This window comes from Pseudophryne corroboree, chromosome 3 (assembly GCF_028390025.1).
Source record: "Pseudophryne corroboree isolate aPseCor3 chromosome 3, aPseCor3.hap2, whole genome shotgun sequence".
Lineage (NCBI taxonomy): Eukaryota > Metazoa > Chordata > Amphibia > Anura > Myobatrachidae > Pseudophryne > Pseudophryne corroboree.
In genome coordinates this window covers 256926259-256998347 of record NC_086446.1, presented here as the reverse complement: position 1 = coordinate 256998347, position 72089 = coordinate 256926259, and the positions used below count along the sequence as shown (strand labels likewise).

The window sequence follows — 72089 nt, the reverse complement described above, 5'->3', positions numbered from 1 at the left end:
TACTCACCTAAATATTATAGCTAGTTTTTACATTCCATTATATAAGCAAAAAATAAAATAAAATTCTAGTATCGTTGACACTATAATACAAAGTGTCAACATATACAAGAAACGGTGTATCATGTCTGTAGAACTAGCATGCTTTATCTGCCTCACTAGTGAAGCAGTGACTAGCAACATTGTATCTGTTTTCTACATAAGTTTGAATTACATTGTATCCAACTGCAATATTCAGTAACATGCACTAATAACTGTTACAACAGAAATAGCCCTGGTTTTTCCTTGTAAATGATTGCCCGTTTAAAAGAACATCCAAGTTTGTGCGGCATCCCACACCTCCGGCACACTTGGACGCTATTACTTTCTGCCTTTAATGCATTTATGTGTCATATAGACCTTTTATATATGTATATAACTTGAAGGTAACTTTATATAAAATTTTCGATAATGTTTATCAAAAAAGTTTGTGTACATACACAAAATTCAGTTCTGTTACAGATGTACCTTGTACACATAGCCTAAAGATAATTGTATACAACATTTTTTATAATTTTGTGCATTAAAAAAAGTTTGTGTACACTGAACCATCAGAAAGTAAAGGTGTCACTTTCTCTGTCTCGCTGAAAAAATTCTGTATTTTGGAATACTTTGTATTTCTGATTTTTGGATATGGGAGACTCAACCTGTAATCAATTATCCAAAATTGAGCATTACTTTAGGAGAAAGATTAACATTTAATAAAAAAAAATGTTAATAAAGAGGTGGTTATGTGGACTTTGGTGTGTCGTATGCTAAATACTATATACTTTGTAATGATATTTCCACATGAAGAGAGGTGGTGTGTGCATCTTCATACACATTGGGTGAATAGAGAACAGGTATTGTTCGTTGGACCTCGACTGTACTATGCAAATTACCTCAACTGTCAATGTTATTATCAGTGGTTCCCAAACTTTTTTGAATCATGGCGCCCTAGAGTGTCAGAAATGTTTTCATGGTGCCCTAGAGTGTCAGAAATGTTTTCACGGCAGCCCTAGGGCAAAGGTTTCTTATTGAGAAATTTAGAAGAAAATATTAAATTAAGTAAAATATGTTAATATATGTCATCCTTAGGTTCAGTTATGTGGTGAGGGACATGATTTGTTTCTGTTTGTCCATATATTTTATGATTGGCAGCCACCAGCACTGGTTTTGTCTATTATATTCATAATAAATAGTTTGAATTGGTCCTGGACCACCAACCTGAGGCACCCCTGCAAGTGACCCGGGTGCCACGTCACACAGTTTGAGAACCACTGGTTATTTCATTTTTTTAGAATTAATACAAAAAAAAGAAGAAAAAAACCCACACAAAGGAAATTTTTTTTTCTATGCAAATAAAAGTCATTGGTAGATCACAGTAATTAATCTCACAGCAGCACCACAACACAATTACTGTAGCTTTCTCAAAAAGGAAACTGCTGAACAATGCTTCAGTGTTTCCCTATATATTCAATAAACCTTCTTTGAAAATCAGATATAAAGAAAAAGTGTATTTTATTAATAACGATGTGCGCCGGCTGCACCAGACGTCATATCGTGCTTTCCTTTATATTCTAGAACTAGTGGCTATGGATGCAACGTGAGGCAGTTCCTAGGAAGATCGCTATCCTGCGGATGCTGTAATTCTTAGATAACAGTTCAAAGGGGCTAAATTCCCAGTAGAGTAAAAAGCACCCGAAGACAAATAGGTTCTGATATATTCTCTTTACTTCTTGATCTCCCCTGTTTTATTGCCTCTTTGTGGCCTGTATCTTTTTGCAATCTAGCTCAACCAGCCATACTGCCTTGGAGTTGCAGAGATTTTTTCCATGAAGAAAATATATATATACGGATCACCAAGTGCTGCTGGACAGATATAACTCAGAGACGATAAAGAAGATTTTCATCACAATATTAACTCATGTTTGACCGTTTGCCATGATATTTATTAATGAAAAGATGTGATTGCTTAACTTGATTTTCTGTTCTGTTTCTTTTTTTCATACCAAGGCTGTGATTAAATGACACATTTAAGCAGGCACCTGGGTTAGAGGGCATTATTTTTTTTTCCTTTTAATGTGTATGTATCACCTACAGAGTAGAGGTAGCTATGTTGCTGCTAAAACATGATCTATTAATTTGCAAGGAACCAGTGATACTATTGAGGCATGCGGGGGCAAATATAACATTTTAAAGGGGGGGTTTCCATATGTTTAATTTTGGGTAAGAAAGTACAGTGTGTACTTTTTGCAGCTCCTGATTGGATGGCTGCCCCATCACTTATTACTCAAAACCTAGCCTCTGCTGCCCCTTCCCCCCAAAAAAAGACAACGTAGCAATTAACACAGCTGACCCATCATATAGTGCTTAAAGACTGCCAAATACTACCCCCCAAAAAAATAAAAAATGCAATTTGCACCACAGCAATGAATACAGCTGCCCCAAAAATGTATTGCTTAAAGACCGCCCCAGCACACCCCCTGAAATATGCACCATTGCAATGACCACAGGTTCTCCAATTATTTTTGGCTTAAAGTCTCCTCCTGCAGCCCCCACCCTTTCTCTCCATTCCTCCCTAAACATGCACCACACACAGTGCTTATGATGCAGCCTTACCTGCAGCTGTCCCGAACGGTGGAGGAGTGCAGTGACTGAGTCACCAAGCACTCAAAGGCAGGGGCGGATTTTGGTATGAGGGTGCCCCTAGGCAGATCAGTAACTGCCTCCCCCCTATCCACCCTGCCTAAGTTTATTATTTTTATTGATTGGATATAATCCCTCATATGATGATAGCGGCATTTTCTATTTTTCTATTAAATTATCCAACTGTGACATTTTTGTTTTCCATTTAGAATTAAAGTATGCATACATATTTACTAAGTAGGACAGACTACAGGAGCAGTATCTGCATGTCCTACCCATTTACACTCCATTCAAGATGGCATATGGTACAGTACAGTGGAAATATTTGGTAGCTACTGGTACTTTTTGGGCTGACAGTACCAACACAAGCATCCAAGTGCTGCCCCCAAATAAATGCCACTCCTAGGCACGTTCTTGAAGGCCCATGGAATTGCCTGGAGACAAATCCCTCCATATCACAAAATAAAAAATAAATCAGTCAGCTGCGGCAATGGATTTGCAGGCAGGTGGGCTTTCTAGGTACTCATAACCCTCCCTGCATGTGCCACTGGCATGAGGCAAATATACTATCATCTGTGTATGAGACCACCAGCCTACTAGTTCTTTTCTCTACTATCCATCTCTTCTTTGTGACTCATCTAACCCTCTGTCTTCCTTGTTATACATCTCCCCCTTCCTGATTTCTATGCTTTGTCCTCTCTTTTGGTCTCCATGCTAATCCTTTCACTCCCCCATCCCACCTGATATCCTTCTTCTCTTTGCTATACTTCTCCCTCCATCGCCGCTGCTATCCATCTCCCCCTTCTGTCCTCCCTGCTATCCTCCCTTTCCTTAGTTACATAGTGGTTAGTTGAGGCTTCACTCATTGGGGGTAATTCCAAGTTGATCGCAGCAGGATTTTTGTTAGTAATTGGGCAAAACCATATGCACTGCAGGAGAGGCAGATATAACATGTGCAGAAAGAGATAGATTTGGGTGGGGTGTGTTCAATCTGCAATCTAATTTGCAGTGTAAAAATTAAGCAGCTCTTATTTACCCTGCACAGAAATAAAATAACCCACCCAAATCTAACTCTTTCTGCACATGTTATATCTGCCTACCCTGCAGTGCACATGGTTTTGCCTAATTGCTATCAAAAATCCTGCTGCGATCAACTTGGAATTACCCCCATTGGTGGGTATGTTGTTAAGTTCTTGACCAGACCCAGCTGCACAAAAGTGCTGGAGTCCCATGATCAGCTGCTGTCAGTTATAGGTCACCATGCAGTGTTCTCCCAATCAGTGACAGAGAGCAGCAGCATCACGGGATTCCATCTTTTCTACTATGGCCAGCTGTAAGAGCCCAATGGGACAAATAAAATAACCTCAACTGAGAAAGTAAGTAGTAGCCCTTTGCCCCAATACCAAGGTCATTGTGTTTGGAATCCTGTGATACCTAGGATTTATTTTGGGACCAAGAATTGCCTGGAATACTGATTTCCTAGGTGCAGGGGCGTATCTACCCATTGGCCAGGATGGCATACGCCAGGGGTGCCAGCTGAGGAAGGGCACAGCCCGATTGTGCCACCTGCACCCAGGGGGTAGTTTAACTGTGTCCCCTACCCACAGGGATGCCGGGCAATCACCACAGAAGGCAGCAGCGGCAGCCACTGTTCTTGGCGCCGAGGGCAAATACAGCTCTGCAGTCTGCCCTACAATCAAGCAACTCTGCAAAACTACAGCTCCCAGCAGCCATTGCTTCTGTGAGCTCCCAGCAGCAATGGCTGCTGGGAGCTGTAGTTTTGCATTTACTTGATGTAGTGCAGACTGCAGAGCGCTGCGGTGCCGGACCCCCGGCACCAGGAACAGTGGCTGCCGCTGCTGCCTTCTGTAGTGATTGCTGGGCATCCCTGCGGGTGTGGAGGGGGGAAGATGCCGCCTCTTCAAAGTTAAATGTGTGTGTATGTATATATATATATATATATATATATATATATATAAAGATAGAAGGTCCACACTCACGTTTGAATATAAACAGTGCTGGGATGACATCCAATGAGGGGGAAAATTTCCACTCCAATACAATTCCAAATTAGGGGAGCACTCACCAGTCTTCAAGTAGAAAAAAGTTTATTCAAACCATCAGCAGCAAATAGTTTATGTCGACGTTTCGGTCATGGTTCTGACCTTTGTCAAGATACCAATGCAATGAACTAGTGCTACCTATATACCCATGTAAATCCCTCCCTCCAATTAATCTCAGCAACTCCCCCACACCCCATATCTAGTGTGTGGAGTAATGTATATAAGGGGTACTACTTTGTAGTATAATGTGAATAAGTCATTACTGTGCGGTGTAATGGGAGTAAGGGACACTACTGTGTGGTGTAATGTGGGTAAGGGACACTACTGTGTGGTGTAATGTGAGTAAGGGACACTATTGTGTGGTGTAATGTGAGTAAGGGACACTACTGTGTGGTGTATTGTGAGTAAGGGACACTACTGTGTGGTGTAATGTGAGTAAGGGACACTATTGTGTGGTGTAATGTGAGTAAGGGACACTACTGTGTGGTGTAATGTGAGTAAGGGACACTACTGTGTGGTGTAATGTGAGTAAGGGACACTATTGTGTGGTGTAATGTGAGTAAGGGACACCACTGTGTGGTATAATGTGAGTAAGGGACACTACTGTGTGCTGTAATGTGAGTTAAGGGTACTATTGTGTGGCCACGCCCCTTTTTTGGCACACACAACTTCCATATTTCAAATATGGGTGGGAGGGAGGGCGCCAGTCCCAGCTTTGCCAGGGGTGATCAGACCCCTTGATACACCCCTGCTTAGGTGTACTGCTTCATGATAAATATGAGAGAAGTTGAAACTAAAGTTTGTGCAAATCTGTTATTATGGTGGAACAGACCATTTTGTGATTAAAAAATGCCTTAGTGATGGAATACACTACAGAATTTTTTTTGACAAAGTTCTAAAGTACAAAGTTCTAAAGTACCAAAAACAAGTTACAGTAATATTTCCTTCATATTACAAAGTACTGTATATTGGTTAGAGATTGATGTAATTACATGAAAAAGAAAGTAAACAATCTAAAGCCCCGTACACACTGGGCGAAACACTGGATGATATGAACGATAACAATCTTTTCTGCAAGATCTATCGTTCATATCGTCCAGTGTGTATGTATGAACGATGACAGATGCGTGCACCCGCGTATCATTCTCGTTCCTCCATGATCTACCAGCTCAATGTTAATTATATCTTTGAGCTGCATATTTGGGGAGTGAGGGGAATGATGTCACTGAATGATATCGTACATTGATGTCGTTCAGTGTGTATGCACTGGCGATCTCCCCTAATTAGCAATCAGTGATATAACGCTGCTTGCTAACTAGCAGAGGTAGCCCAGTGTGTACCCGGCTTAAGAGGTTGGGGAACAACAATTATAGTTACATACATTCAGTGTCTGGTCCCCTTACCTGTATAGCTAAGGTCCTTTCTTGCCTGAACAGCTCATTTTCTGAGCTGCGTGAAATTACATGTTGTACCAGTCATGGGCACACCTAACAAAATGATCCTTAAAATAGGTGTATTTTATTTCCCTTTGTGCATACCAATTGTCATAATTGATCCATCCGACTCAGTCAAAGAATCCCTCTTAGTCAAATAAGGGGTCAGGACATTGTTTTTTTATAAGGACATTTCTGATTGTTATTTGGTGTGGAGACCATCAGAAATGAACACAGTCCTACAACAGTAACTCTGTACACTAAAGGGAGGCAGTCAATTTGCCATTTGTCAGGAACCCGGATCTCAGGAGACTGACACCAGAATCCTGACACCTGGTGAAATACCGGCGGTCAGAATGCCGTCCTCCAGCTGGAATCCCCACTTGGGTAGTGGTCTATGCTACCACTCGAGGGGGAATATAGCCCTGTGGCAACTGAAGGTTGCCACCAGCAGGGCAGTCAAGAGCCTGGCTGGGCCCATGTACTTTTCAGGGGGCGGGACTTAATCACACGAGGCGTGGCCATGCATCCTTAGAAAAAATACAGAAAGAATGGTATTTTAACTGCCACCATGACCACACAATGCGCTGAGGAGAAAAGCTGCAGCTGCTGCTGCATGTTAAGGGGCCCTCACTGGGCCCCTCTATTAGACCTGGGCCCGGGTAACTTGTACCCTCTCCCCCCCTCTCTGTCCACTAGGCCCGAAGCGTGGCGAATGCAGCAGGCCCGCGATGGGACACTCTGCGCTCACCTACGGTATTCCGGCTGTCAGGCTCCTAGCATCAGTCTCCTGACCGCCGGCATCCCGTCAGCCGGGATATCATACTGATCCTGTTTACACTCATTTGGCACTTTGCAGTAATATCTAGTATGTGGTCAATCATCACAAGATAAGAAAAAAAATCCCACAATGCACTGCACCACTAGCAGTGATAGAAATATGTGACATATTCACTAATTATCTTCTAGGTTTCACATCATATTAACGGTGATGTATTGTAGTGTCTGATAATAAATAGCGAGAAATTGTTTTCTATTTTGGATCATAGGATGTCCCGGGAACAGAGCTGATGTCTGTATTACATTAACATTATTCAGAATGATTAATTTGGCAGGCACTGCAGCTCCGTCACTATCCCAGAGGCAGTAAAATATATGTCAGGCATAGAATGTAGATACCTAGGACATTTCTGTGCTGCTGTTATATGTTATATAATATACATTATTTATTGCAGCTATTATATTGAAGAGAAGGTACCCAACTAATTCCTTGTTGATCTGATTCCAGATAAGCACCATAACATGGAAACAAATCTTATTCAGATAATAATGAGTGTACTACTCATTGCGTGCTGCACATGTCAAGCACCATTAATTATTGTATGTTGGTTTTAGTTATATATTTCATATATAGATCTATGGGAAGAGAATTAAATAGAGTGATCAAACATTTGCTTTATCAGGCAAAGTTGAACTGGACTCAGTGCTAATTAGTTGCTATGGATTTCTGCATGTCTGCATGATTACATCATCAATACCATTGTCTGTTTTTTCTAAAAATAATAATAATACTGTACTGCAGTCCAGGCATGGTAGTGGATAGCACTATGAAGGTATCTTTCTGTTAAAATGGCAATGTGTTTATTTTTATTACCCATGGATATGACACAGAACTGCTTTACTCTGTGCATTGGATACATGCATATCCACAGAGCAGATTTTTGTAGTAGCCATGAGCCATGAAAGAATTAGTGGAGGTTGCTTGGACATATACAACGCAATAAAGTAAAGTAATGTGATGACTGAAAACTCTGCTAAGACATCATCATATTAAAAATACTGTATACTGTATATCGTACCTTTAGCTTCTGCTGTGACTTGGGTTCTCTGTTTGGAGGTCACCCAAACTATAGTTTTTCTACTTTGAATTGACATATTGCATTAGAGTAATTTATAGATTAGTTTCCGATTTTACTACTGTACGGTGCTAATGACATTGGCTTACTGTATTCTACTATGATATCACAAATGACACTAGTGTATGTAACATGTATATGCAGTTTATGGATTTACTGCTGTGAAATGAAAGCTGATAAGGGCCGGAGATGCAATTAGCATTAGGCACAGTAAATGGGCAACTGAGACTGAGATACACATTTTTCCCTGCACAATCTCTATGCTAAACTATTTTCTCCTTTAGCAAAGAAAAATTAATTCATGAAATAAAAATATATTTCTGATTATAAATGTAATATAAAGCAAAGCAGAGAAATGTTAAATGAACTTGGTGATGTGATAAACATTTTTGGTCTATTTATCAAATCAGATTTGTTGGCTATCCCATAAAAACATCTGCAAAAATTAGTTCATTATCCCCTGACTACTGTATATCTATGGGCATCCTCCATTTTCATTTGCCAAAGCAGCCCCCCTCGGTTTCTAATGGTCCTGCTTCAATGCGGAATTTACTAATCTCTGGAATGAGAACCATTTCATAGCTTGGCCCCAGTAGATAACGCCATTGTCAGATGTTGTCAGCCACTGTAGCTTATGGGCTACTTACCGCAAATTTATTTGAGAGATGTCTGTATATATATGTCCATCCATCAGTGCATGCACTATAGCCATAGCAGTGTCGCCGAGAGGGGGGTGGGGGAGCGGGCAAATACTCTTTCCCCTGGCCCAGGTGTGTTGGTGGGGCCCAGTGGGTGCCAGGAGACCCCCTTGCCCCTCCCCCCCCCATTCCCCGTTGCAGACAGCGGGCAGGCAGGGAGAAAGGCTTCTCCAGTGCTTGGCTAGAGAGAGAGGAATCTGCAGCAGTCAGCCACTCTCCTATGTGTAGTGGAGATGAACCGCACCTGCCCCCATCCTCCTCCACCCCTGCCGCTCACTAAATCTAAACATAGGTGACCCCACCCCCCGAATGCACAAAGCCGCACTTAAGAAATATTGTTTTTTATTTTGCAAGGAGGGGGTTTGCCCCCATCTCCCCCATTACCGGGGTCCGGCAGAGCTTTCAGCACCCCTGGCGGTAGAGTCACTACTGGGGGACAGAAGGAGGAAGTAAATTGCATGTGATCACTTTAATACTTAATGATCGCTGGGACTGAGCCCAGAGGACCAGTAATGATATATTCTGATGATCAAAGATTCCTTATTGCAGCAAATTGTGGTGAAAAGGTATCTTTAATACCAGGGGCATACCCATAAAATAATAATTATGCTGCTATGTAACTGAGGCAGGGATGAGTCATTATTTTCTGTTCTGAATCATTGAGGGTCTATAATGACCTGTGCAAAACAGGTATGGCTGTTAGGTAGGCTCAGGGCTTAGGTGCCAAACACTGTAAGCCTCATTTACAAAGTTCACTCCACACCTACAACAAAACACATAGTATTGAACTAGTGATTCTCAATGGTCCACAGAGCACACATGAGGATCCATGCCTTCTACCAACGCTTGGGAGCAGCCTTTATACTGTATGTGGCATTGTATTTGTGAGGCTTTTTACACATTGCTTAGAATACATCTAAAAAAGTGTTTGTGGTGAACAAGTGTATTTCTAAATGCATGCCGTGTAATGTCACAAAAAGATTCACATGCTTTATTTTCCATTTTTATGAAAGTGGATGAATAGAGAGAGATAATAAAAGTACTGTAATTAATAGAGGGAGGGGTACACTACAGTTTTGGGGAGACATTTACTGGATTAAACTTAATTTGAAAATTGTGTAGTTCCAGTCTAATTTAGGGGTAATAGGAAGGAACATTACAAACATCACAGTCCAAAGCTGTTGGGAAGAGCCCTGATGCGCTTTTGGGTGGAATTTCTAGTTTTTATTTGTTTCATTTTGTTTTGCAGTTGGGGGATGGGGGGGGAGTGATGGATATGTAGCATGAAAACATAGAAACATAGAGTTGACAGCAGATAAGAACCACTTGGCCCATCTAGTCTGCCCCTATTTTTATCCTTCAGCTAACCTCAGCCCTATTTGATTGTTAGTTCCTTGTAAGGATATTCATGTGCATATCCCAAGCATGTTTAAATTGCTCTATTGTCTTAGCCTCTACCACCTCTGATGGGAGGCTTCTACACTTCCTTTCTGTGAAGTAATTTTTCCTTAAGTTTCCCCTGAACCTCCCTCCCTCCCTCCAGTTTCAGTGCATGTCCTCATGTCCTATTGCTTCTCTTCATTTGAAGAATGTCTCCCTCCTGTACCTTGTTAAAACCTTTGATATATTTGAAAGTTTCTATCATGTCCCCCCTTTCTGGAAACACAATCAAAGCCATAGTCAAATATTCAAATAAACATAGAGAGAGAACTTCCTTCATTAAGCCCCCTTGGGGTCACTGTATCCAGGTAGTGAATCCATTAAGCCTCACGCTTTAAGAGTGCCAGTGCACGATCGCCTCCTCTTTTCATTGGTGGTAACCAATCAATTATCACGTATCTTAATGTAGCCAATTGATGCCTTTCATCTACAAAACACTGAGCCACTGGCTTATCAGTGCTGCCCATGGGGTAGGCAAACCTAATGGATGACCTATGTTGGTTCATCCACTTGCGGAATGTTTGAATTGTCTTTCCGACATACTTATGTCAGCACGGGAAAGTTAAGATGTAAATAATATGATCCATCTGACAGGATAAGTGGTGTCTAAGGTAGATCTTCCGGCCATTGTGGGGATGGCAAAAATATTTTCCAGTCAGCTTTGCCTGCACATCGTGCAGCCCAAGCACCAGTAACAACTCTTCTGTTGCGACAACCGGTTACCCACAGAATCTCTCTTAGGTCGCATATTTGGACGTAATAGTAAATCCTTGAGGTTCCATCCTCGGCTCAAACTGAGTAGTGGTTTGGATCTCTTGAGCTGTTTAAATGCGGGATTTATAGTTACCAAAGGCCAGTCTTTGCGAATGGAGCCATGTACCTCTTTATAAATGGTGTCACATTTTGTCCCCAAGATAATGTGTTCACCTAGGGTTGTATTCTAGTTCGTTCTGGGTTGTCCATTTACAAATCATATTCTAGCCCTGGTGAGGCATCTCTCAATGGTGGAGGATTTATACCTACGCTCACAGAATCACATACAGCAGTCTTTTAATTGGCACTCAGCCAGATCAGGAGTGGAATTATTTCTTAATATCTGCATAAACTGGGACATGGGTAGTTCCTGGAAAAGGACCGCACACTCACTCAAAATCCTCACAACTGATGGCGTGTCTCCTCAAGGTCACAATAGTCCATTCATGCCTCCATATAGAGCAGGGGAAGTGAGGGCACTCACCAGGCTTTCATAATTCATATAAAATTCAAGGTTTATCCCATTCTTTAAAACTTTCAGTCGACGTTTCGGCTCACTGCGGAGCCTTTTTGAGACCATACATGTGCACAAGGCACCCAAACAGTACAGCACACACCAAACCTGAGACTGTCAGCCATAGGTCCTATTTATACCCCACACTGAGAACACTCCCCTAGGCATGTCAGACACCACTGGAAGTGACGTCATTCCAACAATCTAGGGGTAAATTTACTAAGATGGGAGTTCTATTTAAGATAGGATGTTGCCCATAGCAACCAATCAGATTCTATGTATTATCTTCTAGAAGGTGCTATATAAATGAGAAGTAGAATCTGATTGATTGCTACGGGCAACATCCCATCTTAAATAGAACTCCCATCTTAGTAAATTTAACCTCTAGTCTTATCTACTCACTTCACGACTATATAGGCATTAATATCATGTGCTCTAAATGTATTCCTAACCACATTACCTACTTGGGAGACTGATTTTACCCCTACCGGTATCTAACCATAGCACAGTGTCAAACCGCACACTTGGTGCTGGCTACAAGTCCGCCCCACTTCCAGTATCCAGCTTCCTGTGCATGGAACACACAGTTCAACATATAAGGATATATAATACACAGTATAGTTAAAGAAGCAACATATACAAGTCTCATTAAATTTAAAAATACCTCTGCGCTAGTGTATGGAAAGCAGCTCATTAAAAACTATTAAGGTGTGCAATATGTATAAGCGCTAATAATTTTTAAGTGGCACCTGTGAAAAAAAGATATTCATTAGTGAGACAAATGTTTAACAGCCCCTTTTTGGATATTTTTTGTTGGTGAGATGGTGGGTGATTTTAGAGGTTTTTAGTCCATTTGTCTAGCCCTACTCTTACCCTGATTCAGGAGCGCTCCAGCACTAGGAGGTCCAGTGGAAGTGACATCACCACTATGCTCCTGGAGGTGTCTTTCGTGATTGCCGGACTCCTCATACACCAACGCGTTTCGTACCATGCTGGCAGGCCAACATCAAAACTCCTGTTGGGGAATGCTTGTTACCTGACTCCAGTCTGTTTCTTGTGAAAGTCAGGAGTATAATGGACGTGCAGTGCATGGCTGCATAGGATCACTAATTAAAGGCGACCTGGCATTCACTGTTAACTGAGTAAAAGTAAATTCCCTTGTGATAATGTTGATGTCCCCCAGGTGGCAGTCTCTGCTAGGCTATTAGAAAGTTTGTAGTAATCTTCCCTTTGTCCTAAAGTCCTAGTGAGTTAGTTTGTGACTGTGTAAACCTTTTAATTTTTTTTTCTTTTAGATCTATTCCTCTGAGTCCACTAGGAGAAGAGTGAACAACGTTGGGCTCCATAGTTTACTGTAGTGTCTATTACTCCTTGGGGGGCCACTAAAGCCAATAAAGGTTACATCTTGGTGGGGTGTATATCATGCACAGATTGTCTCTATAAGCAGGTTTGTACTAGAAGAAAGCAGACAGGTAGTAGTTCAATCTAAGAAGCAGAGGGACAGCCTTTGATTACAAGCAAGAGCAGTGTAAGGTTCCGCTGTCCTGTCTGTAGCAGGTGAAAGCTGGTTGAGGATAGTCAGTAGCAGACATTAACACAGTTCCATAATGTGAAGAAGCAAGCATGTAGTCAGACAGTATTATTCTCTCATGGTTATGCAAGCAGAGAGAATTTGGCTGAAGAAAGCAAATGAAAGGGGTTGAAGCAGATTAGTCACTAGTAAACGAGCAAACAGGCGAAGCCAGGTTGAGAACAGTGCAGGGTAAGATGCATTATAGTTCATTATATAAGCCGGCAAAAGATTTAAAACTTCTGAGCTGAGGTGAGTGAATGAGCAGAATGTCTCTCAATACAGTTCTACTTTTCTTCTTTCCATAACAGAGGTAAAGTACGGGACACTACTGGCTGTTACTCTAATAGTTGGCTAAGTGTATGGCCAGTAACTAAACTACTCCTTGGCGTGTGGTATTTTTAAGCAATGCCTCAGTTTGCAATGAGAGAATCGCCCTTATGCTCTTGTTTAGCTTGGGTATAGTGTAACTGTTGTCTGGGCTTAACCACCCTCTAGGCAGCTTACACCACAAGATATAGGGCTCACCAGGGTACCTCCAGCTGACCTCTGCACCCGACTTCCTTAGGCTTTGTCACTGAACTGCGTATCAACTGCAGTCCCTCCCTAGCTCTTTTCCTCTCAGGGCACTCTGGACAGCACCATACAGCGCAGCTCTCCTCAGATCATCTCAGCATAGCCCATCCGCCTCACCATTACCTCAGGACACCACTAGTGGTAACTCCGCCTCTCTCTTTCCCACTCTGCAGGCTTCACCTGTGTGTAGAGGAATCAGCCAATAGTGGGGTGCCAGTCCTCCCACTTTCTGGGCACTGCAGCTGCTCTTCTCTGTGTCCTAGTGTCTGCGGTGTTTGTGCTGCTGCTGATCTAACATTGAGAGGGGTTTGTTAACCCCGGTAAAGCAGGTGTCCCTATACAGCCAGCAGCAGTAACAATAGGGGGTTGTAGGAGCCACAAAAGAGTTTATTAAACAAGGGGCACCTGTGGGGTACCACATCTGCATGGCAGTGATGTGCTGCTGTCAGTAGGGTGGTGATGTGCTGTCAGTGAGGTGGGTGCGGGAAACTACCTTTACAATGGTGAAAATGCATTGCAATCGGTTAAGTGATCTTGGACTTTATCTTAATCAGACAAACAAACAAACAAACAAACAAACAAACAGACTTTCATTTATAAGATGTATAGACAGATTAGACTAAATGTATGATCCTCCGATATGGGGGAGAAGTGGTATCAGATTCAGCACTAGTTATGTGCACTGATACCGCTTATCCCCCATGTATGACTCTGGCAGTGTAAGCAAGGTGACACGGGTGCTATGCACCCCTGTCATTATTGGTGCTGCTGCCTTTTAGATAGCACACCAATATGCTTGGGCAATGTATGAACAGTTTCGATTTCGACAGCTGAAGATATCGATGCCCTATATCCACAGCAGGGACAGTACGGGTAAGACGACACTGAGTCTGCCTATTACAAAATTAAGGATGTCTCTGAAAGAAGGGTGGTCTTCAGGTTGCCGGTGACCGGGCACTCGCCCAGCTGTCGGTATGCCGGCGGTCGGGATTCCAGCGCTGGTATGCTGGTCGCCGGGACCCTGACCGCCGGCTAACCATAATAGACCCCTGAAAGAAACATTCTTGTTGTACTTAGTGCAAGTGGTGGCTGTGGAACTTTTTCATCTGAAGGACTAGGAAGTGGTTATTGATGGTGTTGGGGGCAGTATGAAGAAGTTTTTTCTAGGGTACCAAGAAACCTTGCACCGGCCCTGCTGCTTGCTGAACAGCAGAAAACATTTAGCACTGTGGAGAGCAATGTTTTGCTCTCTACTATGTGATTATGTAGGAGTTGTGCATTAATTGAGAAATTAATTGTGATGTCTTCTCTGTCAACCCTTTCCTACATAGCTTTGATACTTAAATTATGCAGAAACATTCATTTAAGTCAGTTGTTCTCAACCTCGGTCCTCAAGTACCCCCCAACAGTTTATGTTTTCCAGGTCACCTAGCAGTTGAACAGGTGTATTCATTACTCACTGACACATTATAAAAGACCCACAGGTGGAGCAAATTATTTTACTTGCAATCCTCTGAGGAGACCTGGAAAACATGAACTGTTGGGGGTACTTGAGGACCGCGGTTGAGAACCACTGGTTTAAGTGAAACTTTGGCTTGCTAAATAGTCCCCAAAATGACTTACTACAAGTATTAATAAATTGAATAGGTATCTGTGGATTTCTTACAGGAAAATAATTTTTATTCCATCCACCATCACTTTTTTTCATATCATGCAAATAACATACCTCTCAACTGTCCCGATTCCAGCAAGACAGTCCCGCTGTTCGTACACTGTCCCGCTGTCCCACACAGGCGGGGGTGGGTGGCAGGTTGGGAGAACCTGTAACCATCGCTGATCTGCTCTGCAAAGCAGCCGGTGATCACTGTATCGATGCCATGCGCATGTGCACGACATCTAACAGTACTTGGGGGTGGGGTGTGTGAGCAAAGAGCTGCTTGGGGAGCGCTGGGCACGCCACCAAAATTATTTTGGGGGCCCCACCCCTTTACCCATTTGTACACCTCCAAAAGTTGGAAGGTGTGCAAAACAGCTCTTTTTACATCAGGGTACATTGAAACATTGAGGCATAAATAGGAGAGAGAGAGAGAGAGAGAGAGAGAGAGAGAGAGAGAGAGAGAGAAAGAGAGAGAGAGAGAGAGAGAGAGAGATGTGTAAGGAGATAATTTAGATTTAAATAAAAATGGCAGTAATTCATTCATCAGAGATGTTGCAAGTGAAATAAAAAGCTGTTTTGCCAAAAAATATTACATAAACTTACAAATGGCTGTCTCTATTGTGTTTGCAGAGAGTTGCACACTTGTCCAAATGATCTAAACCTATAATGATGCTAGAAATGATATATAATAATAATTGATAGCGGGTTCTTATATATCATCACTCATAATGCTTCTACTTAATCACACAATATTTGTTTCCAAATTCAAGCAAATTCTGTTGATTTGTCATGCTAAAGAGGTGTGCTGAAACTGTGGGTGAGGGTCAATGACAGCAACAGACAGCTATAAACACCTCAGTTATTGTGGAACTACTAGTTTTGCTTCCCATTAAGTTTCATGGGTGGCTAATCCTTTCCTGTAGGAGATAGTTGGCCATGTTACAACATTATCAAGGTATACTGTCTCATTATTGTACAGTAAAAATGAATAACACTTATGTTGATCACTAAGAAAAACACAGCGCAGATGCAGTGTTTTATCCCCTGTGAAGATTTATGCAATCACGAGTAACGTTTTTTTCCTATGAACACCCAATTGCACCTATTCCTTCCAAATCCCATGTGCATACTGTATTTCCGAGTGCTGCAATCTCTTATGCAGATAAAGCGCACGTAGTTCCCTCAGCTAACCACTAGGTAGCGCTGGAAACAAATTAGAACATCATTAATCCTTATAGATAGTTTGTCAATGGTGTTCTGGTGAGAGGGTTGATAATTGTTTTACATATATCTAATCTGTGCAGGTTCATTTCAGATTTCATTAAGATAATCGGTCTTATTGATATAGTGCAGATTCCATATCAATTTATATCCACGGTGTACCTATAAATTACAATAAGACCATTTCATATATTCCATATATGAAGACAAAGAATCGCTCACAATGTAATTCGAGAACTGGTTGTCATTAATAAAGAATCAGGAACTTTTGTTTTGCGTATACATATGTGTTTGCATTTAAATATCCAGCAGTATATATGTCTGTGTATCTGTGTGTGTGTGTGTGATATATATATATATATATATATATATATATATAAACACAGAGTATGTGTAATATATATATATGTATATAATATATATTATTCGTTGCAAGTTATTACAGTTTTGTTACTGTATGTTCCTACTCTGTCTGTCGGTCTGCCAGCACAGCATTGAGTTACTGTATCTATCAACCTTCCAATACAGTCACGTACAGTTTTGACGGGTGTCAGGTTGAGTTATTTAATGATGCATTATGATATAGGGTGATCTCTTTCAAAATTGATGTACGACTGAACTTTTGTACAGAGAACTGTTCATGAGGCTGATTCAGAGCCGAGCTTAATTGATAAATAAGAAGGCAGTAGCCCCCACCTCCCATCTAATTACACGCAGCTAGGGCTACACCGGCTGCGATAGTTCAGCAGGCTGAGGGCTGAGCTACTTTATAATGACATAACGCTTTGGGGAATTGTGGTAGGGAAGGAGTAGGATCTGCGCGCACCCTGGCCATGAAATCAGACACAGGATCTAGGCTGCTGGCAGTAGAGAGGATCTACCTCTGTAATCAATACGGCAGCACAGCCAGACTCCAGCGCACGCACAGGATGATCTGATAGAGGGGGGAAATCATGGCCACGTCAAATCTTCTGCCTCTTCTTCACGAGCCTCCTCATTAATAATTCACTTTATTACCTTCGGATGCAGAGTTTGGGGAAAATACAGTATCAGGGAGTGTTAAATATTTTGAAAGTGGACAGGACAAAAAAGCAAAGAAGACTTTTTTTCTTGGAGAGAGGGGTCACAATTTGGGAAGGGTCACAATTTGGGAACTGTGAGGCTGCTGTTTCTTTCTACCCCCCTCTCTATTTTCCTGCACAGCTGAGAGTGGGAGAGAGGAAGAGAGAAGAGAATAACATCGGGATGATGGTGCTGAATGTACTGCGCTCCTTTAAGGAGCTGTCCGTGGTGCTGACAGCAGTAACCTGCGCTCTCTTACTCCAAGCATTACCTGCCCGGGCACAGAACGACACCGAACCTATAGTTCTGGAGGGTAAATGTCTAGTGGTGTGTGATTCTAACCCGGCTACTGACTCCAAGGGCTCCTCATCTTCACCTCTGGGGATCTCAGTAAGGGCTGCAAACTCCAAGGTTGCATTCTCAGCTGTCAGGAGTACCAACCATGAACCATCAGAGATGAGCAATAAGACAAGGATTATCTACTTTGACCAGGTAAGAGATAGCTTACTAATTATAGGTTCTAGCCATGTTGCGGTTTTTAACTTTGGTAATCCAGTTTTGGCAAATCATACATTATTATTATTATTATTATTATTATTATTATTAGCAGCATTGAGTGAAAAAATAATAGATTGCAATTGACTGTTGACATTCAACAGGTGAGCTGCCTTGGCTTTTTTATGTGAATAAATTGTAATGCCAAATGCTAACTCTCTAGTGCACTGCAGCAAGTACAGCCAGCAAGACCTTAACTCAGAGCCATATCTCCCCACCCCTCTGCACCTCAACACACCCACTGGTTCCAAATACAGCGTAACATCTGATAAATATTTTATCCACTTATTTCCTGCTTGCTGTAATTAAGCATAAGCAAACATGTAAATACATTAATGGTGTGTATATATTATGTCTATTGATACACAGTGGCTATGATACTTACTGTACCTCTGCTAACTCTGTATGCTACATAAGTCAGCAATAACACTGGAACTTCTGTGAAAGGTTATTCAATTCTAATTGTTTTGAGATTCCCATTTATCACATAGTTCCTCTTTTAGAGGTTGTTTGTACCATAACTATATTTTTATCAGAAGAATTAATGGGTTACGCTACATTAAATGGTTCAGTTTTGGAGATCATATTTTGTGCTGGTTCAACTATTCAACCAGGTAGAAAAAAATGGACTATGATGTAATACCTATTGGTGTCTACATTGATAGATTATAATAGGACTTGTTAGTATGGGTAGATATTTCTGACTTTAGTTTCAGTTACAGCTGTAAATGAGCAAGACATTTAAAAAAAAGGAAAAGGTTTTTAACATAAATTATTAATGAATCCCACACTGTCAGTGTTATTTATTTTTTAAAGTTAGTTAGTGCTGGCAAACGTTTATTAGTGAGGCACAGCAGGGTATATTTCATCCCTAGATTGCCTCTGCATGAAAAAAACCCAACACATTAGCTAATACTTTGGTATCTCAATATGTGTTTTCACTAAACAAAAAAACAACAACAACCTCTTTTATTCACTACAGGCTCCCCATTTGATGAAGTCTTTGCAATGAACACATATAACATATCTGCAGTTATTGTGCCAAAACTCTGTATGTAGTCTGGAACTGTCTGGGGACTTAAATATATCTTTCTGCTAGTCTGCTCTCTGTGTGTCTGTTTAGTCCTTCAGAAAGTACTTTCTTCAGATGTCCTGCATCTAAATTCTTCATGTCCACATTAAAATAAGTCCTTCTTTTATGTTAACCCCCAAGTCTAGACATGTTTAATTAACCCCTCTGTAAGTTGTAATAGGAATGTCTCTAGGCTTGATTTGGCATGTATTTATCATACTACTAATAAAAATGTTTGAAAGCGAAGTACTGTGTGTATTTAGATGCTCTGTTGTTGTTATTCAAGTTTAGCATGATTTATAAAATTACTTCAAATGACGTTCTATTTCCATCTGATTATAACCTGTACAAAACATAACAGGCATTCATCCATACAGTATGAAGCACCATTATATGTACACCAGAAATGTCTTGTGCTTGAAGTTTATTACTTACTGCTCTTTGGCCCAGATATAAATATATTTTATCCTAAAGTGTTTAGGAAAACATGTATTAAAGCATATGTACTCTACAGAACTGTAATTATAGTGCAGATATGTAGACATTTAAAATTGTATTTTTCTTATTTTCTTATCAAACACATCACACCTAAGACACACATTACACCTAAGACACACACATATATACATACTGCAAATACATACAGTAGATCTAGATCCAGATATTGATTTAATAAGGCTATGGTTTGATATTTACACTCGGCAATGTAATATATGAAAGATGTGTGTAGCATTTAATCAGTACATTCATTTATAGATCTACAGATGCAGTCATTGTTATACCTAAATGATTATGAGCTATATTGAGTCATTTACTCTAATTACAACAAGGCATGCTGCCTAGAAATTACTTTCAGAGATAACGATCTAGGAGACACTGAAATACAAGTTAAGAATAAGTTTGACTATGGATGTACATTTATTACATGCTTTAGGCGTACACGTAGAAGTTACTAATCTTCATTCGTACTCTCTTATTCTAATGCTTCCACTCCATGCTTGACAACATGCAGTACTTAGTGTACTTAAGGCAATTTCTGGTTTATATATATATATATATATATATATATATATATAGAGAGAGAGAGAGAGAAAGTACAGCAATGGGCATGTAATATAATATATACATGTAACGCACACACACATGTATACTATATATATAAACCTGTCCTCTGGTCTAATTCAGTAAGATTAAAGCTAAATGCTGTGCCTTATTAAAATTCACTATTTGGGGTAGTAATGAATGTAGACGTGCATGGCAGCCAAATCAGAGCGGATTTTTCACGTCTGTCTGTTTGAGATGCTTCCATGTACAGTACATTATTAAAAGAAATCAGGAATGGGGCAAGAACTTTTGCACGCTACTGTACAGGTAACGTAAAAATCTACATGTGAAATAAAAAATACCCAAATACTGTACTTGAGGCTTAATATCTGGTGATGGTGCATAATCTTAGTATTAGTTGCCCATTACAGGATAACCACAGGAAAACTGATAATAATGTCCCAAGGGGTTTATGTACTAAGATTTGTTGGAGAGAGATAAAGTAGACAGAGATAAAGAGATGCTACGCGGTATGCAGCAACGATATATGAGGACACATCTCTATATATTCCATTACTTATGGGTCCCTTTCTTAATATAAGTGAATGCATTTGAAATTCAGTAGTACAAATAAGACACTATTTGACATAAAGGTACCCCTATAAGAAAGTATTTTCAGGAACAGAGTTTAATAAAAATATTTATATGCAGTAATTAGGAAATACAAATATATTTAAGTAATAAATTAATTCAGAACACACTTGAAACATCCTTGCAACATGGATTGCCACTAATTTGATCAAAATAAAAATCTTATGACTAAATGACAGTTGTCAGTTATATTACATTTCTTTTTCATAATAAACCCTGAACTAGTAAAAAGATATTTAATAACTAGTCTTGTGGACTCACATTCTTCTGCTTAACTCTTCACAAGTGTGACTGACTGCTGTTTATCCTGTTGTGGGTGGGAATATGTTATAGTGTAGACTTCCCAAAAAGTTGGATTAGTCCCTAACTACCCTTTATCAGTCTGTCTGTCTGTCTGTCTGTCTGTCTATCTATCTATCTATCTATCTATCTATCTATCTATCTATCTATCTATCTATCTATCTATCTATCTATCTATCACGTATGTGGCATTAGATTTGTTTTTTTGATATCTGGAAAACTCTTAAAATACATTGACCCGTCAAGTTGAAATAAGATATTGTTTCTTTAGAAGTTGGGAAATGAATAATGTGCAATTTATTAGTATAATATGTAAAAGGTGATGTACTACATATTTTTAATGAAAGGCTTACACAGTAAATTACTTTCAATCCCTATGCTAAAATACCACCTGAAGCACTGTTGAAAATAAATTGCAAAGTCCTTTACCTGGTTAAAAGTCGGGATTGTGTTCTTAATATCTTTGGCATAAACACGTGTGACATAAAATAATGTACCTACAGTAATCTGTGAGCAGATATGGAAGGTATGAGGCATAACTTGATAGCATCTGCAAGTTAACCTTTTCTTTGACAGGTATAAGCAACATGTTGAAGGCTAATTTGCTACTAGCTCTGCAGAGTGAAATTAAATTATACAAACAGATTGAGTTGGTGGCAGAGAAAATCTTAATAATCTTTTATGCCTTTGTGTTCTAGATCTTAGTAAATGTGGGAAACTTTTTTACGCTGGAATCGGTCTTTGTGGCCCCAAGAAAAGGAATTTACAGCTTCAACTTTCATGTTATAAAAGTTTATCAAAGCCAAACAATACAGGTATGTATTCATGCTAACTTAATATAGGCTTAACAGTATTTTTATAAGTAATCTCTTCAAAATCAACATCTTTTGTTTATGTGATGTAAATCGGTTGACAGATGGGTATTACAGTTATGCCAGGGCCCATTTACAATGAGCATTAGATATTTATTGTTTAAACGTGATGTCCATACTGCAATGCACAACTCATACAGTGTCCTTTTATTCATATTAATGAGAACATTGCAGCTCCCATAGACCATATAACATGCTGATTGCTCATTTGGTTTGCTATTTGTTTTTATCATGAATTGAAAAGAGTGTTGTGACACTTTACATTCTCATCTGTGGTTTATGACACTAAACCAAAGATATGTGGTCAGCACATATATTATTATTATTATTATTATTATTATTATATCAAATACAATGGGGTGTAGAGCACTTCTAGTGTCTACAACTCCCTTGAGCATTTACATTTACTCCTAGGTTTACTTTATATAGTGAAAATATATGTTGCGCCAGTTGTAAGGAAATGAAAAGAGGATAAGCAACAGCAGTGGTGTGTATTTAACAGATTTGGGCATCTCAGGACTAGATGTGATTGTTTATTGTGAGCATTACACAAAATCTGGAGGGCCGCATGTTGAGCACCCCTGCATTACATGATCAGCTTGCATAAATTACTGGGTTCCCCTTTTTACCTTGATATGACTCATTGAAGCCAAGCCTCTGGAGTATAATATATATTGCAATTTGGCCAGGAATATCAGGGCCTAATTCAGATCTGATTGCTGGGCTGCGTTTGTGTTGTCCTGCGATCAGATAGTCGCTGCCTACAGGGGGAGTGTAAATTCACCGTGCAAGTGTGCGATCGCATGTGTAGCTGAGCTGCAAAAAAACACTTTGTGCAGTCTGTGAGCAACCCAGGACTTACTCCTCCAGTCAATGAGAATGGGCTGACCGGGACCAGAGCTGATCTCAGACACCCTCCCTGAAAACGCTTGGGAACACCTGCGTTTTTCTGGAGACTTCCAGTAAGCACTCAGTTGCCAACCACAAATGACCTCTTCTTGTCAATCTCCTTGCGAACGGCCGTGCGATCAGATTTTTCTCACCATCCCATCGCTGACCGGCAATGCTCATTGTTGTTGTACGAGGCATGTGTGCATTGCATGCATGCTTAGTTAGGATCTGATCGCCCGCTGTGCGAAAACGCACAGCAGCGATCAGATCTGAATTGGGACCCCAGTCGTCTTTTAATTGAATCTGCATCCACCCTTTTCCCAGAAATTTGCCCATAACACTGTGGGGGATATCTATCAAATTTGTTGAGAGATAAAGTGAAGAAGAATAGAAAATCCAACCAATAAACTTCTAACCATCATTTCACAGGCTGTGTTTGAAAAATTACAGCTAGGAGCTTTAGTGGGTACCAGGGGCGTAACTATGCCAGTCGGGACCCCATAGCATTATTCCATGCACCCGCCCGCTACCGCTGCACGTGCCCCCCCTTGGTGGATTTCTCAAAGATCCCCTTTCTTGCAGCACTCACCACTGGGGCCCCATTTGTTTTTAAACTTGTCAGCAGTGTGCTGCAGCACTGCCCCCTTATCCGCTCTCCCGGCTGGCCCAGCACCGTCTCGTGCCTCCTCACAGATGCTGTGAGGAGACATGGCCATGGTCCAGGAATGTCCCTGCAAACTCAGCCATGTCTCCTCCCAGTATTAGTTAGTACTCAGGAGAGGAGAAGACGGTGGCCGGGTGAGCACGTGTGGCTGCAGAACAGCAGCACATTTGAAGGTAAAAGCTGCCAGAGCCGGGGCTCACTCAGCAACTAGGTGCAGGGGAAGGCTCGGCCCCCAGAGACAACTCGGGCCCCATAGCAGCCGCATCCCCTGCACCTTTGGTAGCTACGCCCTTGGTGGGTACATTGGGCCTGATTCAGTGGTGAATAAGCATTGTTGCTCCATCTTTGAAAACAGCAGTGATGCTAAAATATACAAGTGCAGCATCGGATCACCATTGCAACCATCGTTCATGATGGTCACAGCCCTCAGCCATCTGAGTAAGCCTCATCTTACTCATACTGGCTGCTGGAACTGCTCTGACGGTGGCCAGGAAATCTGCATGCAAAGATGTAAAGCCTGGTCTCGGCAGATCTACAAAAAAGGGGCGGCATGCCTCCATTTGGACAAGGTTCCCGGTTGCCGCCACCACTCTACCCCACAAACACTATAGCATGTCAATCGGCTAAGGGGCGACCACAAGCAATCACATAGAACTCATTCTGCACATGCGTCAGGTTTACAGTATGTACATACTAAATAAGTCCCTTAATCTCTCTCCACTTTATATCTCTCCAAGGTTTGATGGATTTCCCTGGGTGTCCTATAAGCAAATTGTCTGCTCAGATATTTTGAATTGAGCTGGTTATCCCCAGCCCTCTTTATCTTCCTTTCAGTCACATATTGTCTTATTTGACTAGACAATTTAAATTAAAAAACTATTGGAGCATTAAATGTCCATTATTTATGTGATCAGAATTTATAAGACACAGAGCCTCATAGTTTGCGTAAAACTATATCATGGCATATGTCATTTTGAAACTGAGATCTAGGACAAACTCATTTAAGAAAGTTAGGTATATAATGTATTCTTATCACTTTCAAAAGCAGATGTTTCAGGTGCAATGCACTTGTCATGTTAACATAGCATAGACTTTGGCTGGGGAATGAAGCATCAACCACCAGATCTGTTGAAACAGGAAACTCCGTAAAACCAATATTGAGAGTTTTTCTGCAGACAAACGATAAACTGAGTTTGATAAAACTGAGACTTACCCCTAGTGTTAGTGCATGTATTACAAGTGTTACAATTTCTGGGGTGAATCACTGTTGTGAGAATCTGGTCACTCAGTTCACTTGGAACCAGTGATATCACAGAGGTATAAGGAACTGGCTGGTTAGGTTGCATTCTCAGAGGGGTGTGCAATAAGTTTCTGGATGTGTAGTGCAAAGATAGAGTAGACACAATCTGTCTGGTTGTGAACTGTAATCTCTGACTTAAGTTCTTATGAAATGTCAAGGCACAGAACTGTATGTAAGCAGCACTGCACACTATAAAAGTCAGTATGTTCACTTACTTCACAAACTCGTTATGGAGCTCAACAGAGACCACTGGAGAGTTGTGATCTTCTATAACTACAAGAATGGTCTGCGACAGCAGGAGAGTTTTGACTAGCTGCAATCAGTTTTTGGGGAGGAAGCACCATCCCAAACAACTGTGTTCAAGTGATTTGCAGAATTTTGGCAAGGGAAACTGTCACTGGAAGACAAGGAGCAATGTGGCTGACCTCTGTCCGCCATCTCTGAAAACAATTGCTGCCATGCAAGTCATATTTGAGATGGATGAAAGGATGACTCTGGCACAGTTAGAGAAGTAGTATGGCTTCTCATCAGGATCTATCCGCTTGATACAGCACAAAAAGCTTGACCTTAACAAGGTTTCTGAACGCTGGGTGACCCATCAGTTGACTCGAGAGCAGAAGGAGGCTTGGGTGACTTGGTACCGCAGCATGCTGGCCAAGTTTCATGGCGGTCTCTCAAACTATCTCTGGGAGATCATCATTGGCATTGAAACCTTGATCTACAGTTTTGACTCCAAGACCAAACAACAATCAGCCCAATGGACCCACCCCCATTGGAGATGCACCACAAAGATCTGACATGAGAACAGGTTGATCAAGCAGAAGGTGGCTGTTTTTAGGCCAAGACTGGTCATGTAGCTATGCCCCATCACAAGGGACTGGTACATCAACTAGTTCCTGCCATAAGTGTTAGAAACCACTTCCAGGCACCATCCAATAATTCACGCTCATGGTGCCCTCCTCCATCATGACAATGCACCTGCCCAAAGATCTAGGAAGGTAATGGATTTTCTGACCCACAAACGCATCCTGTATGGTCATCCACCGTACAGTCCAGACCTGGCCTCCTGCAACTTCTCTGTGTTCCCACAAATCAAGTGCAAGATGCGTGGGATTCATTTTGAGTCACTGGAATCTGCAGTTGAGACCTTCATCCAGCTTGTAGAAGACATATCTGCTTTGGACTGGTCCAGATGTTTCACCAAATGGATTGAGCACATGCAACTTTGCATAGACTCCTCTGGCAATTTTGTTGAAAAAATGTAATGTTCACTTTGTTTCTAAACATAATACGTTGTGCATCAGGAAGCATATTGCACAAACCTTGTTTTCCCTTTGTTTAAAACATGTGCATTTAAAAGCATTGTGTGCCTACTGTTTAGGATTCAGTAAAATATTTAAGTAGACTTCAGGAAAGTGTTCTGGGGGGCCTCTGCTCCATAAAATTGATGGAGCTAATTAGTTAATTTCAACAAGAATAGGGAAATGATGTGCATAGAATTTATTTAATTTTAAGAAAAAATAATGCACTGCTCTATGTGTGCATGCAGCATTCATTTTTTTGTGATGAATAATCCATGTTTACATGTTCAGGTTAATCCTTTCACTGCCATCCTGAAGGGAATCATATCTGTCCGGTCCACTTATCAGAGGACTTTATTTTAAATCAGAGGTTCCCAAAGGCGGTACTCAAGGCACCCCAACAGTCCAGGATTTAGGTATATCCATGGCTCAGCACAGATGTTTAAATCAAATTGACTGAGGTGCTAATTAAGTCACCTGTGGCCAAGCATGGATACATTTAAAACCTGGACTGTTGGTGTGCCTTGAGGGTTGCGTTTGGGAACCTCTGTTTTAAATAATATAATGGGTGCCAGCAGTGGGTATTTTGTTCTCAGCCACAATCAATGACTGCAGTTAAGCAAATCAATCAGTTAGAAAAAAAAACAACTGACATTCAGGTAGGTGATTGGACATTATGCAACATACACCAGGGAAGACATGTAATAGCATTAACTGTCAGATGTTTGAAAGAGGTAATCATTTAAAGAGCAAAATCAACCTGGTTTCACCTTTTAAATGATTGCCCCTTTTAATACAGTCTCTCTTTTACAGTTATGCTTTAGTATAGGCCATGTATGTACAACAAATATCTAATAAATAAACTTATAAAAAATGTATGTGGTATCCTTTTAAAATTGACACATTTTAAAAAAAATATTTGGGATTAAATTAATTGTGTGAATGAAGCTGAAAGAAGTATGTACATTATATTATTATTCGTTTTTTTGCCATTTATCTCTGAATAATACTCAGACATTCTAGTTAAATTAAATTTACTTTACTATAATAAAATATAATAAAATACAAACTTTGTCCTGTTTTAAAATATATAAATATTGGTTGCATAAAATAAGAATTAGTTTCGTTATGGATGAAATTCACGCAAAGCAGAAGTGTCAAAAATGATTAGCACAAAGTAAGTAAGGACCTTAAATGTAAAAAAATACATATATAAATGCATACATAATATTGAATTCTCACACTGAATGAAAGCCTCAGTACCTTTTCATGCAGAACCCACTCAAATTCAGTGGCCTTGACATCAACACAGTGTTTTGTGCAAAAGAAGGAATTGCTATTGAAATACAGTAATATTCTATGAAAACGTCTATGGCGCTCTATATAGACTCATCCCAGGTGTTGAGCAGTCATTGACAATTGTCATTCAGTTAAACTCTAGGGGTCATTTATGTAAAATGCAGAAACATAACATACAAATGTGCCTATTGTGTATGCTCCTATTCTGTATTTTTGATGTACATCCCTGCATTCTATATAACTATTTGATGGAATGGGGGCTCCCTCAGGAATATGCCACTGGTAAAATGTCACCTCAATATCCTGCCTACTTCAAACTAAGTAAATAACATATTTACCTTTGATCCAAAAAAGCATTTTGTCATTGCATTAATATGTTATCAGACTATTATTATTATTATTATTATTATTATAATTATTACATTTAATTTATAAGGCACCACAAGTGTTTACACTACAGTTCTCAGTACACAATACAGCTGAGAAGTAAGGAAGCAAAGGAGTATTTGGCAGCAGTTGGAAGAAATAAACAGTAATGAGCAAGAGGAGTTGCAGGTATAGATACTGTAGTTGCTAAGTAGGAGTGAGCTGTAATTGAAGTGCAAGAGAAGATGGTTATGAGAACAGGGGGGAAGCGGTACCCTGCTCCAAGGAGCTTACAGTCTAGTGGAAGGGGGAGACAGACAGGTGGCATGAGGGGTGAGCAAGTGAAAGGTGGCCTGATGGCACGAAGTAAGCACAGCATAGATGGCCAAGGCATGAGGTTGGGAGAGTGGCCTCGAAACTAGGTTATGCGGAAGGGTATGCTTTGATGAACAGGTTGGTTTACAGTGCCAGTTTGAAGCAGAGCGGGCAACAGCTTGGATTCATGTATGGTATGCAGTACCCAGGGAGGAGAGGAGAGGCGATGGTTATTGGCTGACCGGAGAGGACAGGAGGGAGATGAGGTTGGAGCTGTAGGGAGCAGTGTAGTTAGAGAGGGCCTTGTATATGAGGGTGAGGAGTTTGAAGAGGATTTTGTGGAGTAAGGGGATTTCTACCTATCTACAAATGGAGCATGGAGCTCTTGAGCTGCATAAGCATGAGCCTGGATAACTCCTACTCATCAAAATCCTCAGTGTGCAATTGTAACTGACTTTTATCCTAGTGCACAAGAAATGCCTCCTAACAAATGTGTATACACTCATGTTCAAAGTTGGTGAAGAACAGACTGGTCTCTTCTCTGAATATGAGCTGTACATATATTGTGGTACTTTACATGCAATTGGCACTTTATGCACAGCTATATGGCATTTTCATTTTATGTTTATTTATTGTGATAGAATAAACCTTTAATTTATGTCTTCAATTAGAAGTTAGACCATCTTCACTAATATTTTATAATTGAGGTTAATTCTTTACTGTATATGTGTCTAAAGTTTAAACCTAGAACTTTTGAGGTATAGCTATACTGTACCTGCTGTATATTGGTTACCTTTTTTTTGTCCACATGTCCTACGGTTCTCACTGGGCAATGCCAATTTTTACACCATTCTTAGTATATGCTCATAGTCAAGTCTGCACTGTTGCACTTACATGAACCTGTCCCATTCCTCCCCCATTTCGCCTCTCATGCTGTAAGTGTAGATATATTTGGAATGTGCTTGACTCATTTATGTAAACTGGCATGCGTTCAACTCTGCATCAATCCCATAGTGCCAATCTATATTTCTATAAGTAGGCAACATATAGGCTAATTCCGTTGGACCAAACGTCAGCCTTCCAGCTATTTAGAACATAAAATAAGTAGAGATGAGCAGGTTCGGATCCCTGAGATCTGAACCCTACCGAACCTCCCTACCCGAGTCCGGATCTGAGTTAGGCTCGAGTTTTCCCGCCTGACTCAGAAACCAGAACAAGGCAAAACATCATCATCCCGCTGTCGGATTCTCGTGGGGTTTGGATTCCATATAAGGACCAGCGCGTCGCCATAATTTTCACTCCAGTCTCGGAGAGACATTTAGAATGAAATTGGCTCATCGGGGAAATGCATTTCTGAATTCTTAGACAACCCCCCTGGGTGCACCATTGCTAACCCTATTCTAACTCTATTGCTAAGCCTAATTATAGCCTATCCTTAGACCTAATATCTTATGTCAACATTTTGGTTGTCAACATTCTGCCATTGTCAACATTATGTCAGTGTTGACATTATGAATGTTGACATGTTTTATGTCAGCATTTTGAACATGTCAACATTCAATTCATGTCACCATTAGGCTGTCAACATTCTGAATGTCAACTTTATGGCTGCATACCTACCTACATGTATGTGCAGCAAAATTAATCTCATGTAGTTAGTGGTTATTTCCCAACTCACATTACCATGTAGAATTTTATTCTTACTGCCTCTGGCGTATGATTGAGGGGCATAATTCATATCTGATCGCAGCAGCAAATTTGTTAGCTAATGGGCAAAACCATGTGCACTGCAGGGGGGGGGGCAGATATAACATGTGCAGAGAGTTAGATTTGGGTGTGGTGTGTTCAAACTGAAATCTAAATTAGAGATAAGTGGGCTCAGTTCTCAGAGAACCAAACCCTACCAGACTTCACGCTCCGAGCCCAGATCCGAGTCAGGCTCGGGTTTTCCCGCCTGACGTGGAATCCAGAACGAGGCAAAACGTCATCATCCCGCCGTCGGATTCTCGCTGGGTTTGGATTCCACATAAGGAGCCAGCCGCGCGTCGCCGCCATTTTCACTCCGGCATTGGAGAGTGTACAGAGAGGATGTGTCTCCGTTCTCTCAGTGTCCTCAGTGTCCGTGTTGGGATCCGGTCTAAAGATCGACACTGTCTAGGTCGACAATGTTTAGGTCGACAACTATAGGTCAAAAGTCACTAGGTCGACAGTGTCTGAAGGGCGACAGGGTTTCTAGGTCGACAGGTCAAAAGGTCGACATGAGTTGTTCATGTTTTTTTCTTTTTTGAACTTTTTCATACTTAACGATCCACGTGGACTATGATTTGAACGGTAATCTGTGCTGAGCAAATCGGTAGCGGAGCAAGGCACCTTTCCCGAAGCTCGCTCGCCATGCGAGGGGACACGGTGCACTAATTGGGCTTCCCGGTCACTGTACGGAGAAAACAACACCAAAAAAAACATGAAAAACTCATGTCGACCTTTTGTCCTGTCGACCTAGCACATGTCGACCTAGAAACCCCGTTGACCTTCAGACCCTATTGACCTAGTGACTGTCAAACTATAGTGGTCGACCTAAACATTGTCGACCTAGACACTGTCGATTTGATGATCCACACCCTCCGTGTCTTGTGCTGCATCTGTCCAGTCACAGTGGTTGTGTCCTCTGGTGCCATACGTCCAGTGCTGCTGTATAGGGTGCCGTGTTGTGGTGAATCAGTTCAGTGGTGGTGTATTGTGCTGCATCAGTCCAGTCATAGTGGTATTCTCTGCTGCCATATGCTTTATTTTACCTAAGTTGCACTCCCTCCAGTATGTACTCCGAAAAAGTGTTTAGTGCAGCCGGTAACCTTGTCAGCGATCGGCGTAGGAGGTTACTTCCACAAAATGTGGAGAAGATGATGTTCATCAAAATGAATTATAAATTCCTCCGGGAAGACCTTTACCAGCAATTGTCTCCGAAAAGTTCACAGGGACATGTGATGGTGGATTCCAGTGGGGACGAATTAATACTCTGTGAGGAGGGGGATGTACACAGTGAAAGGGGTGAGGAATCGGACGATGAGGAGGAGGTGGACATCTTGCCTCTGTAGAGCCAGTTTGTGCAAGGAGAGATTGATTGCTTCTTTTTTGGTGGGGACCCAAACAAACCAGTCATTTCAGCCACAGTCGTGTGGCAGACCCTGTCGCTGAAATGATTGGTTTGTTAAAGTGTGCATGTCCTGTTTATACAAAATAAGGGTGGGTGGGAGGGCCCAAGGACAATTCCATCTTGCACCTCTTTTTCTTCTTATCATCATGTGCTGTTTGGGGACTATTTTTTTAAAGTGCCATCCTGCCTGACACTTCCGTATATGTCCAGTGGTACTGACGTATAATTCCAGTGATACTGCCGTATATGTCCAGTGGTACTGCCATATAATTCCAGTGATATTGCCGTATAATTCCAGTGATATTGCTGTATAATTCCAATGAGAATTGTTTGTGTCGCTTGGCTTAGTCATACAGCTACCTTACTGCACCTCTTCTACATCTTTGCATGAGGTGCTGTTTGGGTCCTTTTTTTATATCTGCCTTCCTGTCTGCCACTGCAGTGCCACTCCTAGATGGGCCAATTGTTTGTGTCGCTTGGCTTAGTCATACAGCTACCTCATTGCACCTCTTCTACTTCTTTGCATGAGGTGCTGTCTTTTTTTTTTTATATCTGCCCTCCTGTCTGACACTGCAGTGCCACTACTAGATGGGCCAGGTGTTTGTGTTGTCCACTTGTGTCGCTTAGCTTAGTCATCCAGCCACCTTGGCACAACCTTTTGGCCTAAAAACAATATTGTGAGGTGTTCAGTGTTCCGAATAGACTGGAAATGAGTGGAAATTAATGTTATTGAGGTTAATAATACCGTAGGATCAAAATTACCCCCAAATTCTGTGATTTTAGTTGTTTTTATGTTTTTTTCAAAAATCATCCAGATCCAAAACCAAAACACGAAAGGGTGGTTTTGGCAAAACCAAGCGAAGACCAAAACACGAAAGTGGAATTAGAATCAAAACCAGAACACAAAACACGAAAAATGCCAGCCGCACATCTCTAGTAAAAATAAAGCAGTCAGTATTAGCCCTGCACAGAAACAAAATAACAACCCAAATCTAACTCTCTATGCATATGTTATATCTAGAGATGAGCGGGTTCGGTTCTCAGAGAACCGAACCCCCTCGAACTTTGGCTTCCGAGTCCGGATCCGAGCCAGGATCGGATCTTCCCTCTTGACTCGGAAAACCGAACTTGGCAAAACGTCATCATCCCGCTGTCGGATTCTCGCGGGATTTGGATTCCATATAAGGAGCCGCGCGTCGCGGACATTTTCACTCCAGTCTCGGAGAGTGAGAGGACGTGTACTATTCAGTGTGCTCAGTCTCTGTTTAATCGGGCGGGAAAGTAGGTTGACAAGTGTTGTGCTGCTCAGTCCAGTCTATATAGCCTGTGTAGCTGTAAAGTGGTGCTGTGTTGTGCAGACCAGTCCAGTGTAGTCAGTGTATTGTGCTGTATCAGTCCAGGCAGATATATCCAGTGTAGCTGTAAAGTGGTGCTGTGTTGTGCAGACCTGTCCAGTGTAGTCAGTGTATTGTGCTGTATCAGTCCAGACAGATATATCCAGTGTAGCTGTAAAGTGGTGCTGTGTTGTGCAGACCAGTCCAGTGTAGTCAGTGTATTGTGCTGTATCAGTCCAGCCATTCACAGTGTTGGTGTTCTCTGCTGCCATATATCAGTAATTCCAGTATATATATTAGTAATTACAGTGACGATATATGCTGCTGCTATACATATCCACTGCTGCAGTATAACAACCTGTTGGGCTGCATCAGAGCAGTGGTAGTGTCCTGTGTCATCAGTAATTCCTGTGACGATATACACTGCTGCTATATATATCCACTGCTGCAGTATAACAAATTACTTACAATTATATTATTATTAAAAAGCTGTTGGGCTGCATCAGACCAGTGGTAGTGTGTGTCCTGTGTCATCAGTAATTCCAGTGACGATATATACGCTGCTGCTATATATTTCCACTGCTGCAGTATAACTAATTACTTACAATTATATTATTAATAAAAAGCTGTTGGACTGCATCTGACCAGTGGTGGTAGTGTCCTGTGTCATCAGTAATCCCAGTGACGATATACACTGCTGCTATATATATCCACTGCTGCAGTAAAACAAATTACTTACAATTATATTATTATTATTAAAAAGCTGTTGGGCTACATCAGACCAGTGGTAGTGTGTGTCCTGTGTCATCAGTAATTCCAGTCATTCCTGTGACGCATATTGTCTCATAACTCCCAAAAAAACAATGGAGAACAAAAATTTTGAGGAGAAAATAGGGAAGCACTTCCTCCTAGTGCTGAAGCTGCTGTCACTAGCCATGACATAGACGATGAAATACCATCAACGTCGTCTGCCAACGCCGATGCCCAATGTGATAGTAGAGGGCATGTAAAATCCAAAAAGCCAAAGTTCAGTAAAAAGAACCAAATAAAGAAATTTAAATTGTCTGAGGAGAAACGTAAACTTGCCAATATGCCATTTACGACACGGAGTGGCAAGGAACGGCTGAGGCCCTGGCCTATGTTCATGGCTAGTGGTTCAGCTTCACATGACGATGGAAGCCCTCATCCTCCCGCTAGAAAAATTAAAAGAGTTAAGCTGGAAAAAGCACAGAAGAGAACTGTGTGCTCTGAGATGGTATCACAAATCCCCAAGGAGAGTCCAATTGTGTCGGCGGTTGCGATGCCTGACCTTCCCAACACTGGACAGAAAGAGGTGGCTCCTTCCACCATTTGCATGCCCCCTGCAAGTGCTGGAAGGAGCACCCACAGTTCAGTTCCTGATATTCAAATATAAGATGTAACTGTTGAAGTACACCAGGATGAGGATATGGGTGTTGCTGGCACTGAGGAAGCTGACGATGAGAATTCTGATGGTGATGTGGTTTGTTTAAGTCAGGCACTGGGGGAGACACCTGTTGTCCTTGGGACGAAGAAGCCCATTGTGATGCCTGGGCAAACTACCAAAAAAGCCACCTCTTCGGTGTGGAATTATTTCTCCTCAAATCCGGACAACAGGTGTCAAGCCATCTGTTGCCTCTGTCAATCTGTAATAAGTAGGGGTAAGGATGTTAACCACCTAGGAACATCCTCCCTTATACGTCACCTGCTGCGCATTCATCTGAAGTCCCTGTCAAGTTCAGAAACTTTGGGTAAGAGCGTAAGCAGTCCACTGACACCTAAATCCCTTCTTCCTCCTGTACCCAAGCTCCTGCAAGCCACACCACCAACTCCCTCAACGACAACTTCCTCAGGAACGTCCGTAGTCCTGCAGGCCGTGTCACTGTCAAGACTGAGGAGTCCTCTCCTAACCGGGGTTCCTCCGTAGGATTCTCGAGTGATACGCCTGCTGTTGGTGTCGCTGCTGTTGTTGCTGCTGGGAATTGATCGTCATCCCAGAGGGGAAGTCGGAAGACCACTTGTACTACTTCCAGTAAGCAATTGACGGTCCAACAGTCCTTTGTGAGGAAGATGAAATATGACAGCAGTCATCCTTTTGCAAAGAAGATAACTGAGGCCTTGACAGCTATGTTGGTGTTAGAGGTGCGTCCGGTATCCACCATTAGTTCAGAGAAGGTAATTCCAAGTTGATCGCAGCAGGAATTTTTTTAGCAGTTGGGCAAAACCATGTGCACTGCAGGGGAGGCAGATATAACATGTACAGAGAGAGTTAGATTTGGGTGGGGTGTGTTCAATCTGCAATCTAATTTGCAGTGTAAAAATAAAGCAGCCAGTATTTACCCTGCACAGAAACACTATAACCCACCCAAATCTAACTCTTTCTGCACATATTATATCTGCTTCCCCTGCAGTGCACATGGTTTTGCCCAATTGCTAAAAAAATTCCTGCTGCGATCAACTTGGAATTACCCCCAGAGTCACTTAAAGATTTGTTTGAGGTACTGTGTCCCCGGTATCAATTCCCATCTAGATTCCACTTCTCTAGGCAGGCGATACCGAGAATATACACAGACGTCAGAAAAAGAGTCACCAGTGTCCTAAAAAATGCAGTTGTATCCACTGTCCACTTAACCACAGACATATGGACAACTGGAACAGGGCAGACTAAGGACTATATGACTGTAACAGCCCACTGGGTAGATGTATGGCCTCCCACAGTGGCACCAATAGCAGCATCTTGCAAACGCCAACTTATTCCTAGGCAGGCTACGCTATCACCGCTTTCCATAAGAGGCACACAGTTGACAACCTTTTATGGAAACTGAGGAACATCATCACAGAATGGCTTACTTTAATTGGACTCACCTGGGGATTTGTGATATCGGACAACGCCACCAATATTGTGCGTGTATTACAACTGGGCAAATTCCAGCACATCCCATGTTTTGCACATACAATTAATTTGGTGGTTCAGAATTTTTTTAAAAATGAGAGGGGTGTGCAGGAGATGCTGTCAGTGGCCAGAAAAATTGCGGCCCACCTTCAGCATTCTTCTGCTGCGTGCCGAAGACTGGAGAACCAGCAAACACTCCTGAACCTGACCCACCATCAACTAAAGCAAGAGGTGGTAACGAGGTGGAATTCAACACTCTATATGCTTCAGAGGATGGAGGAGCAGCAAAAGGCAATTCAAGCCTATACATCCACCTACGATATAGGCAAAGGAGGGGTAATGCACCTGACTCAAGCACAGTGGAGAATTATTTCCATCTTGTGTAAGGTTCTCCATCCCTTCAAACTTGCCACACGTGAAGTCAGTTCAGACACTGCCAGCTTGAGTCAGATCATTCCCCTCATCAGGCTTTTGCAGAAGCATCTGGAGAAATTGAAGGAGGAGCTAAGACAGAGCGATTCCGCAAAGTATGTGGGACTTCTGTATGGAGCCCTTCATTCGCTTTGCCAGGATTCAAGGGTGGTCAACCTGTTGAAATCAGAGCACTACATTTTGCCCACTGTGCTCGATCCTAGGTTTAAAGCCTACGTTGTATCTATCTTTCCAGCAGACACAAGTGTGCAGAGGTGCAAAAACCTGCTGGTTAGTAAATTGTCAACTCATTCGGAATGTGACCCGTCAACAGCTCCTCCTTCAATTTCTCCCGCCACTGGGGCTGCAAGGAAAGGGTTAACATTTCCTAGCCCACCTGCTGGCGGTGATGCAGGGCAGTCAGGAGCTAAAGCTGACATCTGGTCCGGACTGAAGGACCTGCCAATGATTACTGACATGTCTACAGTCACTGCATATGATTCTGTCACCATTGAAAGAATGGTGGAGGATTATATGAGTGACAGCATCCAAGTAGGCATGTCAGACTTGCAAGAAAAAGAGGCAATTTGGAGGCCCTTGCACAAACAGGCTTTATTTTACCTATTTGCCCCCCCTCCAGTGTGTACTCCGAAAGAGTGTTTAGTGCAGCCGGTAACCTTGTCAGCGATCGGCGTAGGAGGTTACTTCCAGAAAATGTGGAGAAGATGATGTTCATCAAAATGAATTATAAAGTCTTCCGGGAAGACCTTTGCCAGCAATTGCCTCCAGAACGTACACAGGAACCTGTGATGTTGGATTCCAGTGAGGACAAATTAATACTCAGTGAGGAGGATGTACATGGTGAAAGGGGTGAGGAATCGGAGGATGATGATGAGGTCGACATCTTGCCTCTGTAGAGCCAGTTTGTGCAAGGAGAGATTGCTTCTTTTTTGGTGGGGGCCCAAACAAACCAGTCATTTCAGCCACAGTTGTGTGGCAGACCCTGTCGCTGAAATGATTGGTTAGTTAAAGTGTGCATGTCCTGTTTATACAACATAAGGGTGGGTGGGAGGGCCCAAGGACAATTCCATCTTGCACCTCTTTTTCTTCTTTGCATCATGTGCTGTTAGTGGACTAGTTTTTTTTTGTGCCATCCTGTCTGTAACTGCAGTGCCACTCCAAGATGTGCCAGGTGTTTGTGCCACACACTTGTGTCGTTTAGCTTGGCCATCCAGCTACCTAATTGCACCTCTTTTTCTTCTTTGAATCATGTGCTGTTTAGGGCCTTTTTTTTATATCTGCTCTCCTGTTTGCCACTGCAGTGCCACGCCTAGATGGGCCTAATTGTTTGTGTTGCTTGGCTTAGTCATACAACTCCCTCATTGCAATTCTTTTTCTTCTTTGCATTATGTGCTGTTTGGGGACTAGTTTTTGAATAGTGCCATCCTGTCTGTAACTGCAGTGCCACTCCTAGATGGGCCAGGTGTTTGTGCCGCACACTTGTGTCGCTTAGCTTAGTCATACAGCCACCTCGGTGCAACTTTTAGGCCTAATTTATTGTTATTGAGGTTAATAATACTGTAGGAGCAAAAGCACCCCCAAATTCTGTGATTTTAGCTGTTTTTATGTTTTTCCCCAAAAAATAATCCGGATCCAAAACCAAAACACGAAAGGGTGGTTTTGGCAAAACCAAGCCAAAACCAAAACACAAAAATGGAATTAGAACCAAAACACAAAAAAAGAAAAGTGCCAGCAGCACATCTCTAGTTATATCTACCGCCCCCCTGCTGTGCACATGGGGGGGTCATTCCGACCCGTTCGCATGCTGCGATTCTTCGCAGAGGTGTGAACAGGTCGGTTCTGTGCATGTGCGCCGGCCACAATGCGCATGCGCGTTGTTGCCCAATGACGGCCGTCGCTGGCCAACGACAAGAATAGCGAAGAAAGCAATCGCTGCTGTGATCGCAAGAAGAGAGACAGGCGGAAGGCGTTCCTGTGCGTCAACTGACTGTTTTCTGGGAGTGGAGCAGCAAACGCAGGCGTGTCCAGGTGTTTGGAGAGCGGATGTCTGACGTCAATTCCGGGACCTTCATCGCTAGATCCATTGCACAGGGTAAGTATGTCCAGGGCTAGTCTTGTTTCACACAAAACGTTTTTAGCATAGCAGGGCTGCACAAGCGATCGCAGCCCTGCTATACTAAAATACACTCCCCCATAGGCAGCGTCTAGTTGATCGCACGAGCTGCAAAAAGTTGCTACATGTGATAAACTCGGAATGACCCCCATGGTTTTGCCCATTAGCTAACAAATTTGCTTATGCGATCAGGTCGGAATTAAGACTAGGCTCCATGTTCCTGCAGTTGCAGACACATGCAGACGCATTTGAATGATGTACAATTTGTGGGTGGTCAAGAGTCAGATCAAATAGAGAATACGAATGAGGATAATAAGCACTAGCAAACTGCTTATGATTGGCTGATAGAAACTTTCGCAGTGGATGCCGTAGGTGCTGGGATTGGAGCATGAGCAGAAGCCATGGTGCGACTATGCAAGTGCAAATCCCCGACTATTATGGACTGCAGCCCATAGAAGCCGGATTGGGCTGCTCGAAAGGCAGGGAGTAGCTACCTACAGGATGACAGCTCTCTGCTTATCTGACAGTACTGGAGGGAGGAAACACCTCTCAATGGAGCTGCACTGTGTGTCTGTGACTGACAGGTAGGACTTCCAGGGGCGGATTTGGTTTGAAAACCAGCCCGGGAAATTTCTGGTAGCAGCCATAAAGAGGGTGTGGTCTGTTCAAGAGGTGGGGTCTGTCGAGGGGGGCACGATCCCTTCTCATAGGGCCTGATTCTGAGTTGGACACAGTTGCAGCCTTCCTTTCGTCTTTTACTGCAGTTATGTCTGTGACTTTAGGCTAATGCTGCTACAATGCCCTTCCCTGATGTACATCCATGCATCCAAATATACAAGGACTGACGCCCCCTGTCAATGTCAATAAATGCTGCCGTTATGCTTTGTTAGTATTTAGATGCCACCGTCGGTCGCACCCCTGTAACCGCCTAGTAACGCCGAACACATTTCTAATACTTTCTGCGTATGTCTGAATCTGTACTGCACAACTGTACAAACATCAGTATGTATGGTACAACTCAGATGAAAACCATCACTCCACTGCATTTAACATCACCACTGGTCAGACTCCGATCAGGCCTATAATGCTGTATACTATGCCATGGTGATTCTTGTTGTAGAAAACTACAAAGGGTCAGGCATATTTACATAATGTCACTCCCCTTCTATTTGCTGATCTTACTCATTATGAAACAACATTTAGAGGTGCAATACATAGAAAATAGCAATTATCAATAAAACAACAAAACAGACATTAAATATTCTGGCTGGCAATGACAATAGCATCACTAACAGAGACACTGCTCACTGAGAGCAGCGCATCTCCACCTCACTGACAGCAGCGCATCCCCACCTCACTGACAGCAGCGCATCCCTGCCTCACTGACAGCAGCGCACCCCTGCCTCACTGACAGCAGCACATCCCCACCTCACTGACAGCAGCGCATCCCTGCCTCACTGACAGCAGCACATCACTGCCTCACTGACAGCAGCACATCACTGCCTCACTGACAGCAGCACATCCCTGCTTTAGTGACTGCAGCACATCACTGCCTCACTGACAGCAGCACATCCCTGCCTCACTGACAGCAGCACATCACTGCCTCACTGACAGCAGCACATCCCCACCTCACTGACAGCAGCACATCACTGCCTCACTGACAGCAGCACATCACTGCCTCACTGACAGCAGCACATCCCCACCTCACTGACAGCAGCACATCACTGCCTCACTGACAGCAGCACATCCCTACCTCACTGACAGCAGCACTTCCCTGCCTTACTGACAGCAGCACATCCCCGCCTCACTGACAGCAGCACATCCCCGCCTCACTGACAGCAGCACATCACCACCTCACTGACAGCGGTACTTCCTTGCCTCACTGACAGCAGCACATCCCCACCTCACTGACAGCGGCACTTCCCTGCCTCACTGACAGCGGCACTTCCCTGCCTCACTGACAGCTGCACATCAGACTGCAGCACATCCCCGCCTCACTGACAGCGGCACATCCCCGCCTCACTGACAGCAGCACATCCCCGCCTCACTGACAGCTGCAATTCCCGCCTAAGTGCATTGAATGGTTAACCAAATAGATGCCTGGCTATTGGGGTTATTCAGAGATGGATGCAGATCGCTGCATACGCAGCAAGATCTGTGTCCATCTCAGATGCTGGGGGCCAGCCAGCACAGGACAAGGCCGGCCAGCATGTGTGGCGCCACTTCACGATGCTTCCTCAATTTAATTGTGGGTGCATCGATAAAGGTTGACCCCTGCCAGCGCAGCCAATCCACCGCCATTTTATTTATTGTATCAGCTGTGCATGACGTCACCCCCATTTTGCCCGCCATGCCCCAGCAACGCTGTTACTCCACATGCCCGCCACTGTCAATCACCTTGCAGGTTCATCCTGGAAGGATGTGGCCACAAGGTGTAGGATCGCACAGTGCGCATGCGCAGACCCCAGAATGTGCGGCTGCGTCCAGTCTGAATGACCCCCTAACCTTGTCTGGATTCACCAGGAGTGCTGCACCGTTGTGTATGTGTGTGTGTGTTTTATATATATATATATATATATATAAAACAAAAAAGACAAAAGAAGAGGGGCGCTCCATAGTGCATAAAAGTTTTAATTCAAACAGACAGATAAAAGACTGTGAACTCCAGAGAGATGTGACTCGTACCAGAGAATAAAACACTGTGGGCTGGTTACCACACGACATGTAATGTTACCATCCAGGCAATACTCGTCCCGCAGTTTAACGACTCTCCAGAGCAGAACACATGAAGCTGCCAGCCGGAAAAGATGTTTTAGCTTCACACGGACCCGCCGTGTGTGTGAGCTGCTGCACTGGATCGCTTAGACACAGTAAAGGATTGCCGGAGGTGCAGATAGAGAGCGCGCTGTCAGATCACACCCTGACCGGTTTCGTCTGAAAGACTTCGTCAGAGGGCGTGACTTGACATGCACCAGGGCAGCCTTTTAAAGTGTGTCTCTACCAACAATAGCAATCACACTAGCACACCCGTTACTAATTACTTCTAATTACTGTGTGCAATGAACATTAGCCCACCACAGCAACAATATAATGACTCACAAACATGTAGCAAGTCCTCAGAGAAGAATAAATGAGTATAGTAACATAGTTACTTTAGCAGCAGAGGTAGTAAATATTTGTAACAGGAATAGGTATAAAATAAAATAAATCATACCTAACAGCAGATAAATACAAACATTAAAAATACATACAATGTCACAATTAAATTACAGCCAATTTCATAATCATACCATAACATTACAGTTCTAAGTATCAGTCAGTAATAAAAGGTGTAACCTCATAACCTTCATTCAATCCTATAGGTACCATAGTATTTAACATCAGTATCCAATATGTTTCTCTCTTCAGCAGGTGTTTGTCTCTATCACCACCATGCTTATTAGCAGCTACTACTTCAATACCTTTTATGGTGAGCCCACTAGGATCCATATTATGAAAAGCTTTAAAGTGCCTCGGGACACTATGCGTTAACACCCCGTTTTTGATGTTACGATAATGTTCTAACATTCTAATTTTTAATGCTCGCTTGGTTTTCCCTATATAATGTTTATTGCAAGGACATGTAAGTAAATAGACCACAAAGGTGGTATTACAATTAATAAAACTCTTAATACTATATGGTTTATCTAAAAGCATTTCACAATTAGTAATAGTGGAACCTTTGGCAATAAAAGGACAAATCTTACATTTACCACAAGGAAAACAACCATTAGTCTTTAAAAAATTACTAGACTGTTGAGTTTTAGGAATACTAGTAAGTTGACTTTTAGATAAAAGATTCTTCATATTTGCGGCTTTTCTATACACAATTCTAAGAGTATCAGTAATAACGTCAGCTAGCATAGGGTCCAATTTTAAAATATGCCAATTCTTATTAAGAATCCTAGATATATCTTTCTGGTTATCATTATATTTAGTAATAAACAAACAATCAGCTGACTTTTCCTGGTTTCTAGGGCGTGGTTTGCTAGATAGCAAATCACATCTATTTCTCTCTCTTGCTCTGGAAATAGAGGTTTCCACAATATGCTTGGGATAGCCTCTTTCCAAGAAATTGTGTGTTACCTGAAACTGTGGGAAGTAATGACAACTTAGTGATTGATGAAAAAATGCAGGCTCTTGAGCGTTTATTAATCAGAGAAACTAAGACCTGGTGGGATGTTAAAGGCTTGGATAATTATCTAAACTGTGGGAGAATACCACGTGGTTTGAGAATATCCAAATCACCCACCATGGGACATGAGAATTTACAGTTCATGAAAGAATGGCATCGTGTTTTGGATGAGTGTTCTTTTGAGCTCATGAGACTCATTATTTTTGAAAAAAAGAAAGTATTAGCAGAGGTAGAAAAAGAATTGGCCATTTTAGAGCCTAACTTTGAGAAAATTAAAAATGATACTAATTATATTGCAGCTAGAAAGGAAATTGACAAAAAAGTGTCAAATATAGAGTCTAAAATTATTGACAAAAACATTGCAAATTCCTTAGAGATAAGGAGGACTATGCAAAACAGCAAGTTAGGAATTGGCATGTGGTTCGTAAACAGACCAGGCATATAGAAACTGTTGATAATTAATTTGCCTTGAGACCTAGATTGCCTTCTAGGAATGTGAATTTCAGACAATCTGTTAAAACCCATAATCAAGGTGATCAATCAGAGAGGTATATTCAACCATACAATAGGTATCGCAATACCACTCAGAGAAACAATAGGTGGCAAGTACAAAGGAATAATCGTTCTAAACAATATAATTACCAATCACAGCGAGGTTTTGTGCATAATAACCGTTTTGAGAGATTAAGATCTTTCGGTGATACTAATGAGGTTTTTTTAGATCACAGCAAGCACAAATCCCCTTTAATGGAACAACTAGGTTCTGTGAGAACTCCGGGGGGCCAGAAAAGAATGTGGGACGAAGGAGAGCCAAGAGAGCTTCCAAAAAGACCACCAAAAATGAGGAATTATCAAAATTAGATAGTCATGCTGGTATCTTTAACCTCTCTTAGAGAACTTTGAATCCTACAGAAGTGGGAGTTCTCAAAAGAGGTTTATCCTTTGCACCATCTAAAACTTTAAATAAATTTGACACATATATAGACTTGAATTTATTCGTGAGAAAACTCACTTTAAAACGCCATTTCCTCAGGAAGTCTGAAGCACCGATGAGGAATTGGGAATCGTCTGATAATTATAGATCTTCCTCAGGACTTAAACAAAAATCCACGTTTTTCCCTGTAGAATCTAAGGGACCATACATAGAAATGTTTGCTACGTTAGTTAAAAAAGACATTGATAATCTTAAAGTAACCCATGATAAGCCCAGAAATTTGTCTAAAAAAGAATATGAGGCATTAAAAAATCTTTCAGCAGATAACAGTATAGTTATTAAAAATGCCGATAAAGGCGGTGGAATTGTTCTGATGGTTCGGGAAGATTATGTAAAAGAGGCCCAGCGCCTTTTGTCAGATAATAAATATTATGTTAAAATTAATAAAGATCCTACTGAAAATTTTCTCATGGAACTTAAAGTTCTTTTGGATAAGGGATTAAATGCTAAATTAATTACCATAGAGGAATACAAATATCTGTATAATACTTCTCCTAATTTGGCTACTTTTTACCAATTACCCAAGATTCATAAGGATCTGAATCATCCTCCAGGTCGCCCTATTGTGGCAGGGGTTGGGTCCCTGACCTCTAGGTTATCAGAATATGTGGACACATTTATTAAGAAATATGTGCCAAACTTATGTACATATGTTAAAGATTCTACCCATATATTGCAGATTCTAAATGACATTAAGTGGTGTGAGAATTATAATTGGGGTACCATCGATGTGCAATCTTTATATACCGCGATCCCACATCAAAAAGGTATTGAGTCTATAAAATTGTTCCTTGCTCAAGATTCTGAAATTGATCCTCTTCTCACAGATTTCATATGTGAATGTTTATATTTTGTTTTAACACAAAATTATTTTGATTTTCTTGGTGAGTGGTTCCTCCAGAAATGGGGGACCGCAATGGGGACTATTTGTGCCCCAAGTTTGGCCAACTTGTATATGGGTATGTGGGAGAATGAGGTCATCATTGGGAAATTTGTGGATAATGTTATCTTGTTTAAGCGCTATATAGATGACGTGTTAGTAATTTGGAAGGGTGATGAAAATGGTTTTAATGAGTTTGTGGGAGGACTTAATGAGAATGATTACAACCTCTCTTTCACATCCAACTTTCAAACCAAACGTATAGAGTTTCTTGATTTATTATTGAGTGTTGAAAATTTCCCTATCATTGACTCTATTGAGACCTCCACGTTTTTTAAGTCTGTGGATAGTAACAGCTATCTGGAGTATAATAGTTGTCATTTTCAGTTATGGAAAAATAATATACCTTATTCGCAATTTCTCCGTTTGCGCCATAATTGTACGGATATTGAGACCTTCAATGAACAAGCTTGTGTGTACCAAGATCGTTTCTTGGAAAGAGGCTATCCCAAGCATATTGTGGAAACCTCTATTTCCAGAGCAGAGAGAGAAATAGATGTGATTTGCTATCTAGCAAACCACGCCCTAGAAACCAGGAAAAGTCAGCTGATTGTTTGTTTATTACTAAATATAATGATAACCAGAAAGATATATCTAGGATTCTTAATAAGAATTGGCATATTTTAAAATTGGACCCTATGCTAGCTGACGTTATTACTGATACTCCTAGAATTGTGTATAGAAAAGCCGCAAATATGAAGAATCTTTTATCTAAAAGTCAACTTACTAGTATTCCTAAAACTCAACAGTCTAGTAATTTTTTAAAGACTAATGGTTGTTTTCCTTGTGGTAAATGTAAGATTTGTCCTTTTATTGCCAAAGGTTCCACTATTACTAATTGTGAAATGCTTTTAGATAAACCATATAGTATTAAGAGTTTTATTAATTGTAATACCACCTTTGTGGTCTATTTACTTACATGTCCTTGCAATAAACATTATATAGGGAAAACCAAGCGAGCATTAAAAATTAGAATGTTAGAACATTATCGTAACATCAAAAACGGGGTGTTAACGCATGGTGTCCCGAGGCACTTTAAAGCTTTTCATAATATGGATCCTAGTGGGCTCACCATAAAAGGTATTGAAGTAGTAGCTGCTAATAAGCGTGGTGGTGATAGAGACAAACACCTGCTGAAGAGAGAAACATATTGGATACTGATGTTAAATACTATGGTACCTATAGGATTGAATGAAGGTTATGAGGTTACACCTTTTATTACTGATTGATACTTAGAACTGTAATGTTATGGTATGATTATGAAATTGGCTGTAATTTAATTGTGACATTGTATGTATTTTTAATGTTTGTATTTATCTGCTGTTAGGTATGATTTATTTTATTTTATACCTATTCCTGTTACAAATATTTACTACCTCTGCTGCTAAAGTAACTATGTTACTATACTCATTTATTCTTCTCTGATGACTTGCTACATGTTTGTGAGTCATTATATTGTTGCTGTGGTGGGCTAATGTTCATTGCACACAGTAATTAGAAGTCATTAGTAACGGGTGTGCTAGTGTGATTGCTATTGTTGGTAGAGACACACTTTAAAAAGCTGCCCTGGTGCATGTCAGGTCACGCCCTCTGACGAAGTCTTTCAGACGAAACCGGTCAGGGTGTGATCTGACAGTGCACTCTCTATCTGCACCTCCGGCAATCCTTTACTGTGTCTTAGCGATCCAGTGCAGCAGCTCACACACACGGCGGGTCCGTGTGAAGCTAAAACATCTTTTCCGGCTGGCAGCTTCATGTGTTCTGCTCTGGAGAGTCGTTAAACTGCGGGACGAGTATTGCCTGGATGGTAACATTACATGTCGTGTGGTAACCAGCCCACAGTGTTTTATTCTCTGGTACGAGTCACATCTCTCTGGAGTTCACAGTCTTTTATCTGTCTGTTTGAATTAAAACTTTTATGCACTATGGAGCGCCCCCTCTTCTTTTGTCTTTTTTGTTAGAAATTACACCCATGAATCCTGGGTTTCTGGAGTTGGAGTAGGGGAGCAGCGGCCCTGATATACGTGGTTATAAGTGCAGACTCCCTACAGATCATCTGTTGGCTTTGCTGGACTATTTATACACAAGTACACTGGCGCTTTCACTAATTGTTTTATATATATATATTATATATACACAAGCAGGTACGGCACTCCAAAACGCTGCAATCCACAAACAGCTGGTGCCGCCATATGGAAAGTATGTATAGAAGGTTAGGATGTGGCACTCACGGCAGGAACAATACTCAACACCGTATTGAGTATTGTTTCTGCCGTGAGTGCCACATCCTAACCTTCTATATATATAGTATATATAAATATATAATAATAATAATAATAATAATAATAATAACTTTATTTATATAGCACTCTTTCTCCAATAGGACTCAAGGCGCTTAACAGATACATAGCATAGCATAATATAGTACAGAAAATAATGACGTACAGAAAAGCTTTTCATAAAATACAGAAGCATGTAGATACTAAAGGGACATTATGGAAATGCTTGAGTAAACAGGAAGGTCTTGAGTCTACTTTTGATGGATTCTATAGTTGGGGCCTCTCACACTGTGTGGGGAAGTGAGTTCCATAGAGTCGTAACCGCATGACTAAAAGCTCGACCCCCATATGAATTATGGGAGATTCTAGGTACTGCTAAAAGTCCTTCATCTACAGATTGCAGTAGTCGAGTGGGGCAGTATGGGGTCAGAAGCTGCTTCAGGTACCTTGGGCCCTGGTCATGTAGTGCTTTGAAACTCAGTAAGCCAATCTTGAAGATGATTCGCCATCTTACAGGCAGCCAGTGAAGGGAGTAGAGGATGGGTATTATATGGCTAGAACGGGGCTGGTTGGTTAACAGCCTGGCAGCTGTGTTTTGCATCAGCTGTAAGCGGGGCAATTCTTTTGCTGGGAGACCAAGGTAGAGGGCATTACAGTACTCTAATTGAGATGATACAAATGCATGGATGACTTTTGGCAGATCATCTGAGGGAATTAAGTGCTTGATTCTGGCTGTGTTCCTTAGGTGAAAGAATGAGGATTTGATTGTGGCTGATATCTGATGTTTAAGTGTCAAGCCACCATCCAGGACAATGCCAAGATTCCGCACACGATCAGTGGTTTGTAATTCTGAATCCCCGCGTGTAAGTCCAGTTGGTTGGCTATGCTGCAGTCTTGTCCTTTGATGTTGCGGTCCTATCATAAGGACCTAAGTTTTATCCAGGTTCAGTTGCAGCCAACTGGCACTCAACCACTCCTGGAGTTCAGCTAGACAGCCATTTAGGGTTGCTATTGGGTTATCAGTGCCCGGAGCAAAAGACAAGTACAGTTGTGTATCATCTGCATAGCAGTGGTAGACCAGCCAATGGCGCCTGATTATTTCACCCAGTGGGAGCATGTATACTGCAAAAAGCATGGGGGATAGTATAGAACCTTGTGGAACACCACATGGAAATGGCACTGATGGTGATGACTATACTCCAGACGATACTCTCTGTTACCTGCCTGTGAGAAATGATTTGAACCAGCTTAGGACTGTGCCATCCAGTTCACAAAAATGTATCAGTTGCTCAATCAGAAGCCCATGGTCCATGGTATCAAATGCTGCAGAGAGATCCAGAAGGATTAATATTGAACAATCACCTCTGTCTCTTGCCATCAGAAGATCATTTAACACACACACCAGGGCTGTTTCAGTGCTATGTCTTCTCCTGAATCCTGATTGGAATGGATCATAGATATCATGGGTTGTCAGGTGGGTTTCCAGTTGATTTGCAACCACTTTCTCAATAACCTTTACTAGAAAAGGAAGGTTTGATACCGGTCTGTAGTTGGTCATGCAGTCAGGATCTAAATTAGGTTTTTTAAGAAGAGGTCTAACAATTGCTTCCTTTAGGGGTCCAGGAAAAATGCCTGTCTGCTAAGAGCATTGAACAATTTTTGCAAAGACAGGACCAATTATATTGATACAATCTATTAGAAGCTTGGTTGAGGCAGGGTCCAGATCACAGGTGGTGGGACGCAAGATCCGAGCAATTTCAGCAATGTCCTTTACATCCACTGGGTTAAAGCTGTGCGGAAAAGTTGAGCTGGCCTATTGTTTGCTGTCATGATCTCATTTGACAGGAACTGTGATTTCTTACGGGTGATTGTTGATTGATATTCTTCGTTATGCTTTATTAGTTTTATTTTGTCATCCACTAGGTTAGTCTTCCTCCATAGTCTTTCCAGTCTACACCCCCTTTTCTTGAGCTCACTAACACTGTTGTCGAACCAGGGAGCTGGACGTTGTGGTTTACGAGGTCTTATATGCACAGGGGCGATAATATCAATTGCAGCCATAACATCCCTATTATAATAATGGACTAGGGAACAGGGATCTTCACAGGCACCCAGTATAGCAGAGAGATCCAGATTTGCTGCTAGAGCCTGGGGAGTCATACCCCTCCTTGGACGATACCTGGTCAACTCCACATACAAAGATCTTATTTGAGGGGTTGCAACTGAGAACCAAAGGGAGTGGTGGTCTGACCAGATGACTGGTTTATTTTTAAGTCAGTGACTTCTAATCCAATCTGAAAGACAAGCTCAAGAGTGTGACCACTTTTATGTGTGGCAGAAGGAATGACCTGTGTGAGGTCCAGACCATTCATTGTGCACAGGAGATCTTTGCCAAGGCGTGAGAGCTCAACATCCACCCATGCATTGAAATCCCAGAGGAAGAGCCATTTTTGATTTTCCAGAACCAGGCCAGCAACAGTGTCTGCAATTTCTTGTAGAAATATCTTTCCATCTCCAGGTGGCCGGTAAATGAGAAGTACTCTGAAACCTAATCCTGTCGAACTCCGGGCAGCAATGCACTCAAATGAGCGAGTAGTTTCAATAGGGTGGACCCTAAGTTTAAGTTCTTTTTTGAAGCAGATAGCCACCCCGCCACCCCTGAGGTCCAGTCTTGGGTTGTGGATGACAGAGTAGTTTGTTGGGACTGCAGCCTCCAATATAGGTGCTGCATTTTCATCTAGCCAGGTCTCTGTAATACAGGCTAGATCTGCAGATTCAATAAGGTCAGCAATTGTTGCAGTCTTGTTTCTTATAGATCTGGCATTACAAAGAACTGACCTGATTGGGCATACCAGAGGGCCTTCAGTTTTCTTTATGTTAGGTGCAGGCGCTCTGGGTATGGGGGTCACCAAGCTCCTTTAGGTGAGTTAACATAGAAACATAGAATTTGAACAGATAAGAACCACTTGGCCCATCTAGTCTGCCCCCCCCCTTTTTTTTTTTACCATACAGCAGTACAACATCATGACATCTTGTGCATTGTACCAGAAAATAAAATTATAGTGCTGGCCACAGCGCTCCCTCAAACGGCAGTAAACCTACTAGTTTGGAGGTAGAGGGGTTTGGCTCCCGAGATGTATGATTGGCTACGATCCCTGGAATCTCAAAACCCGGTACAAATGCCCTCCTTGTACACCCCATCAGAGAGTATTTTTGGCTTTATTCCCTCATCAATAAATAACCCTTCTTAAAAATAATTACTTTAGGTTCATACAGTACAGTATTATCAACCCCATTTCAACCCTTTACTTGTTCTGGGGCATCCTCCAGTTGACTGTGCATACCTCAGTTTTTCTTCTTATTTTGCTGTGCATGCTCAATTTTAAAGGCTCTAATAACTGTGCATGCACAAAAATAACATTAATAATAACAAAAATCGATGCCACTTTTAAGAATATTTCTGTATTAAATACAGACATGGCAATCCCATATTCATCTGAAAGATCGATTCGGGGATACAGATTGGCCTTTCCTATTCCTCTCCTGTAGCAGCCACACAGCAGTGCCCAGGACACAGGAAACAGCAACATGTCAGCAGGTCCTATCAAGGCTGCTGCTGTCAGTAGGAGGAAGCGGGCCAAGCACAGACAGGCAGAGAAGACGTGGTCTGTGCAACTTATTTCTGCAGAGCACAGCCCTTGGGGGGATAACTGTAAGCTGGCCACCCTACCCCTTCTCTCCCTGCTCTTAGTCAGTGATGGCAGCTGCAACTCCAGATGCCTTGCTTCTGCAACCCTTCCTCTTTCATCTAAGGCACATGCTATGCTTCCTCTTCCCCTCAAGCTGCCCCTCTGTTATGTGTGCATAGGTGGTGTGCAGATGTGTTGCACAGATTAGGTGTACAGATGTAAGTGCATATGAAGTGCACATATTAGGTGTAAAGATGTGGAGTAAATATGAGGTGCACAGACTAGGTGTACAGATATGTAGCACAAATGAGGTGCATAGACTGCGTACACAGATTAGGTGTGTAGTGGAAGTGCTTATGTGCAGAATGCAGATCAAGTACACAAATTTGGTATGCATATAAGGTGTACAGATGTGGTAGAGTCAATGAACAATTATTATGGGAAAAAAACTTCTGCTGTTACTCCTCATTTTAAAACAATATTTTCTGTTTGTGATTTTACATCTTCAAATAAAGTCTAATTAGCGCTACACTTTGATTTCTTTTCAGAGCTCTTTTGTATCTAATAGTGCAATTAATGCATCAAATTACTTGTAAGCATTAATAAAAGTGAATTCAATTTTCAATTGCAGTTTTATCATCTCCACAAAAGCATTATTTTTTCCTATTAGTTTTGTCTGTGATTTTGAAAGGTCAAAATTGTTCTTTTAAGCACAAGCAGAAATAATCTTTGTAAAATAATGTCTTTGTGTTTTATCACTTGAGAATACTGTCTGTTTGCAAGCCAGTGATGTTGTTTGACAGAGGCCATGTTTGTATTGTTAGTGACAGTGCATCTTGGACACTGGAAAAGCAAAGTAATGAAGAAAACAACTGCACCTACTGGGAATCAGACAACATTATTAGTGGTTAACAAGCTCCTTTATCTGTCCTGCATAAATGATGCAGCATTGATAGTAGGGAAGACAATGTAGGAAAACATAGACAATACTTTAATAGAAACATAAATGTATATAAGCATAATATCGTAAATGAAATTAATCAGAATGTAAAACGGTCATATTTGGAATGGAGCAGTAGTACAGTAAAGAAGAGCAGAATTAATATGAAGCACAAAGATGGGACTGGTACATATCTTTTAGAGAAATGTGAGGTATCATTAACAACAAGATGTACCTGTGATTTGCACAATCAGCAGAGAAGAATCACCAGTTCACTCTGTGGATTAATGGCCTAACGGCAATACCTGTGGCTACAGTATGGTAATAATAAGATTGTATCTCTAATAATGTCTTCCATAGTATGCTCAAGTACCCAGTTGTCCAATAAGACACTTTTCCTTGGTATTCCTAATCAGCCAGTATGTAACGTGCTTCATCTGAAATATTTTGGTGAAAGGCGCTCTATTTCCTGGCAAGCGTACTTTCTTATCTGCTTACAGTTCTATCTCCTCATTGTTGTAGACTATGGTTTGACAAGGAGAGGTCTATGGTAAAGTTTGCATCATGGCCCCTTGGACTCTAGTGATATAACTGTTAAGTCACTGAATTATAAAACTCAAAGGAACACTTTGCTGTCAAGTGAATGTTTTTCATTCTTCTTTATTCTAAGTCAGTGAGTGTCAATCCCCTGAGTTTTTGGTATTAGGCACATGGGAACTTATAACATCAGCACAGAAAGTACAAAGAGAGGGTTGGAAAGCAGAAAAAAAAGAGGAGGAAGGGGGCCCATCTCCTCCTCTAGGGATCAGGTTCCAGACTGTGCACTTGAATCATACATTATACATGTTACCTTATACTGCACAGGATTATGTTTTTATTAGCAAGGGCACATTGCTGTTATTAATTTGGTACATTATCATGATGCACTAGCAGTATTTATGACCATGCACTAATGGTTAGCCAAGCCTCTGTGCCAGCTGGGCACACCCCTTCTGGAGACTGGCCACACTCATAAACATAGGCTCCTACCACTCCATTCCCCTGGCAGCCCTTCATGCCCAAGTCCAACACTGTGGCAAAGCAATATATGCCAACTTCTACATTTGACTTTTATACTTTATAACATTTCAGCTTTTTACATGTACTCTACCATGGAATGTGTCACACACCTCTATAAAGGGGTATTGTCTCAGCACACTGAAGTAATGGTCTCCCCATGCTGGAGAATGTCATACCTAGATGTAGTACTTGCTTGTGATGGTAGTGTAGCTCACTCTTTGTTCATAGTCTGCCTGCACGGGAGTCATTCAAGTAGCCGGCTGACGGGATTCTGGTGGTCAGGATACCGACGCTGGAATCCCGACACCCAGTGAAATAGCGGCAGTCGCAATCCCGCCTGCTGCCTAGAATCCTCACTCTGGTGGTGGTCCACGCCGAAGGTCACCACTGGGCCCGAAAGGTGGTGAGCACAGCGAGCCAGTGAGGGGACACTCTGCGCTCACCGTCAGTATTCTGGCTTTCGGGATCCCAACGTCTGTCTCCTGACTGCCGCGATCCCTACAGCCGGGATATCTTACTGAATCCGTCTGCACACAGAGATAATCTATAATTATGTCTAGCATATACTTTCCCTTTGCAAAGTACACATTCACACATATATTTTCTTATTATACTGTTTCTTTTATTCACACATCCACATTTTATTCTAACTCAAGTGTCCTATTGCTAAGTTGTGAAATAGTATATCATCATTAAATTGAAGGTTTTCAGACTAAAAATTCAACAAAAGTAGGACTATATTACCTAATAGCTATCTTGATTTTCAGTATACTGTACTCGGAACCATATTGGCCATTTTGAGAAAGGTCACAATGACTTCACTCAGACAGCAAAGATGGACCATATGAATTATAATTAGCCATAGAAGTAAGTTACAAAGTTAGTGCTATTATTATATAAAGGCCAGAATGATTTTGTTAAGAAATCCACAAGGCAGCAAACCCTCCTTGATAGGGCTGGCCTGGCCATAGTAGTACAGTATTTGACTTATGGAATTGCCCATTGTGCCAAGATCTATAGTGCAACTTAATGTTAATCATTCATTGAGTTTTTATACCCATGGAAACCCCAACAAGTATTTTACTACTGACACTTGAAGGCAAAACAGCCAACAGGACAGCGGCAGAAGTGCAGTGCCTGATGGGGGCACACAGGTTACACCCAATGACCTTTTCACTTGAATAAATTACTCAGCAACCACTGTTACACAGGCAAAATGTCATGATTCATATAAGATGTAGCTATGTAAGTAAAGAGGTAGAACTGCAGCATAGATTCTGGGTTCTGTCCTATTCCCCCTTCTGTTCTCCCTCTACACCTCTTCCCTGGGTGCGCTCATTAACTCCTTTGGCCTTCAATACCACCTCTATGCTGATGACACACAACTCTACCTCTCCTCTCCTGATCTGTCCCCCTCTGTCCTCTCTCAGGTCTCCAGCTGCCTCTCTGCCATCTCCTCCTGGATGTCTGAGCGCTCTCTGAAGCTCAACATGTATAAAACTGAACTTATTATCTTTCCCCCAGCCAGAGCAACACCCCCTACAAACATCTCTATCACTGTTGACAACACTATCATCTCCCCCGTTCCCCAACTCCGCTGCCTGGGCGTCACTCTTGACTCCTCCCTCTCCTTTGCACCCTACATCCAAGCTCTGGCGCAATCTTGTCGGTTCCAGCTACGCAACATTGCTCGCATCAGGCCATTTCTCTCCCAGAGTGCAACTAAACTTATCATCCACTCACTGGTCATCTCACGACTTGACTACTGCAATGTGCTCCTCACTGGCCTCACTTGCTCCCACATCGCTCCCCTCCAATCTGTCCTCAACTCTGCAGCTAGGCTCATCTTCCTCTCCCGCCGCTCCACTTCTGCCACTCCCCTTCAACAAAATCCACACTGGCTCCCATTCCCCTACAGAATCCTCTTCAAACTCCTCACCCTCACATACAAGGCCATCTCTAATTCCACTGCTCCCTACATCTCCAACCTCCTCTCCCTTCATACTACCTCCCACCCACTACGGTCGGCTGATGACCGTCGCCTTTCCTCTGCCTTGGTCACTGCTTCCCATGCACGAGTTCAGGATTTTGCCCGTGCTGCACCCCTTCAGTGTAATGCGCTCCCCCGCTCCATTAGACTCTCCCCGACCTTGCAAAGCTTCAAACGGGCATTGAAAACCCACCTATTCATCAAAGCGTACCCCTCCAATGCATAACCTAGTCCTTAGGCTGCTCCTCCATCCCCCTGCCCCATGCCTTGGACATCTCTGCTTTGCTCGCATACCACCATCAGGCTTCTACCTGCTTGCACCTCATGTCATCTGTCTGTTGCCCCTCCCCACTAGATTGTTAGCTCTTCAGAGCAGGGCCCTCTTTCCTCTTGTCTAAACCCTCTTCTTGACACATTTCACTCAGCGACCATCTTTACCTGCTTTCTGTCCTGCTGGTAAAGGCTCATCTCTATTTATGGCCGCCAGCCCCAAGTAGTACAATGATTACTCCTTCGCTACTTACATCTAAGCTGTATTATGTTTTGAGAATTGTGTTGCTCTTTGTTACCTGCACTCCATTTTTGTTATTTATTTACTGTTATGGTAAGTTTTGTCTCCCTGTACTGTCCTTTGTACGGCGCTGCGAAACACTTGTGGCGCCCTATAAATAAAATGTAATAATAATAATAATAATAATAATAATAATAATAGATTAAGTGTTGTATGAAAAGCCGTGACAAGTATTGACAGTACAATTGTAACGTTCCCTCTTAATTGAAATGCATGTCTTTTGTATTTGACCTGCCTTTTTTTTAATAAACACTTAATCTATTTTGTGATTTAGTCTGATTATTTGCACAGTGCACTACTGTAGAATTGCAACAATGAAACTGCCTTTTAAAGAAAATATTTTCAGTTTTTTTGTTAATTTTTCAATATACTGTAGGTCCTTTATAGAGCTATTTGCCTTTTCTAAACACTCCCTTTAATACTGTACTGAATTGATTTCATATCCATAACCCTTATGTATATTAGTAAAAATTAATATTATACTGTATATACTGTCCAGTACATATTTATCATCTTTTCTTTATCAAGGAAGTCCAGGTGGGTTGCAGGGTCTGGTGCAGAGAGTTGCATAATTGTAGCCCTGCCCTTCCTGTGGTGCAGAGGGCGGGCCATGATGATGTGAATGGCTGGGGAAGTGGATGGTACATGGAGGCTGGCCTACTCCTGGAATTCTGGGAGAGCTCTATTGCACTTTCTGTGCTAGCTAGCATTATTGATTATAATTGGATGTGTAGAACTCTTATAGGTTATCTTTCAAAACGATATCCCGGAATTTCTGTTCATACATTTCCATATATTAATGGCAATTACACAATTTATTATGTTTTTCCCAAAGGAATATATGCTGCAATGAACTCAAATATAACTCATTAATAATCTACTCTATCCTCCATTGTTCTGTCAGAGAAAACAGTTCTTAGTTTAAATCAGGTGAATGTGTTACCATAGTATAGTACACAGAATTAGGGAAACAATTATTTCTAAAAATAATGCAGCATTGGGTTTCACTGTTTTCAAACCACAAAAAGAAAGCAGCCAATTACTCTTTGTCAAGATAGCAATACCTAAAACTTAAAATTATGAATAATATTAGGTATATTCTAAATAAAGGATTAGTAAATAATGTTTACAGCACTTTTGTGCTGATGTAGAAGTCCTGTACGTGGGTTCCTTTCCAATTGCTGGAGCTGCGATCCGTGCTGCGGCTGCAGTCGGGGAAACCTGACTGTCTCTCCCTAACGCTACCTACCTTGAGTCACGCTCAAACTTCGGCTCTCCCGTATGGATCGCGACCCTCCAGCTGGTTCCCGATGCTGCTGCTTGTTCTTTCGTCCCCTCACCCGTCTGGCGCAGGATTAAGGACCAGCAAGTCCGAAACGCATTGGTGAACAATCAGCAAGTGAAGCCCTGACGTCACTCAGCCTGCGCCAGACGGGTGAGGGGATTTACTAATCCTTTTTATTCCACAGGTGTTTGCAAACTTACATTTTATTTTAGCACTCCCTTCCTCAAGTTTCCAGTATTATCAGTTTTAAAGGAGCAGCTTCACATTTTAATATAAGCGCGGGTCATTTGTCATATTTACTACATTCTAAATAAACAGAGGAATTGATACAGGTATTGGTGTAAAAACATTGGTCAGATTCACTTTGACAAATATTAGGAAGGGGTTAGGGAAAGAAGGTATGGTGACACAGTAAAGCATGGCTAACATAATTGACTCATTCACACTGATTCATACCACCCTCCACAGGAAACAACTTATGGTGCATCCTCCTCAAGAGACAGTGTTGCCTTGTGCAACCTAGTGTCATCAATATCACCAAACTAAAGGAGGGTGCATACTAACTTCATTAAATTGCCTAATATCTAATAACATCCATTCTTCACTACCACACCAAAGCTAGAATACAGCAAAAGCACTCCACCACACCCCTAACCTTAAACAACTTCAAGACAACACAGCAAACAACCCTAAACAAACCTTCATTAAGGTGGACCCCATCTTTTCAATATACAAAAAGCAAAGCAGTACCATAAAAACATGCCAGACTTGTACTTCATCAGCAGGGAACTATCCAGATGAACTAACCAAGCACCAGCCACAGAATATCAGATGTCAATGTAGGCCAATGCCATAACCACTGGACAGATCAATGGGAAGCAAGTGCAAGCCAGTATTTTCAGCTCAGTTAACCGATCTTGGAACTCCAAAGATTGCACAGCAAAACATCACAACACCCCAATCATCCCGACAAAACAGTGCCATGTCCTTTGTTTTAGAAGCTGCTATAAGCTTACTAACATGCAAGAAAACCAAGGTGAAGTCAAGTCAGAAATGGCACATCTGCCACTAAATTTTTAACACCTGGGACATTACACACACAAAAGAAGACATTAACAGACTGTACAAGCAAAAAATGCTAATCTGGTGAGCCGATGAATGGTCAGAAGTAAAGAAACACATTGCCAGTTAATTATCTGGACAACCCCTAGGTTGTCTCACCAAAACACCACGCTTGAGTTGTGCAAATTATAGCCCCAATTGTCCATGGCCACCATCATGGGGAAAAGTAACAATAAAATGTTTTTAATCAAGCCATTTGTATCCAGTCCTCCTGCTAAGGGGCCATGCAACAGGCCCCATTCAAGTGTTATAGACAGCGGTTACAGCAATAACAATTGAATCTGGTCATTGTTCTGAATGGCAAGGTCAAGAACTCATGAAAATGCTGCAGAATGGAAAATATCTCACTTGATTTCCACCAAAAGTCTGAAGTGATGAGGTGGGTGAGCCACCCCTGTGGCAGTCTGCTTTAAATTGCATCATAATACCCTCACATAGACATCACCTGACAGGTAAAGCTAATTAAACCAAGCAGGGGCTAAATGAAAAAAGAAAATGTTTGTTTCCTAGTGGTGATAGAGGAGTTTGGCCACTCTGATCTGTGACAGCCAATATAAGCATTCCAGGGTATCATTCTTTATATCAACCGCATTGCCCGATCTTCAGGATTGTTTGCCCAACCTGTACTCAGCAGTCTGCAACTAGCAGGCACCCAAACAGAAAATCTATGGCACTCAAACAGAGCCAGCACATATTCAAAGCCACAGGTCATGCAGAATGGCAGTGTTATCACATCATATAATGCCACTCACCATGTAATGCTCATCAGCCTCAATTGAACTACTCTTGCTGGAACTACTACAATGCTTTGCACACCTAACAGACCAATTTTTGCTGTACTTTCCATGCCTAACCCCTTTAACTACTGTACAGTATATCTATATGATCCACAAGAAGAGTCGCTAGATGTGGAAGATTACACAACAGCAGCAGCCCCTCTTGTCTGAAAGGAGATGACTCACCAAAAATACTTGACTGCTCATTCACCAACCCACACCTCACTAAGCATGCCATCTGCAAATTCAACAGAGAAGATTGATCATCCATGATTGACCCTACAGCAGTAGGAAAATAGAAGGTTAGGGAGAGGACAGCATCAGAAAAGATACATGACCCCTGTTAGCGTGAAGAGGAGACAAAGGACAAAGGAGACAGTAGTTAAGTAGGCAAGCCATGCTAAAATTGCTCCCAAAGGCCACCAGCACAAGCAGGCCACAGTCCACTTCTGCAGACACCAGGGGTACCAGTCTAGTTGGGCCAAGAAGCTGTGGACATGGCACTAACTAATGGAGGCTAAACAGCAGATACTGCTTTTGCTCCTGACTACCTAACACACTGGCTGATGCAACATTCACCAATAGTTCCCAGAATAAATAACAACTGTACTACATTCACACCCTCCACTTAAAAGCCCAAGTTGGCAAGGGGTACAACATTGTAGCCCCCAGGTGGAAATGACCTCATGCATTACTTAGCTAGCCAGTAGGCCCCTCGGTCAGAAGCCTGCCACAGTCAGGGATGACATGGCTGAACCCAGCAACTGATTAGCAATAGAGGGGAAAACCACAACCACCTCCTCATCGCTAGCGTGTAAGCGGGTGGGTGGGGAGACAACATGCCACAAACTCTGCATATACAAAACTGGAAATCACCACAGCAGAAATGAAGAAAGGAAAAAGGAAAGTAGAAAAAAAGCAAAAGAAAGAGTTAAAAAAAAGAAAGAGGAAAAAGAGACAAACAATAAATAAGTATATTTTATTTTTAACAGAGGCTCTACAGGATGTTTACAAACTCTTAATATATACCTCCTGAACCCTCCCTGATATTAGTAATACACAATGAGCTATTACATAACTCATCAATCATAACAAAACTGGCTTTATTCTACCCAACATTAACCAATTTAAGAATAACAAAGGTGCTCACAATAAAGTTACAGCCTCAGGGATGTAACTCCCTCAGGGTTAAAGCCATCCTTCAGTTGTCCTTATAAAGCACACTATTCTCTTAAAGGAATCTTTTCAGTAATCAAAGATTTATCAGAATATTCATACTGAAAGAGAGTGTTACTGCCTTATCAGAGACGGATTAACAGCGGGGCGGAAGGGGCGGTCTTCCCAGGGCCCCCACACACTGTCCTCACAACTGCAAAAAAACATTGGAGAAGGAGTACAGCATTTATCTGTCTCCTTTCCGTCCTCCCCAGCAGCTGAGACGTTCCATTACAGCTGCGGCCGCCGAGGAGCTTCACTCACTGCAGTGTGAAGTCTTGCGAGATTTGACATTATCTCGCGAGATTTCACACTGCTGTGGCTTTGAGTGAAGCGCCTCGGTGGCCGCAGCAGTAATGGAGCGTCTCAGCTGCCGAGGAGGATGGAGAGAAGACAGGTAAATGCTGTACTCATACTCCGATGTTTTTTTTTGCAGTTGTGAGGACAGTGCGTGGGGCCCCCACAAATTTGTTGCCCAGGGGCCCCCACAGACCTTAATCCGGCCCTGTACCTTACACAGCTTAGCCTCTGCTAAAAAAACCCCAGTAACTTATATATAGTTATTTTAGCAGGTGTAGGAATTATCATAGACCCTTTATTGTGACTGAATTAGCCTATTCAGTATAGTAACTTCAATGTCAAAGTTGCCATCTTCCCCATTGAGGTGGTTGTCAGAGGATATATATTTAGAAATGTCTTAGATGGAATGCCATTGCTCATATTCAGACCAATTAAAAATGAGATAAAATTTTACTAGTTTGAAGATCTAAATATGTTTATTCATCACTCGTCCCAACATCATATCAAAGAAACAATATGGAGAAGCACTGGTAAATGGTGTTAAGTTTTTTATTATTATTCACTAAGTAAATTTTTTCATATCATCATCATGAATTAAAAATTTGTGCACATCACATTCTATGTTTGCTTTGCAAATTTGCCATTAATGCCAATGTAATACTTAAATATTCAAATAGTTTAATTACCCCAAAAGTTTTTTTTATATCAAACTGCGAACACTGTTGTTTTTATAGTTTATCATTTACATTTGGGGTTTGATATTCATATTTCATAATAATTCAGCAACGTAATCCTAATGTAAATGGAATGTGTTAAAAGTACTGTAGTTGGCACATGTGAAAACAGGCTAACAGACTCGCACACGTTGAAACTTGGTTCACCATTGTCAAACCTGTTCTACTTTCTTGACTACAGTATTTCAATCGCTCTAAAATATGATTAGCCTATTTCAATATGGTAACTACAAAGCTGCCATCTTCCTGATTGAGATGGTTGTCAGGGGATAATATATGACTTCCCTTTGTTTATCAGATAAATACTCCTGGTTCCTGCGTAGTGCACTGCTCCTATTGCCACATAATATATAGACAGCTATATATGGTCTTCCTATATACCATCAGACCTGCATAGGTCAAGAAACAAGATACATGTGATGTAAGATCTGATTTAAAAGTTTTAAGAAATCTTTTAAATAAAATTGCTTTAAAGATACAGTATAAGTGAAATACTGATTGATGTCTTTATGGGTGCACTTTGGTATGAGGGTTCTTGTTCCAAAATGATAACATCTGCTGGTGTCTGCATCTTCTATCCTGAGTGCCGCCTTCATTTCATTGTACTTTGGGTACTGGCTGTAGGACACCTAAGAGGGCACCAGGCAACGTGATAACCAAATTACTGGTGTGCTGTTTTTGAGGACTATATAATATATATATACACACACACACACACACACACACACACACACACACACACACACACACACACACACACACACACACACACACACACACAGTGATTCAAAAGTTGGAGTACACTCTTTTTTTTTCAAAAACTGTGCAGGAAGTATGAAAACTGAATATTCCAGTAAGGTATGGGTGAGGTGGGCTATCTTTTAGGGTGTGCAGTAAACATGGGCGCAGAGCTGTCTTAACAGCAGTGTAGGCCCCTGGGCACAGCAATGCACTGGGGCCCCTCTAGCCACCCATCAGCGGTAGGGGTGGGGGGTGCTGTCCGCGGCAGCTTTGATGTTCCGCGGGGGTTAGGGGGGTTCTATCTTCCGCTCAGCATGTAGGACCTGGAGCAGTCATTTCTGCTAATTACTCCTTTACTGCACAAATGGGGAAGGAAGGAGAACACTAAACTGTAGAAGGGGACATTGTGCTGAATGAAGGGGCCCTGGTACATGGCTTCCAGTGTGGTAGGGGGTGTTTAATACACAGGGGAGGGGTGGTTAGTGGAGAGGGCTTAATATTAATCATTTCTGGGAGTTAGGGCAGCTTGCTTTACTGCAGATCAGTTCCTGGAATTAGATTTCTTAGCTTTAATGGGATAAAAAAAACTAGAGAGTCCCACCTTTCAGGCAGTACTGGGGACTTGGGGATCAGACTTCAGGAGCCAGAGCAATCCACCAACAAAAATATAAAACTGCATACGAGGCGTGTGGAGCTGGAGCAGAGACCAACTGCTTGAAGGCTGATATCTCTGGTTCTGGGCATAGGAGAGACAAGCTGTCAGTGTCCACTGAAAGGGGAGAGTCCCAGCTTTTGGACAGTACCTCAGAAAAAGTCTAAGTCAGACAGAATCCTAGATATCTGGCTGGGAAGAATAATTAACAGGCTTGGATGGGGACCACTGCTTTGAAGTCGGATATCTCCGGTTCCCCAGGGCCGATTTTTTAAAAATCTGGTACCCCTGGAAAGAGGGGACCCTCAGCTATCAGCCTAGGGCCCTTTTACTCCTGGGGCCCTTGGGCAAGAGCCCATTGAGCCCATACGAAAAGACGGCCCTGCATGGGCGCCATCTTGAATCTAAGTCAGTTTTCCTATTTTCTGCACAGTTTATGAAACAAAAGGGTGTACTGTGACTTTTGAATCACCCTGTGTGTGTGTATACATATATATATATATATATATATATATATATATAAACTGGGTGACTCAAAAGTTGTATATTTATATACAGTATATACACAGTATATTTATGTGGTCTAAGAGAGGAGGGGGCCAGTATGCAGGCTCCGAACAGGCACCCTCATCTCCGGCGGTGCAGTAGTATGCTTGTGCATGTCTCCAGGAATGTGGGAATGTGCAGGTTGCTTGTATTGTTCACCAACACAGGCCATAGGCTGGCTAAACTAAGCAACAGAGCAGCGGCACAAACACATTGAAGTTATTTCTGTTTAAATTTTTTTTGCCAATTTGTAATGTATTATCAATAAGTAACCAATCGAACCAACTTGAAGTACTTTCAATAGAAAACAATTGTATGGAATATCATTGCTCAAAAGTAGCAGTAGTTAACATACAGCAAAAAAAATAACAACCCTAAACAATGTGCAAAATAGCAACAGCAAACGTGGATGCCTCATACGCATGTGTGCATGCCCCCAGCACATGCCTGTTCTCAGTGCCCAATCTGTACCTCCCTCCTGGGGGCCCTGGGCAACTGATGACTAGCACTCTGTGCCCATCTAAAATCCCAATCAGCCTTCCCGAAAATGTCCCCAACCAGAATTCCTCCATTTTATTTTATTGGTGTGGGTGGATTAAACTTGAACAGCACAAATAATGGTCTCTGTGAATGGTGGTGGGTCATGCCAATTGTCAAAAATAATTATGGTCCTTCTATTCCACAGAGTTTATTAAATGTTGCAGGAAAGGCTCTCATACTGTACATTGTTGTAAAAGTTGCTCAATAAAACATGCTATTTTTTTAAAAGCCAGGAGCAGATAGATTAGATACTGTAAAATGGAGATAAAGAGCGCTTGTTAAATATATATGTGTATATGCGCAAAACCTGTGGAAAAAATAACGGTTAGTATGATGTTTACAGCCCTTTTAGGACTATTTAAGGATCGGGTTCCAAATGAGCCAAAAAGAGAAGGATTAGTATGATTCCTATCTAACCCTATCTAAATACCTGTCAGGCCGTTATGGTGATTTCAGAGCTTCCACATCAGCATGCGGTGGAATTCCTCGCTCCTATATTCCTGCAGAACGCTGTCCACGGCACTCACAGTTTGATGGAAGGTGCGGTGCCCGCTCTCCACTGTTGAGCTATATTACCGGCTGACGGCTCAGATTAGCGGCTGGCGGCTATGATTAGTGGCTAACAGCCGGCTGGTTCCCCGTCTGTGTCACGTTGTCCACGGCACTCACAGTTTGATGGAAGGTGCGGTGCCTGCTCTCCACTGTTGAGCTATATTACCGGCTGACGGCTGATGACTGTAATTAGCGGCTGGCGGCTATGATTAGCGGCTAACAGCCGGCTGGTTCCCCGTCTGTGTCACGTTTGATATTGCAGTTTAGTGCACAGCATTAGGTCCTTAAAGAATAAAATCCATTTACAGTCATCAGCCGTCAGCCAGTAATATAGCTCAACAGTGGAGAGCGGGCACCGCACCTTCCATCAAACTGTGAGTGCCGTGGACAGCGTTCTGCAGGAATATAGGAGCGAGGAATTCCACCGCACGCTGATGTGGAAGCTCTGAAATCACCATAACGGCCTGACAGGTATTTAGATAGGGTTAGATAGGAATCATACTAATCCTTCTCTTTTTGGCTCATTTGGAACCCGATCCTTAAATAGTCCTAAAAGGGCTGTAAACATCATACTAACCGTTATTTTTTCCACAGGTTTTGCGCATATACACATATATATTTAACAGGTGCTCTTTATCTCCATTTTACAGTATATAATTTTAATAGAGCTGCTCTTAAACCCCATTTTAGCGCAATTAAGTCTTTTATTTGCAGATAGATTAGAACATGATTACATTTTCATATCTCAATGTATTCTGAATTCTATGTATTTTTGAAGTTTTTAACAGTAATTACTCAGTGTTTCTTATTCCTTAGGTTAATTTGATGCTTAATGGCAAACCAGTCATTTCGGCTTTTGCTGGGGACAAAGATGTCACTCGTGAGGCTGCAACCAATGGAGTTCTTCTGTATTTGGATAAAGAGGACAAAGTTTACTTAAAACTAGAAAAAGGCAATCTAGTTGGTGGATGGCAGTACTCTACATTTTCTGGCTTTCTGGTGTTTCCTCTGTGAAGTTTGTGACAATCACCTTGGCGTGGGACAGCTGACAAACCTTCACCTTTGTAATTTGAAGATCATTCTTGTCATTAATGGATTGGTGTCTCCTTACTGACTTCTCATGGTGGAACCTGGATTACACTCTCGCCGAATTCCAATGACATTTCAAAGAAAATATTTGGTGTGTTTGAAGTATATTTGGAATCCATCAGACAATGATTATATATGCCTAATGTTACAGTTTAATGCTGCCTGCAAGTTTTATTCAGATTTCATTTAAAGAAATTCATTTGTCCTGAAAAAGAAAACATGGTATCACATGTTACATAAAGGACAAAGTCTAATTAGCTAAGTTTGTGTTGCAGACTTAAATCAAGTATTGGTCTTTTGCTGCTAAATAGTAAAAGTCTAAAAAGATTTGTAATGTAAGAATAAAGCTACTAATAGGACACTATATTGGTTGTAATTATCCTGGTGCATTTAATTTCCACATGTGTTGTTAACTACATAGATAAATTAAGTATTGATATATTCTAATGAAGGTGCAATGCTATTGGTCATGAGTCATGGAGGAATCACAATCATTTCCTTAGTTTCAGGAAGAGGTCCTGTAAGAAAACTGTCCCACCAACCTGCAGAACTGTGGAGGTTCCACAGCTGTCCTTTCTATTACTCATGCAACATTTGTGAGAACTGGAAAATAATGAATTGGGTGGTTTACATCTTTCTAGATCTAGACTAATTCACATGATAGGATATGATAGGTGCCAAAAACTCAAGTGATTCATCTAACGTGGGCGCCTCCAGTTTTTTCCCCTATAATGCAAGCCCTGGAAAGCAGTCTGTCTCATCTTAAAAATTGGTTTGGCAAATTGGTCAATATACAGTATTAGAAACTGATAGTGCTCCTTTAATCTTTACTTCTACTATTTAATTTGTGGAAGTCTGGAAAGTTTTTGCAGCAAGGTGTTCTTAAGCAGCATGTTCCAACAATAAAACAAATAGATCATAACAATGACAAAAAAATGCTTACCCGACATTTAAGTGATCCATCTTGCAGTGCTCAGAAGAAGCAGCTTTGCCCTGCAGGATGTCTCAATCTCACTTCTCAAGTTTAATTAGCATGATTGATCATATGCACTTTATTAGAAACCTGGGGATGTTTTTCTACCTACAGAATCACTATTAGCCTGAGAAGAGGGTCTTATTTGTATATCCTATGTTGTCTTATTATTTATCTTTTACACATATCTTATCAGTTGATGCCTTAAAATGATTAAAACATCATTAATTATCAGAGAGCTGTAAAAAAAATAATTCAATCCATAGCGATGCTTTAGTTAAATTACTGAGTATATTTGTAGAGTGGAAAATATAGATTTTACTGTCACATCTCAGTGTTGAAATGATATATAATAAAGGTTAATATGTGATAGAAGTTTTGACCTTTGGATTTTGAAAACATACATGATACGGTTTGTTGCTTTATTTGATATATAAATCGCTTGGATTGTTGAGGGCCTTGGGCTCAGAGAAAGCTGCCTGATAGGTGACAGGAAAATACCAATTACTGCAAGCTAAATACCTTAATCCTCCATATATTTTCACACAAAAAAATTAAATGAAGAAAAAAAAGAAGAATGTTAGCAGAAAAAGAGATTCTGTGGGGAAGTTAACCCTTAAAGAGAAATTCAAATAGAAACCATTAAAACAACAACATTGTCCCTTTCATGGAACATATTATGTTTGGAGATTTCATTTGGTCAAATAAATGTGTTGCTGTTTTTACTTTCTACTTGTCACTTACTGTAGGAGTGTGCCTTTAGTGAATGACATAAAACAAAGTTTTATTTTGGTCAATGGATGTTTTTTTTTTCTCAATAAATGCCCAGCCAATGAAAACTCAAAATGCATGTCCCCTTTGAGATCTGTCTTAAACGTATTGGATTGGAACGGTAACTGCACATATAAACAGCGTTAACTAACAGTCTACCAATTCTGTCATCTGACTGTTATAATTGGACGTACAATAGATCAGATTGATTAAAAGGGAGAAGTGATAAAAGGCATACAGTAAGTTGCAAAAGAAAAAAACGTGAAATGTGTATCTTTTTTGTTTCTGTTCTGTTACTTTATTAAACTCAATATTGCCTTGTGATGTTGGTATTTACAATTCAAATACCAAAATTTCCAGTGTGCAATTTTATTTCATCTGAATTTACAATTTTGTGCTTTAGTCACTAACCAGGTTTTAATTTACGCAGGAATAATGGATGCCACTAGATCATAGGTTCTCAAACTCGGTCCTCAGGACCCCACACAGTGCATGTTTTGCAGGTCTCCTCACAGAATCACAAGTGAAATAATTAGCTCCACCTGCGGACCTTTTAAAATGTGTCAGTGAGTAATTAATACACCTGTGCACCTGCTGGGTTACCTGCAAAACATGCACTGTGTGGGGTAATGAGGACCGAGTTTGAGAACCCCTGCACTAGATGATTGGTAAATTGGGGAATGTCAAATGTCTGTTTTACTTACTTAGCTAAGGTGTAGTCCCTTGTACAGAGCAGCACACTAAAGACAATATGGTCAAAAGCAGAAGCGGAACTACCCCCCTACACACACAAACACACCATTTTGAGCAAGGTCAGATGAATGGCCCAGTGCAGAGAGCATGGTGGGTCTCCCTGCCTGAGGGTCCTGCCCCTTACCTTAGGGATAATATGTAAGTGCGCAGTCAGCAGCAGCTGGTAAGGGGGTGGTCAAACCCTCCAATATAAGGTAAAAAGAAATAAAGTGTACCAGCGCTGGCTGTAATAATTACATACAATAGATGGTATGCTTCAATTAAAAAATAACAATTTATTGACACGATAATATTAAAATGAGCAAAAATAAGTTGGCTGGGCTGACCTTGTGTGTGCCAGACTGATAGGGGAGTCCTGCCACCAATCAGCACTGATGATCACAGACACATACTGCCTCTAGTTAACAGACAGTTGTACATTATTCTTGATTCACTGCTGTCTGTGAATTAAAGGCAGCTCACAACCAGTGTAACTGGCACTGTCAGGGTCTTCCTGACTGAGTACCAAACTGAGGAAAGGGGTGGGGACCCCTGTCACAGACAGAGCAGACCACTGTGTTCTTGCCCCTTCTAAGGTATATGCCCCCTCTTCTCCACACCGTGCAGGACATTGTGCTGGTACCTCTGTCACCCTCTCCTTCCCATTGTCTTCCATTGGCACCCTCTGCCTCTCTATGTCACCTTCTGTCTTCCCTTGCCTTATGCTGTCACCCTATGCCTCTCCCTGTCACCCACTGCCATGTGGCATATTGTAAACTTGGGGTAGGGTTTGGTAGGAAAACAATTTCTGTTTGAAATTACAGTTTTTCCAGGAAATTAGTTTATGAATAGTAACAGAAGAGATATTTGGTATTCTTCTGAGACTGTAGTATAACTTCAATATAATTTTGTGTAAACCACTTAACTGGCATGGTCAGATTTCACGCAACTGCGCCGTCCCACCCTGTCCCCCCGTTTTTTGACGAGGAGATCCGTTCTTCAGATGTGCATAATATAATGTTTAAAATATTTTAAAAAATACTTTTTCAACTTTATTAAATAAAATACATTTTAAAAAACAATGTTAACGCTTTTGAAGGGAAAAATAGTCAGTTAAGTGGTTTTAACTGAAACAATAAGATGAATAGGTCTTCAATGTTTATTTTCACTTACAACTCCTTAAAATGTTAGTGAATTCCAAAGAGAAGCAACATATTATGTAGTTGTGCGATTAAACCATCTTAATCCTCTGTGTATTACAGAATAATTCTCACACTTGCAAACCTTGTAGTGCCTGATAATCCTATAATACTTTGCTAAGTAAATTCTAGCTATTAACACATCCCCAGCGCACATTTTATCAAGTTAGATACTTTTGGCTCGGAGACCCTCCTGATTTCAGTAGGATACTTGCTGACCTCTCCTAATGTCCCACTGGTTTTTAAATCACGCTTAAATTTTTAAGTAGCTGTTTGTGAAGCAGAGTAATCCGCAACAGTAATTGTAAGGTAAAGGCAACAGACATCAAATTCATGTTGAAAGTCATATTCTCAGATGTTTTGTATTCAATTGTTCTAAAAGCAAATCAGCAGTCAGTTAAGATCTTATAACAAACAGACATTTTTCTAGTTTTTACAAATTCATATTTTTTATATTTACTATCAGTTAATGAACTAGTCTACTACAACAACATGCTTCCCTGTTGTTCCAGCTGCATTTTTTTCTCACTGTTGCACAAATATGTTGATCTTGTCAAGCCTTTGTCCTCCCTCAAGGGCAAGAATTACCTCTCTACTTCTCTGCCATTCAGAACTATGAACAGAGATGGATGAAGACCCCATGTAGCCCTGAGCATACCAATAGTTCGGGGCTCCCCTCCCCTCTACTTTTGTCACAAAAATTCCTCTTTTAGACAAACCAGTGAGTACAAATGAAAGTGAAATGTAATGTATTTAAACAAAACATGTTCTCCAAATGTAAATTATTATTATTTATAATTTATTATAATTTATTTAATTGTTATTATTATTATTATTATTATTATTATTACTAGAGTAACTGGAAGTGCAAGTCTGGAATTGAAGAAGAATCTGTGTTGGATTTGGACCCCTGGTCTTGGCAATCTCTGTTGCCACAATCTCCAGTTCTAGGTTTTGCCCTACCAAACATGGCTGTTTTTCTGTTTTATTAGTAGAGTTGCCTAGTCTTAGTAAAATGGGTACTGTAAATGTTTAATCCTGACCTACCAATAGAAAAATGCCCTACTGATCTTTAAAGTAGCATCTTGTTCTAACAAAATACTGTATTGATGCCATATTAACACCATACTTGCCTAGTTTGTTTCTCCTCCCAGAACATTCTTAATATTCTACCCCCATGCACAACACACTTGTGACTTTCCTACAGTGGTGTCCCAAAGACAGACAATAAACAAAGCAAGAGGAGTCTTTGGGGGTGTCCAATTAGCCGTGATAGCCCATTTTTGCAGCAAAAAATGCAAAAGCACAGCTTTTTTTGTAAACCCACAATATTGCAGCAAACTCACAATATCGCAGCTATCCAGTTACTCACATGCGATAAATCATCATAGGGTTTATCACAAATGTCTCTTCACCTACTCTGAGCAGGTGAAAAGTTGGGGGAAATCCCTATTTTTGGGTAAAAATGTTGGGACTTGGTTCAGAACCCCTTGGACACCCCCCATAAATACTAATTAGGCACTTTGAAGTATTTAATTACTTTTAATTAGCCAATAATAAAATGTCAGTTCTGGGGTGAAAAAGTGGAAGTGCAAAGTGACAGAAATTGGGGTACAAGTTATGGGACAGATATAGGGGGTGCTATATGAGGGAGACAATTGTTTGGACTTTTTAGGCTTGCAGGTAGGAGTACTTGGTCATTTTTGCGAGGTTTTAAAAGTGTCTTTCATTGACCTAAATATATACTTATACCCATTTTCATGTACCCCAAATTTAATGAGAGCATTTATTTTACACATAAACACGTTTTAAAAATTTTCAAGTGTTTTTTAAAAATACAGATTGCAGCTATTTAACACATTTTAAGTCCCCCAAATCTTTTTATTATTCCCTTTAATATACTTCTATATTATTATCCTTTGTCACTTTGGTTAACACATCACAGGTCACCCATTTTTTAGATTTTATAATAGGATAGGCTGAAAAACGGGAGCGCACATACCTGTGACAAGCAAGTTTTTCAGGCTTTTTTTGTAGGTTTTTCAGGTTTTACCCGCAATCACTTATAGCGTTATCGTGACTAATTGGATACCCCCCTTTATGTCATACCTTTTAATAAGGTTTTCAGGCTAACATTCCAAAGAATTATATGTCTGTCTCTTGGAAATTATTCCTAGGAAAGTAATACTGATGTTGAATTTTCCCAAAAATTTTAATAATGGTTGTTTTACAGCAATATGAACATTAATGGATGTTATTGTTTTTGTCAGGGCACTGTCCACAGGGCTGTTCTTGACCTGCTTATCTCCTGTAAGCATTTTGATTGCTGCTCCTTATGAAAGAATATTTATAGTGAAAGAGACCCCTAAATCTCTAATTGTACATTTGTACTTTTTTACGCAATCTAGCCTTTGTCTCTGATACTTACTCAAACATCTTGCCACATCTCCTGCCATTGTTTTCTCATTGGATCTTTTCAATAATGGAAAATTAGTAGTGAATTACAACTGCATCTTGTCTTTGCTCCATCACCTAAAAGTGTGAAGATATGATAGAGGTACTACGGATTATAGTAAAATACTGGACAAACAAGACAAATAAAAAAACAATAAAAAATCTTATCTTCTCCAATCAATGTATTCTCCAATCAAGAGTTGAGCTTCTCACTAAGAGGCATATTTATTAACATTTATTTTACTAAAATAATGTGAAAAGGGTTGTTTTCACGCCCTTTTCATGTTATTTTAGTATCATCTGAATGTATTAAAGGGCCTTTGGAGCAGTTTTCATGAAAAACTGATCCAAACCCTTTAATTCATTTTTTTTTTAGTAAGCAAGATCTCATTTCCCATATTTATAATGGGAAATGTAATCTGGCCTAATTTACTAAAAAAGATAAAAACACTGCAGTGAGCCCTGTGATAATAATGCCAACTTCTGCTAGCATAATCACAGGGGTCACTGCAGTTCCTGTACACAGCTTTCTCTGCCCCTAGGAAGAGAAATATGTGCAGGGAGCCGTCAGTGTGATCAGCTCTGTGTGTCTGATGGACACACAAGCTGATTACTGTGTTTTAAATGAAATAAAAAAGAAAGACAGAAAGAAACATACTCAGGCTCGCAAGCTCTGTTCCTGCTTTCGATTACTGATACATCCGTGCAATGTAATCAATTACAGGTTGAGTATCCCTTATCCAAAATGCTTGGGACCAGAGGTATTTTGGATATCGGATTTTTCCGTATTTTGGAATAATTGCATACCATAATGAGATATCATGGCGATGGGACCTAAATCTAAGCACAGAATGCATTTATGTTTCATATACACCTTATACACACAGCCTGAAGGTAATTTTAGCCAATATTTTTTATAACTTTGTGCATTAAACAAAGTGTGTGTACATTCACACAATTCATTATGTTTCATATACACCTTATACACACAGCCTGAAGGTCATTTAATACAATATTTTTAATAACTTTGTGTATTAAACAAAGTTTGCGTACATTGAGCCATCAAAAAACAAAGGTTTCACTATTTCAATCTCACTCAAAAAAGTCCGTATTTCGGAATATTCCGTATTTCGGAATATTTGGATATGGGATACTCAACCTGTATTGCAGTGCGGGTTGGGTCGATTTTATCACATCCCCTCCGCATCCTCAGATGCAGATGGTGATAAGTCAGCCCCTTAGGAGAAAAATCTGCAGATCATTTTCACAAGTCTGTGTACTGAAGTAAATTTTACATACCTGTTAGTATGCAAAGACTTTATATACTAGCAATGAGTCCATTGAAGCCATGAAGATGTAGAATATGTATGTAGTACTTGTATGTAATGAATAATATTTAATTAAGAAATTGGTTACTCAAGGCTGCATCACATTTATCAAGGACTCCTTAGCAATGGGCTGTATCAGACTGAATATATTACCCCAAGATTGGATGTAAATATCTGAGCTTGAGATCAAGTCGAATACAGTACTTTGTTTCTCTTAATAGGATTTCAAATTGAATAGAATAGTTTAATTTTAAAACACATAATTAATTACTTGGTTAAAATTGCAATAGTTTCTTTTGATCACCA

At 41.2% G+C, this 72089-nt stretch overlaps 1 protein-coding gene across 1 annotated transcript; it reads left to right on the top strand.

Moving 5' to 3' along the window:
• Positions 1-17278: 17278 nt before the first annotated feature.
• On the top strand, positions 17279-66391 carry CBLN4 (cerebellin 4 precursor). The gene is made up of 3 exons (XM_063959021.1): positions 17279-18059; positions 21888-22004; positions 64054-66391. The coding sequence occupies exons 1-3, from the start codon at positions 17529-17531 to the stop codon at positions 64249-64251; spliced, it is 846 nt and encodes a 281-aa protein (XP_063815091.1). The 5' UTR covers positions 17279-17528; the 3' UTR covers positions 64252-66391.
• The last annotated feature ends 5698 nt before the right edge of the window (positions 66392-72089 follow it).

Coding starts and splice junctions, on each gene's coding strand:
- CBLN4 (XM_063959021.1), top strand. CDS start 17,529: ATGCAGAGTTTGGGGAAAATACAGTATCAGGGAGTGTTAAATATTTTG. Junction 18,060..21,887: donor GGATTATCTACTTTGACCAG/GTAAGAGATAGC, acceptor TTTGTGTTCTAG/ATCTTAGTAAATGTGGGAAA. Junction 22,005..64,053: donor ATCAAAGCCAAACAATACAG/GTATGTATTCAT, acceptor CTTATTCCTTAG/GTTAATTTGATGCTTAATGG.